We start from the raw sequence: 72,089 nt of genomic DNA on the forward strand, positions 1-72,089 counted from the left end.
TGTATAACCTCCTTTAAATTCAGTACACTTACACTCATGTTTTTACTCTGCAAGCATAGATTAAAATGTGATCCATATCTAGTGTGTTTATTTGACCACACATCTATTTTTCTTTCCGTAACAGGTCATGCTAAATCTGGGAGTTAGGGAGATCCATCATGTACACATCATGAAGAGATGGACAAAGAACACTTGTGAGAACCTGCCAGAGCATCTGAAGATATATCAAGCAGGCAATTCTGCACTGAAGGACGCAACTTACCGACACTCCAGCTTGTACAGTAAGGCGCTCGAGATTGTACAGATGGGGGATAAGAACACCGAAGCTTATGGAGCTGCAATGAAGCAGTTACTAGATGCAATAAGTGTTCTAAACGATACCAACCAGGAGAGTGATGGGCTAGGATTACATGATCAGGCAGCGGCTCCAGTCCATGACCAAGATACGCCTATTACACCAGGAGCAAACAACTGTCAGGATCGATGAATGTTGTATCATGCAAGAGGGATCGAGGCAGGCCAACAAATGCAAGAGCAAAGCCAGGTTATGAAAATGTCAGCAAACCAAGAACAAAGTTTTGCTCTATTTGTAGAGGGAGGGGTCATAAAGCATCTAAATGCCCCTCATATGGAGGCGCAACAATGAAGCAAAGGAAAGTCCCAAAATGTACCAAGTGCGGCCTGGAAGGCCATAAGAGGAACAACTGCTCTGGAAGTTTGTTCGGCGTCTTCCAATGAGAATATCATGTTGGAGATAGCACTGCCCACGGAATTTGTGATATGCCTGGCTTGTGCTTTTTTTTTGCTAGCGAAGGTCTCGTTGTGCTGTTGACAAATATGAAAATTCATATTTCCATGGAACAATCAGGTTTTTTTGTGGCCAAGTAGTGAACATGTTTAATTCAAGACATGTAAACTTGGCAATGTTACAGGGATGTGTAAAGTCTGCCATTGTACTGGTGTGAGTACAAAGTGCAACTAAAAATATGAATTGGATGTTCATTTATGACAAAAATTCATATGATTTTTATTCCATCTTTCATATGTTGCTCCCAGAACATGTTTGGAGATACAATATCCTTGATCTGCCACATGAAATGGGTTGAGACTTGAGAAAACTGAAACATATAGAACACGGTGCACCCCAAATAGACACATTTTGCTGAACATAAACATCATTCTTCAGATTACACAAAAGGAATTGGTAGCGGATAGCACAATATTAATTAAATTGTTCACGAATAGCACATCAGCTCGAGCAGGGCAACAACAACTGATAAATACTAAGCTGCAAGCTTGCTAGCTAGAAACAGGAGGAACACTAACAAAATCACACTAAAAAGCATCCGCTTCTGCTGTCCATTTGCCTTTTCCTTGAGAAGGGCTTCAGTCTGACCCAACTTTTCTTCGAGAGCCTTATTTCGTTCCTTCGTCTTGCGCAATGCATCCCGCAAAGAAATATTAGTGGAGCTTCGTTCCTCAATCCCCATTTCAAGGTCCGCGTTGACTCAATTGAGCCGAGCGTTCTCCCTCCGCAGGTTGTGCACCGTGTCACGCAAATCGACCAAAAGTTGGCGAAGGAATGGTGTAGTAGGGTCATCAAACCACTCAAACCACTTGCAACCTCCGTCCTGGGGAAGAAAGTTTGCCAACTATATGAGGGAGAGATAGATTCAGCAAGAAACAAGAACAAGATAGATGCAAACAAATGCTTACACGAGATTTTTGGCAGTTCAGAAACCTGCGACCAGGGTTAGCGTTGGTCCAAGAGATTCTCCTCGCCCCTTTCTCTTCGCACCAGCAATTCGAAGCTGGCTCATATGCTAGCGCGTGCTCACGGTAAGGAATCGGAGATGGGTTGGGATAGTAGCCAACATCTCCAGCATTGCAGGACGAGCGCGCTCCTGATTTTTTTTTCGAAAAGGGGGTCTTCCCGGCCTCTGCATCAGAACGATGCATACGGCCATCTTATTAACCAAAAAAAGGCAAAAGTGCCAACAAGGTTCCACAGTCTCTAGCTAAACAAAAAGGAAAAATGGAAATGCAGCTCACACAGAGCTACAGACGGCTAGATATACAAACTAGCCCAAAAAAAATGCCACAACCGGCTGGCTAACAATAGATAGGGAAATTAATTGTCTATCCTATTACATGACCGCCATCCAAACCGGTTGAAGATATCCCGAGCGACCATCTCCCAACAGATAGATCCAGTAACCAAATGCTCCCTGGCCTCCATCGGAGTGAGTAGCGACCACGAACGGATCAGTGCCGTAGCTCGGAAAATAATCTGCAAAAAATGAATCCGTGATGTTCTGTTAAAAACCAAATCATTTCTGCAATTCCAGATAGTCCATAACAAAGCGCAAACTCCAACCCGAATATGTCTTGCGAGAACAGGCTCAACCCCGTTAAGCCATGTCCCAAATAAAGCATTGACAGAAGTCGGTGGAGTAAGATTAAAAGCGATATGGATCGTCCGCCAAAGAACTCTAGCCAATGGGCAATCAAAGAATAAATGCTTAATCGTCTCATCCCGATCACAGAAACTACACCTAGTAGGTCCTGTCCAATTGCGTTTAATCAAGTTGTCCTTTGTTAAAATAACTTGTTTATGGACAAACCACATAAACACTTTTATTTTTAAAGGCACCTTGACAGCCCAAACAAACTTGGAAGATGGAATAGCAGTCAAATTAATAACATCAATATACATTGATTTAACTGTAAATACTCCAGAACTAGTCAACTTCCAACGCAATATATCGGGTTGGTGAGAAAGTTGAACCTCCATCAGTCTCCTAACTAGATGAAGCCATTCTTCCCAACGATTGCCCGCTAGCGACCGTCGAAACTGAATATTAAGGGGGATAGATTGGAATACCGTTGCCACGAACACCTCACGTCGTTGAGCAATCCGATATAAAGATGGATATTGAATGGCTAAAGGTGATTCACCAAGCCAAGTATCCTCCCAGAAACGGGTACTTGTACCGTTTCCAATAACAAATCTCGTCCTATTGAACATAGATTGTTTGACTTTCATTAGTCCTTTCCAGAAAGGCGAGTCAGTCGGCCTGACTGCAACCTGGGACAATGTTTTAGTTTGGAGGTACTTGTTGCGGAGGATCTGCGCCCACATGGCCTCAGTCCTGGAGGACAGCTTCCACAACCACTTACTAAGAAGACATCTGTTCTTGACTTCAAGATTTTCAATACCAAGACCCCCTTGGTCTTTCGGTCTACATATGATGTCCCATTTAGCAAGCCGGTATTTTCTTTTAAGTTCATCACCTTGCCAAAAGAAGCGTGACCGATAGAAGTCCAGTCGTTTCCTAACACCAACTGGGACCTCAAAGAAAGATAAGAGAAACATAGGCATACTCGTGAGCACCGAATTAATCGATATCAACCGGCCTCCGTATGACATGAGCTTACCCTTCCAACAACTCAGTTTTTTCTCAAATCGATCCTCGATGCACTTCCATTCTCTGTTTGTTAGCCTACGATGGTGAATCGGGATACCAAGGTAAGAGAGGGGTAAACTCCCCAACTCGCACCCAAACAACTGCCTATAAGACTCCTGGTCGTCTTTGGCTCTACCAAAGCAGAACAATTCGCTCTTATGGAAGTTAATCTTTAACCCGGTCAATTGTTCAAACAGACATAACACAAGCTTCATATTTCTCGCCTTGGCCAAATCATGCTCCATAAAGATGATTATATCATCGGCGTACTGAAGGATGGAAACACCTCCCTCCACAAGATGAGGAACCAACCCACCCACTTGACCATTTTCCTTAGCCCGGCCTATCAAAATTGCTAACATATCCACCACAATGTTAAACAGGATAGGGGACATCGGATCTCCTTGTCTTAGGCCTTTATGTGTCTGGAAATAATGACCTATGTCGTCATTCACTTTAATTCCCACACTCCCTTTTTGCGTAAATGATTCGACCTGTCGGCGCCAGGCTTCATCAAAACCTTTCATACGCAATGCCTGTTGGAGGAATGGCCACTTAACCTTATCGTACGCTTTTTCGAAATCCACCTTAAAAATTACTCCATCTAATTTTTTGGAATGTATTTCATGGAGCGTTTCATGAAGGACAACCACCCCTTCAAGGATGTTCCTATCCGGCATGAAAGCAGTTTGGGATTGCTGCACCACAGATTGCGCAATCTGTGTGAGCCTATTAGTTCCGACCTTGGTGAAGATTTTGAAACTAACATTGAGGAGGCAGATCGGCCTGAACTGCTCAATCCTCGAAGCATCCGTTTTCTTCGGAAGCAATGTGATAGTTCCAAAATTCAAGTGAAATAATTGAAGCTGTCCAGAGAATAGATCATGAAACATAGGTAGTAAATCCCCCTTAATAATGTGCCAGCACTTTTTATAGAACTCAGCCGGGAACCCATCCGGACCGGGAGCCTTATTGTTTTTCATTCGTGCAATAGCATCGAACACCTCCTTTTCTGAGAACGGGGCAACCAGGATATCATTATCAGCAGCAGTCAATTGAGGCACGTCCTCAACCCTGGACTCATCGAGGGACACACAATTGGCCTCCGGCGGTCCAAATAGCTGTCTATAGTATTCGGTAATATAGGTTTTGAGATTATCCTGCCCTACAATAGTACCTTCATCCTGCTCTAGCTGAAAGATCCGCTTCTTTCTGTGTTTACCATTAGCAATGAGGTGGAAAAATTGAGTATTCGCATCCCCTTGGACTACTTTGCGGACCTTGGCACGCAAAGCCCACTTCAATTCTTCTTCGCGGAGAAGTTCTTTCAGCCTCTTCTCCACCTCATTTTTAACTTGGAGCTCGGTGGGCAATAACAACGCGGATTCAGCTTTTACGTCCAATGCCCGTACAAGAGAGAGGAGCCTATCCTTCTCAATCTTATACACCCCACTTAGATGCTTAGCCCAGCCCCGTAAGAAACTTCTCAAATGCCTAATTTTATTCTGCCAGCGCTCGACCGCCGTCCTTCCTCCAACACCCTTAGCCCACTCCCTGGCTATGATGTCTAAGAATCCCTCGCGTTCGAACCAGGCCATCTCAAAAGAGAAGGTGTTTTTGTTTCCTATATGGTTCGGCTCCCCTGAGTCCACGAACAAAGGTGTGTGATCGGAGATTCCCTGCGTGAGAGCTTGCACCGTAACAAGAGGGAACTTCTGTTCCCACTCCACGCTGGCGAGAACCCGATCAAGCTTTTCATATGTCGGGTTTGGCATAGCATTAGCCCAGGTAAACTGTCTACCAGTGAGCTCTATCTCCCTTAGATCTAAGCTTTCAATAATAGTATTGAACATAAACGACCACCTGCCGTCGAAGTTATCATTGTTTTTCTCCTCTCTCCTTCTAATGATATTGAAATCACCCCCGACCAAAATCGGAAGCTGTTCGGACCCACATATCCGAACAAGATCCGCCAGAAACTCCGATTTAAGCTCGGGTTGGGCGGCACCATAGACCGCTACCAAAGCCCAGTTGAACCCATCAACTTTAGACCTAACTCGAAACTTTACCGCGAAGTCACCCATTACTACACTCCGGACTTCAAGGGAATCACATCTCACACCCAGTAAGATGCCCCCCGATCTACCTCGTGGCGGGAGGCAATGCCAATCGAAATCAAGACCACCCACAAGAGAGGAAAGAAACTGCGGCGCAAAATTATCTCGACCGGTTTCCGACAGAGCAACGAAATCTAACCGATGTTCCAGAGAAGCTTTAGCAAGAAACCTTCTTTTAGCCAAGTCTTCCAGACCTCTGCTATTCCAAAAGATTCCTTTCATAGTTCATCATGGAATTTTTTAGCAGTCCGAATCCTAGCACTCCTACGAACAGCAGAGTCGGGATAAATCTTTCGCTTCCACTTACACCTTGGTTTAGTGTGCTCCGTCACCCTGTCCTCATAACCGGACTGAACGGAACTGATATCTACATCATCTAAGGGCACATCCTCCCCTCCGACTCCTGATTAGAAGGTGCTAGGTCCACACATAGATTATTTAGCACTCTAACCCCTAACGCATCAATTTCCTCATCATTCATGGGCTTGACCGCAGCAAGATGACGAATAGTCTCTAAGCCCGCTCCGCCTCTAAATCTAACATATCATTCACCGAATTGGAGATTTCAATATCATTAGCGCCTAGTGAAACTCCTAATTGGTTTGCATTATTAACAATCTCCTCAGGAGAAAAATGCAATAAAGAATTAGATATGTTAACGGACATACCAGTAGATATCGCAGCATCGTGAAGCTTGGCCGCCCTCATAGCGCACCGCTGCTGCATATCGTCCACCTCCGGAAGGTCCAGAACACGAGCACTGGTCCGTCTCCCCGTCGAGACCAGGTCTGGGATACCGCCGAAGGCAACAACCTCCTCTCGAGAATGAGGAAGCTGCGGGCTCCCGTTGCCCTCAGACAAGTGCCCGACGGGTATGGCCAGAGGCGGGACAGCTGGGGCCACCTGCCCACTCCCTCCTCTTGCCCCGCCCACCGGCTCAGAGCGGAGCGTCGAAGTCGCCGAGAAAGCGGTCCTCCTGACCGCAGACGATGAAGGGAAGTCTAGGGCCACCTGCCCCAGCCCCTCCTCCCCCGGCGTCCCGGGGGATGCTGGTGCCACAGCCAGGGCCTGAGGAGGGAGAGCCGAAGCCACTTGCCTCGGGCTCCCGCTCCTATCGCTGGCGGCCCCCGACATGGCCGGTGACACCGGCGTCTGTATAGGTAGGGGAGAGGACAAGGCCACCTGCCTTGACCCCCGTCCCTTAAGGCCCACCTCGGTCATAGATGACAATGCCGGAGCCACCTCAACCGGTACAGCAAGGGAAATAGGAGCGACCTCCAGCTCTACATCCCGAACTGCAGTCCCCGCAAAGTCCAAAGAAGGAAGTGTGTGCTCAAACTCGTCATAAGTCTCTACCCTATCGCTCCACAGCTTGGGAGGCGCAGAAGCAGGCTCAAAGGACCCAAAACGCAGTGTCGTCGTGGGCACCAAAGGCGGAGTCGAGCCAGCTCCGGTCCCTTCCCCAGGCAACTGAGCATCTGGACGAGGTCCGGTCGACCCCTCTCGAGCAGACTCGTCTGGCGCCCCCGTGGCTCCTGCACCACCATCACTCTCGTGCATATCAACATCATCCCCAGCAACCTCGTCAGCGAACATCTCAACGTCCTCAAACTCTATGTCGAGCGGGAATACCTCTCCCCTATATGTCCAGTGAACGACATCAGGCACGAAGTCAACATTCGGAACACTCACCAATATCCGAGCCACTCCATGAGCCCGAGTGAAAGCCATATCCACTCTCTCCGTCTTTCCAACCATGATACCCATACTGGCTACAACTCGAACGTCCTGCAGAGGCTTAGATGGGGCCCCAGAAAACCGCAACCAGATCTGCGTAAGCGGCTTGCCTTTAGGCTCCACCTTCGTCCACTCGTGAAACTCTAGAATACACGTAGTACCTGGAACTCTACACAAGCCAAAACTCAGCAATTTCTGTAAATCCTCCACAGAAGGGAAATCCACCTTAAAGACATTCGCTTCGAGTCTGACCAGCTCCCACTGAAAGTCCCCCGGTGCCAACTCCTGAAGCCTCTGGATAATCTGAGCCTCAGTCACCTCGCCCTGAGTTGCTTTCACAATCCCGGTAGTTAGGCACTGTGTATCCTCGGGAATCTCCCTCGCGGCCGGGGACTCGAAGAACAATAACTCCGCACAGTACAGCCCATACATAGTCAGAGATGGAGCCTGGTCACGCACTAATGGGAAATCTCCCGAATCATGTGCAAGCTTGCCACACGAGTCACACAGCTCTGCGACGCACTCTGCAATAAAATGGCCCTTCTCACCACACCGGTAACACAACATCCTTTCCTTCTTGCGCGCCCACTTGGCCGCCCTCTCGGAGTCAGAGCTGTCTGATGTATCACCTACAACCCCAGGCACCGGAACATCAACCTTGGCCAGTGCCGTTACCACCTCCATAGCCTGAGTAGTAATATCCGTAGACTGAGCAGTATCTGTCTCAACCGCGGTAGCCCCATGGTCAACAGCAACCGGAGGGGGAGGTTGCTGACGAAACCTACCACGGCCCCCGCCCCGACCACCCCGACGTCCATGGAATCCACCTCTCTGGCGGGGATCCGGGCCGGATGCCCCCTTGACAAAGCCACCAGGAGGCCTGAGGAAAAGTCTCTCAGCAGACCCGTCACTCTGCCACGTATAGCCTCGGCCTCCACCGGTAGACGAGGAACCGCGGTACTGTCCGTCTCCATACGCATCAATACCATCATCACCCCACTGACCTCGGGGCGCCTCAAAAGACTCTCGAACTGTCAACTCCTTCCTAGGCTGCGAAGACCCTGACCGATATTGAGCCGGCCTCGCGGCATAGTGCGGCGGCGGAGCAGCCCGAGGCGGAGCACCACCTGGGGCCGGCACCATAGTTCTAGGACCAGACCCGCCACCACGACCCATGGCAGTGGCCACCGGAGGCGACGGCCCCGGAGGTCGCGGCCCTACTGGGGCTCCTCTTCCCGCGGGTAAGCCCGGCGGCCTGGCAGGCGTTGGCCCCGGAGGTCGGGGACCAGCAGGTCCTCCACTGCCCGTAGGCATCATCGGCGGCCGAGCCGCCGCAGGCACGGGCGGCCGTGCCCCTTGGTTGCCGCCAACCCGTCCTGAGGGGGCGGGAGCGCCACGCCCGGCCCCGACTATAGGTCGCCCAGCGCCGCGCTGAGCCCCACGCCAGGGGCCCCTCGACCAGCCCTCCCAGGCGGCGGCGGCGGCACGACAGCCCCGGCCATCCTCGCAGTCGCTTGGGGCTGCGCCGTCGGCGGCCCACCCGCTCCGCGACCGGCCATCGCACGCAGAGGCGGGATCCGGCGAGCACGACCAGGACCGCACGGAGGTAGAACGGGCGTCCCACGCCGACGAACCCTAGGCGAAGGAGCAGATACGCACGCGTAGGAGGAGATTACGTCCGTGCATGCGGCGCTGGATGTTGTGCATGTGTCGCCCGGTATGGCTTGGGCCTCATACCCAGCCATATCCGGCCCACGTTGCAGTGCGTCAGCGCAATTAGAATCCGGCCCACATCGGCCCAGTAGTTCGTTCAAGCGCTCGCGTCGAGCCGCTCGGATCCCGCCCGGCAACCTCGACGGCACCACAGCCGCCACCGGCAGTGATCCGGCTGTCGACCGACGAGCAGCCTTCCTCTTCTTGACCACCGTCCATGAATCCGGATGGATTAAATCGAACAAATTGAGGTTTGGAAGGCGTACCTTAGGCAACGGCCCCTTCCACGGTCTGACCGCCGATGCCGCATTTCTCCGGTGAACGACACGGCATACCAATTCCTTCCTCTCGTCCGGACGAAGCCCAACCCTCGCCGGATCCTCCACCGGCACAACCGTGTCTACGGTAGTGGCCACCTCCTCTTCGTCATACCCTGCATGAAACAGATCACAAACCAGATCCGAAGGCGTAGGCGACGGCGGCGAACCCTCTGAGACGTCGCTATCTCCGTCGGCCTCCTCTTCGTCCGTAGCCAATAGGGCCCAGAAGCGGCCGCCGATGCCCGCCCGAGCAGCCTCGGCGGGAGGACTGGGCGCGGCGGACGCCTCCGCGGTCCCCCGGGGAGTCGCCATCGATGCCTACCTACCACAAATAAGTATATCGCGCGCTCCTGATGATAACGAAGAGGACGCCATCTGAGATACAACAAGCCTGCAGCCCAACCAAAGATTCAGATCAGAGATAGGGTTAGGGTTGGGGAGGACGAGGGGATCTTGTGGCTACGGCTTCAGGTGGTGGGAGAGGGTGAGGTGGTTTGGTGGTGGGAGGGGGGAGGGGAGACTGGTACTGCTAGATACCACAGTATGAGACGGGTATGTAATGTTCTTTGGCAAAAAAAATGCGGGAGATAATCTATCTTGGCGTGACAACCCCTGGTTAGTGTTCCTCCTGTTTCTAGCTACTGGGCAGCCCAACCAAAGACCGCGCAACGACTGTGACGGTTAGAGCGTCTCTAGTGGCCTGTCTAAATTTGATAGTGTATATTTACATATACAAAATGGTGTAAAAAGATTTTCTTTTAGACAACCTAAGTTTTCCAGCGGATTGTCTATATACATGATGTCTATATTCTCTTTCATATATATTAATAGTATCTTTTAGCATCTATATTTTCTAAAAATCTTACCAGCCGCGAAATTATTTTAGGTTCAACACTAGCAACACCCTATATAATTTACGAGAAATAAACAATAGCAACAGGTTCAACCCTGATGAGGCGGCGGTCCAGGCGCAACAGTCTCCGTGTCCAACGCCGGCGCGGCCGCCTCCCTGCCGACGTCCTCCAATTGCTCCGAATTGGTGAATGGCTTAGCTCATGAGCCAACATTTTTGGTTTAGACATTGTGGGTTGGTTGTCTAAATGTGGACGTCGGGTAGTTAGTTTGGACATTGTCTAAATTTTAGACGACGCAATAGACAAGCCATTGAAAACGTTTTTTACCATTTGCACAAGCCACTAGAGATGCTCTTAGGTCGTGATTTTTGAGATGATGGCGCCCAGATGATTGCTTGTGTGTGATATATATAGCGGAGGTACGACAGTTCCGGGCGCAGGTGCGTTGGCCATTATAGCATCTATCCTAACCGATGGCCCGAATTTTGACGCCGTGTGACAGACGCGATAACAAACCGACATAGCGACGTGGTCGGAGCAAATGGAAGGAGTAAATAGTTCATAGCCAAATTCACCATGGTCGCAATACGGCGGCGTCGTCCCTATACAGTAATGATTTTTCTCACACTCCCGTTCCCATCTCGTGCGTTCAGTATCGGACGGAGGACTCGTGCAGTAATGTATAGGCATGGTCATACAATGTCGTCCCAAAGAGATAGACGTCTCCAATATAGTAATGCTTCTACACCAACAGTTACAAGGAGCCTCCATCAGTGCCGTGATAACCCCTGGTTACAAGTCATACAAGTCATATAAGACATATTGTGTCGCTTACCAAAGACCGTGCAACAACTGTGACGGTTAGGTCGCGATTTTTGAGATGATGGAGCCCAGTTGATTTTTTTATTGTGATATATATAGTGGAGAGACGACAACTCCGGTGCAGGTGCGTTGGCCATTATAGCATCTAGTCCTAGCCGATGGCCCGAATCTTGGCACCGTGTGACAGATGCGATAACAAACCGACATAGCGTCGTGGTCGGGGCAAATGGAAGGAGTTCATAGTTCATAGCCAAATTCGCCGGCACTATACAGTAATGATTTTTCTCACACTCACATTCCCATCTCGTGCGTTCAGTATCGGACGGAGGACTCGTGCAGTAATGTATAGGCATGGTCATACAATGTCGTTCAGTATCGATGGTGCTCCTTTGTCTAGTGATGAAAGGATCTTATCTCATGTTTTACTAGTTCATATTTATTCCGAGATAGACGTCTCCAATAGTTGACATTGCTCCACTATAATACCTTACTTATGTATGTCTGGTGCTTATGTGTTACGACATGAAGGACTTTGATAAGTAGTTCACGAAAATGCACATGAAAAGAACTCATATGGCTCGAGATAAAGGACTTTTGAAAGAGTTGACATTGCTGAAAGACTTATGTGTCAATCATGAAGGACTTTACTGAAATCACCGGGCGATTGCACAAAGATAGTCGCCCACTTGATGAACTTTAATCCTGCATACCCGGTGTGTTCGTGTACAAACATGAAGGACTTTGCATAATTCATTGGGCGACTACACAAGAATAGTTTCACGCATGACAAACTTTAATATAGGATGCCCAGTGCTTTCGTGTTCAAATACGAAGGACTTTACTGAAAGCACCGGGCGATTGCACAAAGATAGCCCCCCGCTTGATGAACTTTAATCCCGCATACCCGGTGTGTTCGTGTACAAACATGAAGGACTTTAAATAATTCATTGGGCGACTGCACAAGGATAGTTTCCCGCATGACAAACTTTAATATAGGATGTCCGGTGCTTTCGTGTTCAAATACGAAGGACTTTACTGAAACCACCGGGCGATTGCACAAAGATAGTTCCCCCTTTGATGAACTTTAATCCCGCATACCCGGTGCGTTCGTGTACAAACATGAAGGTCTTCAGATAATTCATTGGGCGACTGCACAAGGATAGTTTCCCGCATGACAAACTTTAATATAGGATGCCCGGTGCTTTCATGTTCAAACACGAAGGACTTTACTGAAAGCACCGGGCGATTGCACAAAGATAGTCCCTCGCTTGATGAACTTTAATCCCGCATACCTGGTGTGTTCGTGTACAAACATGAAGGACTTTAGATAATTCATTGGGCGACTGCACAAGGATAGTTTCCCGCATGACAAACTTTAATATAGGATGCCTGGTGCTTTCGTGTTCAAACACGAAGGACTTTACTGAAAGCACCAAGCGATTGCACAAAGATAGTCCCCCACTTAATGAACTTTAATCCTACATACCCGGTGTGTTCGTGTACAAAACATGAATGACTTCACATAATTCACTGGGCGACTGCACAAGGATAGTTTCCCACATGACAAACTTTAATATAGAATGCCCGGTGCTTTCGTGTTCAAACAGGAAGGACTTTACTGAAAGCACCGAGCGATTGCACAAAGATAGTCCCCGCTTGATGAACTTTAATCTCGCATACCCGGTGCGTTCGTGTACAAACATGAAGGATTTTAGATGATTTATTGGGCGACTGCACAAGGATAGTTTCCCGCATGACATACTTTAATATAGGATGCCCGGTGCTTTCGTGTTCAAACACGAAGGACTTTAGTGAAAGCACCGGGCGATTGCACAAAGATAGTCCCCGCTTGATGAACTTTAATCCCGCATACCCGGTGCGTTCGTGTACAAACATGAAGGACTTTAGATAATTCATTGGGTGGCTGCACAAGGATAGTTTTCCGCATGACAAACTTTAATATAGGATGCCCGGTGCTTTCGTGTTCAAATACGAAGGACTTTACTAAAAGAACCGGGCGATTGCACAAAGATAGTCCTATTGGATTATGGATGGGCTTAGGCCCATATAAGACACTAATCCCTGGTTAATCTTGAGGCCCATGTATGAGATGGCAGGTGGTGGGAAGTTTAGTCCCACCTTGCTAGTTGAGGAGAGTTGAGACCCCTTTATAAGGGCTGCTCTACCACTTGCCATTGGGAGCTTGGGAAGAGGAGTGGTACATGCGCGCTCCTCCTCCTCCGCCGCCCGTCTCACCACGCCTCGTCACGACGCGCGCACCATGGGTTTCGGATTGCGGGAATGAGCCGAGCCGAAGCTTATTTTTGCCGCTCAGGAATGAATTAATTAATCAGGGATTAATTAACGAGTCGCTAACATGTGGGCCATTGTCCAAGACGTGGGATTAATTAACGAGTCGCTAACATGTGGGCCATTGTCCAAGACGTTGGACTGTGGGCTCACTTGCATTGCCGGGATTCGTCGACCCCTTGCTGGGACCCTCGTTGCCGTGATTCGTCGACCCCTTGCCGGGGTGCGACGCTTGCCGGGAACAACGACTCCCTTGCCGGGAGTGGGCCGACTCAGTCGTGGGCCCCCGCAAGGCCCACGACTTTCTTCCTTACGGACTATATAAGAAGGCTCTGGCCAGTGAAGTAACCTAGTTCGGTTCAGGGGCGAGCCCACGTTGTGCCAGCAGGTAGCACAGGACACCGGGTAAAAAATGTCTTACATTATACCTATAGAGCCCATGTACCCTGGGACACCCCTAATTTTTCTAGAGGGACACCCGTACAACTCCACCCAGCACAACTCAAGTGCAGCCCAGCGCGTGACGAAGGCCCAGTCCAACCTGTCTAATGCGCGCAGTGGATCGATCGATCAATAGATCCATACGTGATTTCCTATTCGTCCGCTACATGCTGCGCTCTGGGCCCTTGACCTTTGGCTTTCGTCTGTATCCCCCCGTACGCCGTACTCGCCGCCTATCGCCATATCACGGCGAGTCGTCGAATCAGCGGAGAAAAGAAGGAACAGGTACGCTGCATCAGTCCCCAAACCCAATGAGGTCTGCCTCAGCCTCTATTGCATATCCGGTTCTAATTATTGCTTTTTTCTCTAACCCTAGGGAATTAGGGCTACTGAATAAGACTAAATATTTTGATTGTATTGGGTAATTGGACTATTTTAAATAATTTCGCACCGAGTGGAGACCAATATTGCAACACTCTAGGACGGCAGCACAATATCAAATAATTTTTATGTTACAACCGTGCAATTGCAATTCAAGTATTCTGTGTGTACACATGATTCATAGTTCTTTTCTTCCTTGCAAATTTTAATTATTTGAATAAATTACAAATTTCAGGTGAAGCTCGGTTTATTGAAAGGTTTCTAAAAAAGAGGAGAACCTCAGTGCAAGATGAAAATGTTGGTCTGTCACACGAACATAATCAGAATGATGTCTCTTTCTCGCCACCATCAGATGGACAAAGTAATGCCTCACCGCACGAACCGGATTAATGTCCCACCCCGCCATCACCACATGGACAAAATAATGCCTCCAGATATGGAGTTCTGCCAATAATACAAGGAATTCATTTCAAGCTGAAGAAGAGATCAATTGGGAAGGAAAAAAAATTGATCGAGGTAAAAGGAGAAGCATTGATGAGTACCATCCAAATCAGCAAGATTTGGTAAGAAGGAAATATTTGGCCAATGAGCCTTCTCAACCTTGTACTTATTCTTAAGTGGATTGTTCTAATGATGTTATTGATTGGTTGCTTCAAGAATTTGATAATAGCTTCACGGAGAAAAATTATGAACTGCTTGTTTGCTCGGCGACTTTGAGCCCAAATGAATTATTTCGTGATTTCAACATAGTGCATTTGATGAGTCTTGCTAAATTTTATCCAAAATATTTTGATGATGGAGAACTCAGGGACCTTAGACATCACCTTCATCTTTACATTGTTGTGTCCGAGCAAGATGATCGCTCCTCTGGTTTAAGTAATATTTGTGAGCTCTCTCGAAAAACGGAGACAAGAAAACATGTTGTCTATCCCTTGGTTTATCAGACTTATTATTGCACAACTGTAATTAATATTTTTCTAAGTGGTTTTGCTTCTTTTGATTTGTAGGCAATCAAGATCTAGTGTTGCATTTTCTTGTCATCGGTGATACTTTATCTAGAATCTGGACACTTCTGTTCTTCTTCAACGTTCAATTTCCTGCTATCAACTAATATTTCAAGTGAAACTCTTTATTTTAGATCTCTCGTAAGCATATTCAACGTTATATTGTATTCTTGGTATATTGTTTGTTATAAGTGTGTTACTTTTATCTACATAATTACATGAGATCGACATATATGTGATAGAGATGGGACCCCGGGTCATTTTTGTCCTGGGTCCGCCCCCGGTTCGGTTGACTCACTCCCTCTCGTGTGACCTAGCCGTCATCTACTGTTCCTCACTCTGTGCTGCCCCCGGCGATCCCATCCCGACGACCGCGTGCACGGCCGGTCGGGAGAGCAGGTGCCTCCGGAACCCTGTCATTCGAGATCCTGCCTGGGAGAACGGCAATGAGGTTTTTGGGGAGCGTCTCGACGCGACTGCTCCCGATCCGTCCCCAACTCTGTTCACCTCTGCTTCCACTACTTCCTCTGCATCGACACCATGGCCGACGACGCCGCCGCTAAGAAGAAGGCCACGGACGACGCCGAGGTTGCTGCTGCAGCCGCCGCGCTGGCCAGGCCAACCGGAGGGTATGATCTATTCATCCCTCGTTTACTCATACTTATGCTAGCCATATATGTGCTGCTCATAGAAGGTTCGATTCTATGTTCTGTACGTGCTAATATGCTTAGGTATTGCTATGAGATGCATGCCTTTTATGCCATACTTACTGCTTACTCGTGGATAAGTCTAATCGGAAAAGTGCTAATATTTCCAACAAGTCCCCCACTTAATGAACTTTAGTCCTGCATACCCGGTGCGTTCGTGTACAAACACGAAGGACTTTACATAATTCACTCGGCGACTGCACAAGGATAGATCCCCGCATGACAAACTTTAAGATAGCATGTCTGGTGCTTTCGTGTTCAAACACGAAGGACTTTTCTGAAAGCACCGAACACTCATATGGTGTTCGACGAAGGACTTTTCCTTACAGTGTGGTTATTCATCTAGAGGGCATTTATATAACAATTTCTTGAAAACTTCCATTCATTGGGCTTTTTGGATACTAACCTTTATATCACATATCACCGTGGATGCATGCCTCTTGCTCTCGACCACCAGTAACTTTAATGCTATAGTGATTGGTCATGTTAGTCAGGCTCTTTAGAAACAAATTCTACAATGATCGCGATGTCTACGACAAAAGGCCTGCAACTAAGGATATAAACTGCCAAGGTAGAAGTCCGAGTTGGATCTCATCAACTTCAACTACAAATCATGAAGCGCTGGCATGTCCAAAATATTATAATACTATCTTCATTCCAAGGTAGAAGAACTTCAACTACAAAGGATTCGTAGCGCCACCTTTAACTACAAATTGAAGTTTCGGATTTTGCACAGAGTCAGCCCAGTTTAAGTTTGATCAAGCCTATTAAAAAATATTAACATCTGAAGCATCAAATTAGTTTCATTAGATTCTTTACGGACTATTTTTTATTTGTCGTAGAAATAGATATATCTAGATATATTTTAGTTTTAGATATATCTATTTTTATCTATTTCTCCGACAAATATTTCCGTATATAGTAACAATATACGGAAAATACACAGGAGCTCTTGGGTGCTCCACAGCCCTATATAAAAATTAATCATAAAAAATACTCAAAAATAAAAAAAAATCTGAATTTTGGGATACTAAATTTGGGTCCCCGATCTACTTCCGTGTGAAATGTTATGAAAAAATACCAAACGTATCTGTGGCGAACGAAATACTGTGCGCTGTGCAGCAACTTGAGATCACCGCACATTTGATGGTACGGCCAAAAAAATACCAAAAAGCGTCTTGGCTAGCAAAGTGCGCTGCGAAGCAAGCCAGCGTAGAGCTATTGGGTTCAAGTGAACCCAATGAATTTTGCTTGATACGTTTGTATTTATACGTATTTACGCGACGTGAACCCAGTAAAATATCTTGTCTGACCCCAACAAATATATCTCACGTGGAACAAAGGGCCCAAAGGCAACAGCCCACTAATCCATTCACATGCCTAAACCATGAGTCCGTGAGTCACGCAAACATGCAGCCACACGCGGCACGCCTCATCTATCGTCTGTTTTTTTTTTCATCATTCGTCTTTTCGTTTCTTTGACTCCCATCTCGCCTCTTCGTGTTGCTTGGCGACTCGGCCACCGCCGCATGACCACGGCAAGCAGGCAGCCACAGATCGACATCGGCAACAATTAAATCCCAAAAGTTGAGGTAATTAGATTGCATTGCCGCATCTTCTCTCTCTCTCTTGTCTATGTTCTATCTGATGACCTAATAGCCCAATACAACAATGATTGTTTTGCCCTAGTCTTATAAAGAAATCCATGCACTTTGATTGATCTACTTTATGGAGCGGTATTTTTCAAAGGGAAATCGGTCACTAGATCAAGATAATGATATAGGCACATCGAGGTCATCAATTAGACCTAGGCAAAGTGCATCGAATGTCACTGCAGTTAAGTCTCCTGAAGCCTACTATTCATACAGAAATTAACTTAGATGAGTTGCCTTATGATACGGATGATCGAATGAGAATTTCGAAGTACACAAGAAACCCAAAGAAGCAAGATGAGAGAAGGTGCAAATATTTAACAAGGGGACCTTATAGGCCATCGTCTGATTTTGATTATCCACAGAGGAAGATTGGAGATACTCAATGAAGATTTAATCTAGATTGTTGATGAGTAGTGTCCTTGACTTGAGTATAATGATAAAGTGAATTAGGCCTTCTTCGGCTACCTTTTCAAAAATTACGACGAGGGATAAGCTGGGACTGGTGCGTTTGCAATTAACGGCTAGAACGGTTGGAACAAGAAAAGCAGACTATATACTCATGAGGGTAAGGGTAGTGTTATTAGCTTTCATAATGTAATAGTAGAAAGATGTGTTGCTTTGATGAATCAAGTTCAGTCAATTCAGGTTGCTCTTGATAAGCAAACTGACCGAGATACTTGTTGCATTAAGGCTTAACTTTTTGAGGCCATGATGAGTCAAAAGAGTCAAAAAATAAGGAAATTTTTCAAGAGTTGGTACATACTTTGGCAAACCAAAATAAAGCTATATGAAATATAGGTCTGGAGTGAATCCAATGGACAAATTTTCTGGCTCCGTCCCTGGAAGCAACTTGACTGCACAAGGTGATACGGCCAAAGCATGGGCGAGATGCATGTCAGTCATAAAGCTGGTGCCCATTTAAAAATGAGATGACACACTGGTGGTGGAGTGTCCAAGGGTGACAAGGGATGCATCTACCGGGGGAGGAGCTATCTGTTCATCACATGCATGGTAGAATCCATGGCAATTTATGCGGCACACTGAAAACAGCTGCGATCGAAGAACTTTCGGCATCGCGATCGAAGAACTTTATATCTAACATAACAAAAATATGTGATACGAGATAATCATCGAAGGATTAAACAACTGCGTGTCCGGTGCTAACTAACAAGCTGGATGGTTCGTAACAAACATTATTTCATGGGCTTGCATGCTACCGAAACACGAGCATAGAAGGATAAAGAGAAGCGCAGTACGGTGAGAGAGGAATCCATAGGTCGTGGCACTACAAGACACGTTGTCAGATGAATCTATAGGACAGTGGCCCCGCATCAGTTCAAATACAACCTCTTATACGCACGATAGAATAGCACATGATCAGGAAATACAGTGCATGCTGACAACATGGTGGGGCAGGACGATTAGACAGCACCCTGAATCGACGGCAGAGATATAAGTTGTGCGCGCAACTAGTTAGGATAAATTCACATCCGAGCCATGGTTGGTTGGAGACTATGGCGCGCGGGCGCGGCCGGAGGCGGCGCAGCGGGTCAACGGGGTCTCCGAGAGCGCCCTCGTGGGCTCCTGACCACCGGCTCTTCTTCACTATTCACGAGCAGGCCATCAAAAGCCCAACAAGCCGAGGAAGTAGAGGCCCATTTACAAGGTGATTGCTGGCCAGGCTGGCCTTTCTTCCTTTTCTAAATGCCGGTCCGTTTCCCCTTTTCTTTTCCTGCCGTGCTCTCTTTTTTAGAAAAAAATGGTTTCTACTGGTTCCATTTTTTAAATAAAATTCAACCAACTTGTTTTCACTTCCAAGTTACCAGCGGAAAGTGGAGTACCTCCTCAAGTACCACAGCAGCACAATAGCATCAAATCTGAGCTGAAACATTAATGATTTATGGAATGAAATAGTGATGAAAACATTTAAAATAGCAATGACACATAAATGAAATTGTATAGAAGAGCTTTTTTTTAAATAATACTTTTAGAACTCAGCCCAACTATGAAAAGTAATTTAACAAAATAAAATGATCTGAAACTTATTTCAAAACTCCAAAAATAGAAATGAAACCTGAATGAAATAGTATTGATATCCAAACGAAAAAACATACTCCCTCCATCCGAAAATACATGTCATCAAAATAGATAGAAAGAGATGTATCTAGATACATCCTCCTTTATCTATTTTGATGACAAGTATTTCCGAACGGAGGGAGTACAATATAGTCAGTTGTCCATTTTGATCCATTCGAACAATGGGTCGAGGCTGATATCCAAATGAAATATTACCGATATCCAATAAACATGCAATAGTACCGATATCCAACTGAAATAGTACCGATAGTAATAAAAACATGCAAGGAAAAAAATTGAATTTGAAAAAATTCAAACATGTCTAAAACTGATTTTAATTTGAAGATTTAAATATCATGAGTACTAATATTTTGTCAACCGGACATTTTTTCAAAAGATATAATTGATACAAACTATATAATCAAATTAAAAAAACATGGGTGAATGAGATAAATACTCCTCCCTCCGTCCTAAAATAAATGACTCAATTTTGTATTAACTTTAGCTCCCTCTGTCCCAAAATAAGTGACTCAACTACATTTTTACTTCAAACATAACCACTAGTCACTCTGTTGCGGGGTCTCCTCGCTAGCTAGTTGTCCCACACGTCACAGAGCTGGCTAAGAAAGTCGGCTGAATTGAAATAGAAAGCCTTTTTTGACTGATCAAACCTCGGTTGGCAAGACAACATGAGTTGGCAGCTCGAGAGCGACGGCCGGCCGGAGCCCAACGGAGGACGACCATGTGTCGCCGTTGGAACTCTCTGGTCGCTTCACCGGCGAGACACCTGTGCCCTTTGGCTCCTTTGTTTACTGCTACTTTTTACTAATAATAAAGCGTCGCGATTCACTCACGGTCACGGGTTAGGTTTGATTCTCCGCAAACTCGAAGGATCAACCGAGCAGCACAACGTGCATCGTACTCCACTACTCACTGCCTGAAACCGTGCCTACCGTTCGTACTGTACGCCCGAATCACGTGACGGAACCGCCCGCTTCAACGTCGTGCGTACTTGACAGATCGTGGGGTCACGAACTCGTCACGACGGGCGCTCAAGTGCTGCCATAATGGACGCCGACCGCATCTCGCTTTCTCCTGTTGCGGCGTTAGCGTCCCCGTGACACGGCGCCGCTGTAGCCGTCGGCGCAAAGCTGGACCGTCGATCGCTCGCGCACGGACGGAGAAAACGCGAGTAGTACGTGCTCCTGTTTGGCGCCCTTTCCACCCTCCCGTCGACGCTCGGCACGCCACGCGCCCCACCCCTCCGTGCCACGCCACCGCGCGCCCACGAATCCGCACCACGCGGCGGCGCCACACGCCCCTGCCCCGCCTCCCCAACTACCTCGTCGACGCTCCACTCCGCTCCCGTCCCCTCCAGCCCGCCCAGTGCTCCTCTGCCCTGTCACAGAATCCCGCAGATTCCCCTGAACCCGGCGAGGGCGAGCAGAGCAACCCCCGCCATGGCCGCGGCGATCCTCCGCCGCCTCAGCCCGGCCGCCGCCCAGCGCGCGTCCCCGCTGCTGCCGCTGGCCCGCGCGGTCTCCGACTCCACGGAGCCGCTCACCGTGGAGACCTCGGTCCCCTTCACGTCCCACATCGTGGACCCGCCGTCGCGCGACGTGTCCACCACCCCGCGCGAGCTCGCCGCGGCCTTCCGCGACATGGCGCTCATGCGGCGCGCGGAGATCGCCGCCGACTCGCTCTACAAGGCCAAGCTCATCCGGGGCTTCTGCCACCTCTACGACGGCCAGGAGGCGGTCGCCGTGGGCATGGAGGCCGCCATCACCCGCCGCGACGCCATCATCACCGCCTACCGCGACCACTGCCTCTACCTCGCCCGCGGGGGCGACCTCGTCGCGGCCTTCGCCGAGCTCATGGGCCGCGTCGGCGGCTGCTCCAGGGGCAAGGGCGGCTCCATGCACTTCTACAAGAAGGACGCCAACTTCTACGGCGGGCACGGCATCGTCGGCGCGCAGGTGCCCCTCGGCTGCGGCCTCGCCTTCGCGCAGCGGTACCGGAAGGAGGGCACCGTCACCTTCGACCTCTACGGCGACGGCGCCGCCAACCAGGGCCAGCTCTTCGAGGCGCTCAACATGGCCGCGCTCTGGAAGCTGCCCGTCATACTCGTCTGCGAGAACAACCACTGTCAGTGCTTCTTCAGACTCTTCAGATTCTTCAGAGTGTTCGTCAGTGCAATTTCCAGTTATAATTAATTAACTGTTGGATTTGTTCAGATGGGATGGGGACGGCCGAGTGGAAGGCCTCCAAGAGCCCCGCGTACTACAAGCGCGGGGACTATGTGCCCGGATTGAAGGTACAGACTCGGACTCTTGTCAGTTTGGTTTACCTTAGAGTTGCTGTCCATATGAAATGAACTGCTCAATTGACGTTGATGAGAACTTTAAATGCAATTTTATTTGAACTGAATGCAATTTTGTTTTCGGTGCTTTGTTACACCGTTATCTTTCATGTTGCCATATGGATTATATGATGAAACAGAGCAGCTAATCGTTCTGATTTTCGCGTCCTCTTGGACTACCGAATACCACACTATGTTTGTATTTGTCAGATTCAGTTGTTCTTATAGATGAACAGCACACCACCTAGTATCAGCTTGAGACTGAATAGGTTCAGTTGTTCTTTCATTGAAGTGTCCTGTTTCCAGTGAAAATTTTGAAGCTGGATGCTGGTCGTGGATTTTCATTATTTAATACCTTGTGTTTGATGCAGGTTGATGGGATGGATTTTCTTGCGGTGAAGCAGGCTTGTAAATTTGCCAAAGAACATGTTCTTGAAAATGGACCGATTGTAAGTATTCAGGAAACTTGTCACTCTGACTAGATCCTGTGCGTGTGTGTACTTCTCGGGATCCATCGGGGATGGATTGGGTCAGAAATTCAAATACGCTGCTGGTTGATAATTCCTCTGTTGGATTGGTTCGACACTAATAGCTAGCAACCGTTGATAATTTTGAATTTTCATGTGTCTTTCTGGTGCTAGCTTAAGATTGACTGCTGCCCTGCTTCAGTAATGCCCTACTAGATTAGCTGGTATGTACAGGTTCAGTGTTGATAGCTAGTTGACACATTAAGAGCATGCCATTTTTGTTATTGTTCACACTGTATTGTTGTTCATTTAGCTTCTGGGGGGGGGGGGGGGGGGGGGGGGGGCGTACCCTTGTGTAGTTTTTGTACTTGTGAGATCCATCAAATTGGTTTTGCATGGCTAGGGGAGGTGTTTCTGTTTTTTCTACCTGTTATGATTTATATGGATTTTAAAGAATGAACCACAGATATGCACACTGTCTATTATAGTGGATCACTCTATATTTGGTCACCATGAACAAAACAAAAAGAGAGGAAAGTTCACCCATGTTACAAGTTGTTGATTGTTTGTCTGGCTTCTCGTGCTTTTATGTTAGTGAATCTCCCCCTTCCCTGGGAAGTGCTGATTTTGCACCTGCGATCTTGTGTACCAAGTGTAATCATACTCAGTGTACTTCTAATTGTCTAGTTTCTCAATTGGCCATTAAAAGAGCATGATAGAATTTTCATTCTGGTTATAAAATGCGATGTTACATGTTGTAGTAACTTTTTCCCTGTAGATTATATTTTGGAAGATAGCTACTGGGTAACATGTTTTTGTGTATTCTCCTGGTGTTTTAGATTCTTGAGATGGACACATACAGATACCATGGTCATTCTATGTCAGATCCAGGCAGCACTTACCGCACTAGAGATGAGATTGCAGGAATAAGACAGGTCAAGATTGCTGGCAACTCTCTGCTTGAATTTTGTGTTCTACCAAAGATTGACCTTCTGAGCTTAGTTGTTTGTCATGATATAACAGGAGCGTGATCCAATTGAGCGGGTCAGAAAGCTATTATTGACCCATGACTTGGCAACAGTCCAGGAGCTCAAGGTATGGCACTGTAACTAGAAAAAATTAAGTATCAGAAAGCATATGACCTAGAATGATATCTCATAGTATCTGTTTTGGTGGATTGCACAATGCAGAAAATCTTAAGTAGCTGCATGCTCTTTTTTTCACTGTGACAATCTATTCTTTCTTCTAGGACATGGAGAAGGAAATCAGGAAGGAAGTTGACACTGCAATTGCCAAAGCAAAGGTATGAAATGCAGCTACACGTCTGATGTCTTAAAAGTTATTCAATTTATTTGAAATAATTGTGCTCATGAGGTGCCTTGTACAATTCAATACCTGCAGGAAAGCCCGATGCCAGATACGTCCGAGCTGTTCAAGAATGTATATGTCAATGACTGCGGTCTGGAGGTAAGCAGATGCCAATGATGATATGCTTCAGTATTATTTTTCATATAGAACCGATTCATGTATGTCATATTTTCAAAATGTGAAATCACACTATTATTCCAAGTGCCTTACTGAGATCATACCTCATTTGACAATGGAGTAGACTTGACAGTTCCAATTTAGCTTCGAGTAACCTTCTGAACTGTATATGATAATGCATCTTAACTAACCAACTCTTCGCCATGATGCAGTCTTTTGGGGTGGACAGGAAGGTGGTGAGAACCGTTCTTCCGTAGGCTGCCAAACGAGAAGCTTGGCTCTGTCAGACTGTTCGCCTGGTGTATGATACGTAGTTAGCTGTATTGTGGACGTTTCTGTCACTAAATAAGTCTGTATATAGAGACGCATGAACAATCGGACTCTGTACCGCATTGTGCTAGTCATTTCCCTGTCTATTGTGGATCTCAATTGGGCTATGCAGCTTAATTTTTGGTGTCGTCTGCTTAAGGCATTCTGTCGATTAACAGATCATGCAAATCTGATGACCGATGACGAAATGAGTTACTTTGCAAGATGCAGTTGATTTGTACCACCTTCATTCCATAATTGGATAATTGAAGTTCTCGATTTGTCTCAAGTCGAACTTGTTTAAGTTTGTTCCAGTTGATAGAAAAATATGTTATCATCTAGAACATGAAATTAGTCTCTTGAAATTCTTTATGCCATATATTTTCGTATTGTTCTGTATTTGGTGTTGTAAATCATAGGAAATTTTTCTATAGAGTTGGTCCAACTTGGACAAACTTACCTAAAAAGGGATTTCCCTGCCTTTGTATTACAAAGGAACCAACACCGATCACATAGCAATTGCTTGGGCGAGAAGCACAACAAGCCAAAAGAAAAGAGAAAGAATAAAGAAGAAGAAAGAAATGCCAACAACGGCAACTCGACAAAGTACGGATAACCCGTGAACGCTGCGCCCTTCGGAATCGACCTACCACAGACCAAGACTTCGATCTACCGTGTACCAAGCAACACCTCCAAAAAGGGATGCGACCTCAACGACGCTGCTGCCCGAAAGTGTCCTAGAGTTTCTTCTAACACGCGAAACGGAGTGAGGCATGGATACCTTCAACACCCTTCAGGAAGGGATGGCGGCACCTGTAGATGTCACCACATCGGAGCCGGAAGAGCCGGCAAGAGATTTCTCCCGCACTCCAAACCCCACAGTCCAACCGGGTCGAAGCCGACCAGCCCCCTCACCGCCCGCCAGCATGCACCACAACGGTCTTGACGTCACCCACGCCGCCTCGCTGAGATCACCACCACGAGACCAAGAGCATAGAGAGAGATGCACCAGGTGACAGGAGCAGCAACATCGAAGTCGCGCGAGAGAGAACTATCTCCACCGCCGTCGTGCGGGAGGCCCGTGCCTCCGACACCGTCGCGGTCGCAGTCCGTACGCGGCAACAGTGCATACCGGGTCACCCCTGGCCCGGCCAGGCCCAAATCAGGCCCGCAAAGCCCCGCCGGCCACGCTGCAGCAGGGCGGCACCAGCACCGCCAACAGCCACCCGCCCATCAACGCTTCCCGCCTCCCGGAAGCCACGCAAACGACCCTCCCCGTCGCCGGCCCGCTCAGACCCAGATGGGGCCCGAAGGGCCTAGATCTGGGCCCAGCGGGCATCGCCAGATCACGCCGCCGCGTCACTCCGCCGCCAACGGCAGCGCCGCCGCCCAGTAGATCGACCACACCAAGCCGGAGAGCCCCGCCGCCGCCCAGTAGATCGCCCATCACCACGCTGGAGAGCCCCGCCGCCGCCTAGTAGATCGCCCATCACCACGCCGGAGAGCCCCGCCGCCGCCTAGGAGCACCTCGCGGAGCCGCCCCGCCCCGCGTCAGCGCAACCCGAGAGGGGAATATCCAGCGGCCTCCACCGCCAGCGCCGAATGCCAGCAACGGCGGCAAGGAGGGAGGGAAGGGGGAGGGCTCAGGGAGGAGGCACAGAGGGGCGCGGCCGATCGCTCGCAGGGTCGACGAGGCCGCGAGAGCCGTGATTGCCTTTGGACAAACTTAGAACTCCAGTTATTTTTTGAATCTGAGTGAGTATGTAGTACACCAGTACTCTGGCTGTTCTTAGAGGTTAAATCATGATTTTCGATGCTAGTATGTCACCACGAGCAATGCTAGGTTCACGGGATCAACGGACTGGCTAATGTGAGTGCTTGGGATTGAAAGTTGTGGATGAGACTAGTCGGAAAGATTAAGTAAAACCTCCATAATCGTCCGCGCGTGTAGGTTTATTGATGTCCGTGAGAGTTATTCTTTTGTACACCCCTTAAGATAAGAAAGTTTACGACTTACGGTGTATATCATGGTGAAGATTACAACTTGCCCCTTTGGTTAAAAGGGCAGTTTAGTACATTTAGTTTTGAGATAAAATGCACAATTGGCAATCAACATTGCCTGCAAGCAGAACTGAACGAGATTCAAGTGAAATTAAGAATGGATGTCTGGATGTTCGGTTTTCCGCAAACTGGATCCAAATAAGGGGGAACTTTGTGGGAGTTCTGACAATCATCTGGTTAATTAGAAGCCACTACGTATCCCTCATTTCTCTCAGTATGGAGCGCGAAAAGTCGTTGCTCACTGTTTTTTTCCTTTGCATTAGCGGAAGGCTTTGAAACCTCCTAACATGTTTGGCGGAAGCCACTTTATTTAATTTCTTTCAACTACTAATCCTTACATTAGCACACACGCACACCCTATCCTTATGAGCACCTTCGAAAGACTGAGCCGGCATATCATCTTGAGATTTTACGAAGTCATCAGGATTTGAACCTTGGTGGGTTGGGGATACCACTGTCCACCTAACCATCTCAACCAGAGGTTGGTTCGCTACATTAGCAGTGCTAGTACGTGATATTTTTCATGCATGTGAAAGGCTTCCGTGGTGAATAGGTTCGGCCGAACCACCCATATAGCTTTTTTTGTAGGGTTACCACCATATAGCTGGCGCCCGGGTCGTGTTCCCCACTCCAGGGCAGGCCCGTCGGGTTCTTGCCGGGGCGTGTAGTTTTTTTTTGAGAAAATATGCTTGTATTCAAATAATAAAATAATACAAAGTCCTTAATCCATACAAGTGCACTCTAACACATGAACAAATATCAAAATAATAAAGGGCGCCCTAAAACAATCAGTAAAATACAAAGATCTCTGGAGCTCTATGTCATCATCCCTAAAACGTACGATAAGACCTCTGCAACACACGCATCTGCAATTAGACCTAAGCAGACCATCATCTTCAATTATGATATAATCGTCGCCGCGCTGCTCCTCCTTTTCTTCACTCCCGCACCGAAAAGATATGGACATACATATGCATCCAACACGCCTGCACTAGCCTTCGCCATCTGCGGCTTTGAGTATCGATGTATGTGCCCCTTCCAGATGGAAGAGAACTTGAATCCAGTTCCGACGCTGCAGTCGCGCCAACTACTCGAGCAAACCAGGATATCCCTCCAATAGCATCACAAAGAAGGAGGAAGAGACGCAACATGAAATCATACCGACGATGAGGAAGAAGAATCTCTGTCTCCACACAATCATCACCCATCCGAGGACCAACCAAGCCAGTACCGGTTGACCTCCAGACACCATAGCCCGCGACCTTGATGAGATCCGGGGATCCCTTACCCTGTTGGCTCCTAAACGAAGGCAAGAGCCCTGCCTTAACGAGAATGGAGACACGACTGCGCCGCAGCAGCCTCGGCGGCAACTCCCTCAATCTTAACCCTATTGAGAACCCATTCAACACACAAATGAGGTCCCCCCTTTCTCCCGCCGCCGGAGCGGCTGACGGAGAGAGAGGGAACCAGGAGCGGCGCTGGCGGCTCGCAAAGGGAACCCGCGGTTGCTTTCTTTCCGCCTCGTGACGATCCTGTTTCTCCGGAGGCAGTTCACGCTGGATGGCTCGATTCCGATCGGGGCCATTTTTTGGTTGTGCCGGGCCGTGTAGTTGCTTGGCAGTGCCATCGATGCAATCGATGCAAACTGACGCTGTCTCACAAGACTCGGGATAGAAGATAGAGATGACAAGTACGACAATGTAGTCACCAAGAGTAACAATCAATCCCGGCTGGGATTGTGCATTTCTTATTAGACTAAACAATATTTTACTCATGCAAGGCCGGGATTGCCTGGGATGTGTAAATACAGGGTATCAAATTCAGAGATTTAGGGCGTGTTTGGATGCTCTCCGCTCCTCAACTCCACTCCTGGAGTTGGTGGAGACACCGAACAGGTAAATTCCGTGGAGTAGAAAACGGGGAGTGGAGCTGGTTACTGGTGAGAAATGTGGAGCTGCTATTTCTGAGATCTCAGATCCTTATATCAAGGAGTTGATAAGATTTACGAAGAAACTGCCACCGCTAAGTTTTTTGAGAAACCGCTAAGGACCTGTTTGGTTTCAATAAGTCAGGTGACTTAAAACCAGTGACTTATAAGTCATGTCTGTTTGGTTATCACCTGACTTATAAATCACCTGAGCACACCCTCCCACCTTGTTTTTTTATGTAAAGATGGTGGGACTCATGCAAAAGGGGATGACTTATAAGTTTTAAGCTGGGTGAAGCAACTTATGACTTATAAGTTGGCGTGACTTATAAGTTAGGTCTGTTTGACAAAATAAATCACCTTTTGCACTTTTCGATTTATAAGTTGATGACTTATTTAGAACCAAATAGGGGCCTAAGTGAAAACGGTCCGCGTGCCCATGCCAACTCGCTCGTTCCTGGTCCCCTGCCCAGCTCCACATGAATAGGGAGCAGAGCTGTCTGCCGAACATCTCTGTACTAGCGCTATTTTCTGAGGAGCTGGAGCATCTTCGAGCACCTTAGAGGAGAGGATTTATTTGCGTCGGTACCTACAACCTCAAAGTTTATTTTAGACTTCATTCTTATCTCAACAAACGTGTGTGCCTTGTAGCAGAGTTGAGGTTTATTTTAGACTCCATTCTTATCTCAACAAATGTGTGTGCCTTGTAGCAGAGTTCAAAGATAAATAGACGGAACAAGAGCTACTAAAATCGCATATGCGTTTGGCTTTATTTCAGCCAAAGATTACATAAATACATCTGGTCTGGCATCCGTTGACATAAACGATGCTTAAATTATTTCTTGCATGGATTTGGGAGTGGGGCGCCGCAGAGGCACTTGTTGTGCTGGAAGTTGTAGACATCCAACCTCGCCAAGGCGGCCGGAACCTGGCCGCACAGCTTGTTGTAGCTCACGTTGAACTGCCGCAGGTTCGTTACATTCGCCACCTGCGCTGGGATGCCGCCGCGGATGGCGTTGTGGCTCGCATCCATGGCTTGCATCTCCTCCGGGAACTCCACGCCGGAGAGGTCGAAGCTGAGGGCGTTGTGGGACAGGTCAATGCTTTGCAGCTCCTTTGTCCTGCCGAAGAACACGGACGCGTCGCCGGTGAGAGCGTTGTGGGAGAGGTCGACTTGCAGGAAGCCGACTGCAGCGAACTCGGCCGGGATGGAGCCGGAGAGGTGGTTGTCGGAGAGCAAAAGGACTGGGAGAAGAGTGGATTTGGAGAAGAGTGGCGGGATGGTGCCTGTGAGGCTGTTGTTTCTGAGGTCGATGGAGTCTAAGTAACGGAGGCCCCCGAGCGCCGCCGGGATGGTGCCGGAGAGGAAGTTGGAGGAGAGGGTGAGTTCTCTGTATTAGGTTGATCTCTCCATCGAGTGGACTCAACGGCCCATCGGGCCCTGATCTATTCACGCCTTGATCGGGGGGCGCCCAACCGTTCTATGGTTAGTGGGCCCCTGTGACCTGCGATATATAAAGAGGTGGGGGCCGGGACGCACGGTACGAGGTTCACCGCGCCGCCAGACTTCCCACAGATATTCCTTTCCAATCTAGGGCAATCACAGTGCTCACGGGAAGCACCACTGCCACCTCTCCATCTCGATCCCTCTGCGATCACCGGCCCCTACATCACCATGGACGGCTCTGGATCGAGCTCATCCGCACCCAAGGAAGGTAGGTTACCGGAAAGATCTAGCCTACCACGATCCATAGGATCTATCAATGGTATGAGGCCATCTTGGTTAGATGTTTTTCGGTAAAAAAGATAAAACAGAGAAAGAAATAGAGATCCCCTCCCCCAAGAACCCTAGACAGGGCAAAGAACGAATCCTTCAAGGAAACGGAAAAAGTAGCGTTGCCACAAGGCCGCGTTGTTCCTATCGATCTCGATGCGCATCGGCAAGCCGAGGCATCGAGAAGAAGAACACGACCCCTTTTCAGGGGCAAAGATCACCACCACCGATCCATTCGACAGCGGTGCGCTCACCACAAGGGGAACGCACGACCGGCGAAGGGGTCGGCAGGGGCGCAGCCGCTCCGTCCATCTAGGTCGCCGTCGTGCGGCAGTTGCCTCTCTTTCTCTCTGTGGGAAGGTGGTGGATGGAGACAGTAAAAAGAAAAGAAGGGGAAAAGAGTGCTCGGGCGACGCGGTGGCGCGTTGTCGTCGCCGGCGGCCGGCGGAGCCCCGACCCCGCTGCATCACAGACCGGGCGAGGAGACAGATCGGAGACGGGCTCCTCTCTCTCTCTCTCTCTGCCACAGGAGGCTCACGCAAAGAGAAAAAGGGGGAGGGAGGAGAGCTCGAGGGAGCGGTGGCTATCAGCCCCGTCTCCGGTGGCCGGCGGCCGGCCTAGTACCGTGGCGGCCCGGTGAACGGGACAGCAACGCCCGGGGAGAATAAAGAGAGACGAGCGGTGCGTGAGGGGAGGAAATGGATAGGGTTTCCCCTCGCCCCTGCCGTTTCGGTCGGTTTTGTTCGCCCGCAACGAACGCGTGGCCGTCAGATCCAATCCGACGGCTATGATGCAAACCCTAGCGCTGGGATGGGCCACTGGGCCGAAAGTGGACTCGTGCGGCTGGGCTCTGGTTGGCTGACGCGCTGAGCAGGCTGCGAGCGGCTCAGAGAGCAGGCCGTGGGCCGCTTTCCTTCGCTGCAGGCCTCGCGCGCCAGACCGACGCAGGGGCTCAGCTGCTGTTTTCTGTATATAATTTTCCAGTGCTTTTGTCCATATTTTGGGCAGATTTACAATAGTTTTTTCTGTGTAATTTTTTCCAACGAAAATTTTGTTTAGAAAATAGAAAAGTATACAGTAAAAATTCCTGAAAATGATAACAGGAAATTCTCAGAAAAGAAATGTTCATGAATTTTTTATAAAGAAAATAAAAAAGTTCATGAACTTTTATTTTGTAAAAGAAAAGTTTCTGTAAAGATTAAAAAGTTCGTAAATTTTTATTCATGTTTTTCCGCTGCGTATATAAATAATTAATGCTCTTTTACATAGAAAATAAAAGTTTATATAGTATTAAGTTTTTAAGAGCATGTTAAAGTGATTATTAAAATAAATATGATTATGTTATTTTTTATGACCAACGTTGTTTAATAACATGATCATGTTTTATTATTGAAATTTAAAGGTGCATTTATTTCTAGTATTTTGCCCAACGGTAATATAGATCTAATTGCATAGACAATTATATGTTTAATTTGACCAACGTTAGATTAATGCATATGATTGTTATATTGATGTCACTTAAATTGTGATTTCAGGAGGCTTTCACTTGATGAGTTGCCTAAAAGAAGTTCCGACACTCAGAGGTGACAACGACACTGAGTGGAGGAAGAAAGTTGAACTGGCATTTGTTTGTGCTGATCTGGACTGGGTTCTGGATGAACCACAGCCGGTCAGACCTACAGAGCCGGTAAGAGAGACTACTGATGATGCTGCATGGGATAAAAAGAGGGGCGGATTATGCTCCTTTGAAGATGTCCTACATCATAGACAATCAAAAGTGGGTCAATGCAAATAAAAAATGCATGGCCTTTATAAAGAATACAATTGAGAGCACCATTGTGGGCTCCATTGCAGAGTGCACTTCAGCAGCAGAGTTGCTGACAAAGATAAAGAGCCAGTTCACTGGCTCTTCAAAGATATATGCCACCCAGGTGTTAAAACAACTTGTGACAGAACAATACACAGGTGGTAGAATAAAAGAGCACATCCTGAGGATGAGCAATATGGCAGCAAAGTTAAAGCCCATGGATGAGGATCTGGAGATCAAACCAAAGCTCTTCACTGCCAAAGGAGTTTGAAACTTTTGTTATGAATTATAATATGTCATCTGGAACATGGGACATAGAAAAGACAATTGTTATGTGTGTTCAAGAAGAGGACAGACTAAAAGCTTCACATGGTGGAACACTCAACTATGTGAAGGACCACAAGAAAAAGAACTACAATCAAAACAACAAAAGTTCTCCTTCAAAGCCACAAGGAAAAGCTCCCCATCAGCATCAGCGTCAGCAATAGTCTTTCCCAGTGGACAAAGACACTTGTCTCCACTGTAAGCAGACCGGGCATTACAAGAAAGACTGCCCTGTTTGGCTGAAGTCCTTAATGGCAAAGCAAGGTAACAACATTGTTTCCTTAGTTAATGAATCCTTGTACACACAGTTTTCGAAATCTGCTTGGTGGATTGACTCAGGGGCAACTGTTCGTGTTGCAAATTGCTTACAGGGATTCCATTCGACCCGGACTACGCTAAGAAGAGAAGGAGGCATTGAAGTAGCCAATGGAATAAAAGCGGAAGTTGATGCTGTCGGCGACATCTCCTTGGAGTTAGCTGATGGATTCAAGCTTCTACTTAGAGATGTTCTTTATGTTCCTTCATGTAATAGAAACTTAATTAGCGTTTCATGTTTGGACAAAGAAAATTATGAGTGTTATTTTGGACATGGCAAGTGTGCCATCTGGTATAATAATGCTTATGTTGGTAATGCTTTGCTACATGATGAGCTTTATCTGTTATCACTTCGTGAAAAAGTGCATTATGTATGCAATGTGAATGAACATGTTTCCGCGTCGGATAAAGAACGAAAGAAAAGAAAGAGAACATTCGACTCATCGAAATTATGGCACTGTCGCTTGGGCCATATTTCGAAGGGGAGAATAGAAAGATTAGTCAAAAGTGAAATTCTTCCACAGTTAGAATTCTTAGACTTAGAACAATGTGTAGATTGCATTAAAGGAAAGTATATAAAAAATCAAAAAAGGTGCAATCCATAGCACAAGCACACTAGAAATCATCCACACCGACATTTGTGGACCATTTCCGGTGAAAAGTGTGGATGGATATGACTCGTTCATAACATTCACAGATGATTACTCTCGCTATGGTTATATTTATCCAATCAAAGAAAGATCTGAAGCGTTGGATAAATTTAAAATATTCAAAGCTGAAGTTGAAAATCAACATGATAAAAGAATAAAGATAGTAAGGTCCGACCGTGGGGGAGAGTACTATGGTCGGCACACTCCATATGGCCAAGTCCCTGAACCTTTTGCAAAGTTCTTACAGGAGACTGGCATAGTCGCCCAGTATTCAATGCCGGGTGAACCTCAGCAAAATGGGGTAGCTGAAAGGTGCAACCGTACACTTATGGATATGGTGCGCAGCATGATGAGTTATTCCAACTTGCCATTGGGATTATGGATGGAGGCGCTTAAAACCGCCATTCACATTCTCAATAGAGTACCAAGCAAGTCGGTGCCCAAAACACCGTACGAGCTATGGACAGGAAGGGTGCCCTCCCTACATCACTTCAGGGTGTGGGGGTGTCTTGCTGAGGCCAAAATGTTTAATCCAAACATTGCAAAGTTAGATCCCAAAACATTAAGTTGCCACTTCATTGGCTATCCAGACAGATCAAAAGGTTTTCGTTTCTACTTCCCAGATAGATATACAAAGTTTGTAGAAACGAGACATGCAGCCTTCTTTGAGGACGAAATGATGAGGGGGAGGTTGGTAGCTCGAAAATTGATCTTGAGGAGAAGAGGGTGCATGCACCTAATCCGATGATTCATGAGCCATTTTTCTCACTACCGGTTGCAACTCCACCCATGACAACTATGGGGGTAGACCCGGAACCTGTCCGTCAGGAGCCGACTGAACCCGTTGTTGAGCATGAAAGGGATGTGCAACAGCAAATTTTAGAAGAAGTGCTAGAAGTTGAGGCACAGAACGTGCCAGAAACTGAGGCCCTTAGAAGGTCTACAAGTCCAAGAAAGTCAGCTGTTTCTACTGACTTTAAAGTTTATAACACAGAAATGGTTCATATGGAAAAAGATCCCACCTCATATGAAGAAGCCATGAGAAGCCCTCATTCATCAATGTGGATGAAGGCAATGGAAGACGAGATGAAATCGATGAGTTCCAAAGATGTTTGGGACTTAGAGGAAATTCCTAAAGGAGCCAAAACAGTAGGCTGTAAATGGGTCTACAAAATTAAGTATGACTCTAAAGGGAATATAGAAAAGTATAAAGCACGACTCGTGGCAAAAGGATTTACACAAAGAGAAGGGATAGATTACAATGAGATATTTTCTCCAGTCTCATGGAAGGATTCCTTCAGAATCATAATGGCATTAGTTGCTCATTTTGATTTAGAGTTACATCAAATGAATGTTAAGACGGCATTTCTGAATGGTGATTTAAAAGAAAATGTCTACATGAAACAGCCTAAGGGTTTTATCATGGAAGGCAAGGAAAATATGGGATGCCGCCTAAAGAAATCCATTTATGGATTAAGACAAGCCTCTCGGCAGTGGTATCTAAAGTTTAATCAAACGATTAAAAGTTTTGGATTTAAAGAAAACATTGAGGATAATTGCATTTATGCAAAATTTAAAAATGGGAAATATATTTTCCTAATCTTGTATGTGGATGATATCCTGCTTGCTAGCAGTGATGTTCGTCTACTACAAGAAACAAAGAAATACTTATCCTCAAATTTTGACATAACAGATCTTGGTGAAGCATCATGTTTTGGGCATAGAAATTCACTGAGATAGGAACAATGGAGTCTTAGGACTATCGCAGAAAGCATATTTAGAAAAGGTTCTTAAAAAGTATAATATGCATGCGAGTAAAGCCACACCTGCTCCTATAGCCAAGGGCGATAGTTTTGGGAAATTCCAATGTCCCAAGAACCAGTACGAGATCGATCAAATGAAAGCAGTACCATATGCTTCGGCAGTTGGCAGCTTACAGTATGCACAAGTGTGCACTCGCCCTGACTTAGCTTTTATCACCGGGGTACTCGGTAGATATCAAGAGAATCCAGGCATGGAGCACTGAAAGATGGTAAAGAAAGCATTGTGTTATGCGCAAGGCACGAAGGACTACATGATAATATACAGGAGAAGTGATTCCCTAGAGATAAAAGGGTATTCAAACGCAGATTTTGCGGGGGACAGAGATGATAGAAAATCCACGCCAGGATACGTCTTCACTCTCGCTGGGGGAGCTATTTCGTGGAAAAGCTCCAAGCACTCAATAGTTGCATCATCCACGATGTATGCAGAATTTATAGCATGCTTCGAAGCCACGGGGCAGGCGATATGGCTAAAGAAATTTGTACCCGACTTGAAAGTGGTAGATTGTATTCACAAACCACTAAAGATGTACTGTGACAACCAACCCGCAGTATTTTACGCTCACAACAACAAGTCGAGTAATGCTGCCAAAACAATAGAGATAAGGTATTATGTTGTGAAAAATAAAATCCAGGATCAAACTATAAGTCTCGAGCATATAAGAACAAAGGATATGCTTGTGGATCCGCTAACGAAAGGCTTACCACCCAATGTGTTCAAGGAATACATAGCCGTCATGGGTTTAAGGGAAAGCCTTATAATTCCTGGATAGGCCCAAAAGGAACAGAATTTGCTTCTGATCATAACGTATGTTGCAGCTGTATGATTCTAACGGCAATTAAGCTGTGATGATGAAACATGCTCTATGTACCAATATGTGATGAAACAAATAAACTAGAAAGTATAAGGTTAAAGTAAAAGTTGAGATCAAGGGGGAGAATGTTAGGTTGATCTCTCCACCGAATGGGCTCAACGGCCCATCGGGCCCTGATCTATTCGCGCCCTGATCGGGGGCGCCCAACCGTTCTATGGTTGGTGGGCCCCTATGACCTGCGATATATAAAGAGGTGGGGGCCGGGGCGCACGGTACGAGGTTCACCGCGCCGCCAGACTCCCCACTGATATCCCCTTTCGATCTAGGGCAATCGCAGTGCTCATGGGAAGCACCACTGCCACCTCTCCATCTCGATCCCTCTGCGATCACCGGCCCCTACATCACCATGGCCGGCTTTGGATCGAGCTCATCCGCACCCAAGGAAGGTAGGTTACCGGAAAGATCTAGCCTACCACGATCCATAGGATCTATCACTCCGAGCTTGGTCAGTGCGCCCAGGAAGGACGGAACGGGGCCTGAAACAGAGGTGAGAGAGATGCTGAGCGAGGTGAGTTTGGATAGCTTGGCGATTCCCTTGGGGATATGGCCGGAGATGGCCGTGAGGTAATAGAGGTTGAGGACGAGAAGCTCGATGAGGCCGGACATGGCGTCCGGGATGGTGCCCGTAAGGGTGAAATCCACGAAGAAGAGGAGGGAGATGACGTGACCGGCGTCGTTGCAAGTGGCGTCGTGCCGTTCGCAGCACGGGGTGGAAGGAGTCCACGAGGCGAAGTGGCTCTGGTTGCCGAAGGCAGACTTGACAACGAGAAGCGCGGCCTTATCGCTTGGGTGGCAGTCTTTGTTATTCTTGGTGGAGGCGATGACCGCTCCGCCGAGGAGGAGGAGGAGGAGGAGGACGGGGAAGGCATATGCCGAGGGTGGAGTGCTCATGGTGCTCCGGCGGAAGTGACCGGTCTCTCACTTCGGTTGGGGGCCTCTTCCATGAACAGCCGGGCACATATATATCCATTGGTACATTTGATTTGATTGGTTGAGACGATGATGGGAATTCTGTGGCCATCAGTCATGCCATGCACGAGGAGATATATGCTCATTGCCCATTGCCAATTGGTGTACTGGACGACGAAAAAGACGACGATGGGAACATTTTGGCAGCAAGCCTGGCGAGGCAAGCACTGGTCAAAACATAGTCAAAATCCTAGATGCTGACTGCTGGTCAAACTTGGCGGGTAGGCATGCATGCATAGACTAAGAGCATCTCCAACAGACGTCGAACGCGCCGCGCGCAAAAAACTGATTTGCCGCGCGCCCATCGCTTGGTTTGACGCGACGCGCAGCGCTGGCTCTAGCAACCGCGCTAAAATGCAGCGCGCGCGACTCGCCGGTGCATTGCATATGGCATTTTGAACACAAAATGAAGTCGATGAAACATTCAAAATACAATGAACATGATATATAAAATTTCACACAAACAAGTTGATGAAGAAAAGTTTATGCCCACAAGTTCATCCAACCAAATTCAAAATGCAAATCAAGTTCAATACACAAATGAAAGACACATCATTCCTCGTCCTCGTCTTCGTCCTCATCTTCGGAAGACGATTCTTCCGCCTCCGAAGATGAATCTTCCTCCCTCTCCTCATCGCGCACCGCATCACGTGAAGCTCCGATGGTGTTGGCAAGATCTTCAACGGCATCTTCATGAGAATGTGTGCGAGGAGGCACATCGAAAGACATTCCGCCCATGGCGGCCGGAGGTGCACCCATGCCTCCCATGAGAGAAGCAAAACTCATGCCTCCCATGGTGGCCATAGCGTCGGGGGGTGCTCCAAAGCCAGCCATGCCCCCCATTGCACCGCCCACGGTACCTCCGAAGCCACCCATGCCACCGATGGCTCCGAGGCCACCGCCACCCATGGCGCCGAGGCCACCGCCACCCATGGCGCCAAGGCCACCGCCACCCATTGCGCGAATCATGGTTCTTTTTTGGATCAAGACTTTTTCGCGGGCAAGATTGGCATACTCCTTTTGCACCTCATTGAGGATAGATGTGTCCAAGAAGAACAAGTGCTTCTCCCATTCCAACAATCTTGTTCGCTTCTCATTGCTCACCTTCCTCTCCTCCAAAGCCACCTTCCTCTCCTCGGCCGCCGCCCTCCTCTCCTCGGCCGCCAACCTCCTCTCCTCGGCCGCGGCATCTTGGTTCCTTGCCATTTTCCTCACCTCGCTGGCTTCTTTTCTTGCCATCACAATAGCTTTCATAGCATTTTTGAGCTCATCATCTCCTTTCCTCTTCTTCTTTTCGGTTTTGTCTTTCTTGCACCCATCCGGTCGCTTTGGCTTCGAGTATGAAACCGAGTTGGGTGTGGGGCTTCTCTTGCCATCATCACTTGATGCATCATCCTCATCATCATCCAACTTAATTGTTTGCTTCCATTTGTTGCTCAAATGCAAATCATCCAAATCTTCACACTTCTTCCATTTCTCATCATCCTTCAACACTTCATAGCAATGAGGCAAAGTAAATATCCTTCCTTTCTTGATCTTCCCCTTCTTGGTTTTCCTCTCCTCTTCTTTGAACAAGTTTTGCGCAATGTTGGACTACATGAAAACAAAGCAAGTTAGCACCAACAACAAGTATGATGAACATGTATGAAATGCCACTTACTCTATCGTCCTCATTTGTGCCACTTGGGTTCAACTTGTCAACCGCCTTTTGACAGGCCGCCCACCTTTGATAATCTGAGTTGATTGTCGACCACCGGGACCGAAGTGATCGGTCGGAGCGGTCAATTCCACTCACGTTGCGAACATCAAAGTGTTCCTTCATCCGAAGCCAATAAGCATCTCTACTTTGATCACCTCCAACGGATGGATCTCTCGACACTTGCAACCAAGTATTGCATAGTAAGATGTCATCGGCGTTGGTGTAATTGCCCGCTCTTCCTTTCGGTGCGTCGACAATGCCCTCACCCTCCTCGTCCACCTCGAACTCATGGTTTTTGAAATACATGTCATTGGTTTGAGACCAATGCGAATTGTTGGAGCCAACACCCATCGTTGACATGTATGCATCATCATTGAGACTACAAAGTTTTTTGAACAATGCAAATAAGCTATCTATATGTGAATGCATTCAAAAAATAACAAAAAAATGAAATGTTAGAATTTTTTTTACCTTGGGGGCATTTCGTCGAACATGTTGTGCGCGTCGGCCGCCGGCTCAACGAGTGAGCTCGCCGGCGCTTCGGTAGCCGCCGCGCCCGTCGCACGCCCCGCAAGCTTCTTCCTCCTCGCCTTGGAGGTGCCGAAGCCGTCCGCCGCCTTGTTTTTCTTCGCCGTTGTCTTGCCCTTCTTTGGCCGCGCCGCATTGGGGAGCTTTGAGGAGGAGGGGGCGGCGGCTCGGGCCGGCGCCGGTGCGATGCCACCCGCCGCCGAGGTCATCCGCGACAGCATGAAGAGGCCGTGCGCGAGGCCGATGGTCGGAGAAGCTCCGGCGGAGGCGAGGCCAACGCCACCCGGGCTAGGGTTTGCGGCGGCGGCGGCGGCGGGGGGAGGGGAGGTCGCGGCTATAGGACGGGGTGAGCGGGGTGCCGGCGCGTGCGTCCATGGGGTGCGGGTCGCCGGCGCCGGCGCGCACGGGGTGTTGGAGGCGGAGAAGACAGAGTGCAGCGCGAGCGCTCGAGTGTGCCGCGCGCGGAAGCGGGCGCCCCAAATACACCGCGCGAGATAGCGATTCCTGTCACGCGCCCAACTCCTTATACCGCGCGCACGGTTATTGCGCGCCCGCTGGAGCCACCCGCCAGGTTGCACGCGCTAAACTGAGTATATTTGAGGCGCGACGCCTATTTAGCGCGCCTGTTGGAGATGCTCTAATATGCATGCTCTCTACAAGTCATGGATGGGCTCACCAGAAGAGAGTGAGAGACCTTCCCATGAAAAAAATCCCATGTGTAGTATAGTTAGATTTTTTTTATTGAAAGAAAAGATACCTACAAATCCTTCGGATAAGTGTTGCATTTGTATTTTAGGAGAAGGATATTTTTCGTCCCTCAATTCTTTTGAACGTATAAAAATAGTTCCTTAACTTTAAAACAAGCAAAATTTAGTCCCTTAATAATTTTTCAAACTGGATAACTTTAATCCTTTGTACCATTTTGGGTAGTTTTCGTGTGATGTGGAGATGGTTTTGACTAAATATTGACAGGTCAGTTTACAGGTGATTGGGTCCCATTTGCCAGCAGGGAGAAAGAAATACCAAAATGAAAATAAGACCGGCGAGGGGAGAAGAGGGTTTCAATCACCCGGTAGAGCTCAGATTTTTGGGTACGCACAAGAGTTAACCAATCAAGAAAACACCACTTTGTGTTTAAGGGGGTGTTTGTTTTCAGGCATTTTTTTGTGTAGGGACTAGAAAAAGTCCATTTTAAAGACTTTTTTAACAAACGGGAGAGACTTTTTAGGGACTAAATTAGATATTTGGAACTAAATGAAGAAGACTCTCAAGAAGAGTTTTTGAGACTTTTTCAACAATGCCTCTCTATGCACCCATTGGCCCGCCATTCCATATTGTTGTTTGATTGTTATTTTTCTATATACTATGGGCAACATGGTTATTTAATAACCTCTAGCAAGAGACTAGGAACTTTTTAGTCTCTGAAAACAAATATGAAAAGACTTTTTAGGGACTAGAGACTTTTTAGTTGAGACTAAAAAAGTCATAGGACTAGAGAACCAAACACCACCTAAGCTGGAGCTAGATACTTTTATATCTGAAAGCTCTGCCCGAGGCAGAACTGCAGCCACGTCTCCTCACCATGTGACTGCACCAGTACAGCCGCGCACCACATCGGCCATGGCATCCTCGTGGTAGAAGCCACTTCTAGTCTGCTAGACACCGGCTATGACTCCCTCAAAAAAAAAAAAAAGACACCGGCTATGACACGCGGCGTGCGCCCAGCCAAGGACGGCCCCGACCATCTGCAATGTCGCAACCACCACCATCCCCACCGTTACCTCAAGGATGTACTGGAAGGACGCAGCTCAGCTGCTGCGACCGGAAGCTGAGTTCGTCTCACACTTCGCCGTGTCGTGGCGGCCCAGAACAAGGACATGACACATGGTGTATCTGTGGCTCGCGGGGTCCTTCCCTTCCCGGACGTGGAGGCTGAGTGGCATGCCCGCCGTGTCCGCTGAGCACCACCGAGGCGTAATGCGTGGCCAAATACAGGCAGAAGTGGGTGCGCACCCGCTCGTCATGCTCTGCACCCACCAGCGTGCGCAAGAACGGCGAGCCCTCGCCGGCATCTCACCACACCTACACACCTTCGGACCAGCGGCCTGCCGGGCTCTCAATTTTGCGAACGTTACCGCGCCACTCGAGCATCAGCGACGAGGACGAAGCCGGTGAACACAAGCGCCTCCGCAACGTCTACGACGGCGGCCATCGTCAACGTGTCGAAAGGCCGAGATCCGGGATCCATCGGCCATCGTCGACGACCAGCCTAGGCATGTAGGTCCGGCAGGTGGTGCGGGCGGCGTGCTCCTAGTTGGTGCCTAGCCGGGTGATGAAGTGATGCCAGTGGCGAAAGAGCAGGCGCGCATGCCACTTGCTCGAACAAATGCCCACTAGAGAGAGATCACAGGAAGAGTAGATAGGATTCAACTTTGGATAGGATGAGTAGGAGAGATAAAATTTGCCACGTCAGCGAAGACTGGTCAAAACCATGCTGAGTCAGCAGCAATACCGGCTTTGCTGAGACGAGGGACTAAACTTACCCGGTTTGAAGAGTTGAGAGACTAAGGTTTGTCGGTTTTGAAGTTGAGGGATCATCTAGACTTTCGAAAGAGTTAAGAGATGAAAAATATACTTCTCCCTTGTATTATATTTTTTTGTGTTCATCGTATTGCCATAATTGATGAGGAACCGATCAAAAGCTTTAAAAAAATGTGTTGGATTTTTTTTCGGATGAAAATACGTTGGATTTTTAGAGAAGTAGTCATCAATCAGGACAATGGGAATTGTATGGCAGGTAGCCCGTGGACCACTGGACAGACGTACACCCCGTTTAAATGTAGATATCTTAAAAGTTAAAGAAAATATTTGAAAAAGATGAATGACTCCGGCCTCTGCATTATCATGATGCACATAACCATTTGAAAAAAAAACCAAGTATATGCAAAACAATAGAGGCCGGGCTATGTTCCCCTTTTCGAAAAAAATATGAACAACTATTTGGGATTAGATACCCCACATGAGAGATTGACCTAGCCTGATGATGATTACCGTGACGTACATAGGGGTGTAGTGGAGCGGCCGATCCGCCCCGCTCCATAGACAAACGTGGACAATTTAGTTATAATTGAGTCATGGTGAGTTAGGTCAATCTGTATTGCCGTTCATATGGAGGCCTACGCGGGACGCCATCCTGCACCCCTAGTCGTACAAGAGCGGAGTTGAAAAGCTTACCGCCTAGGAACGATCCTCGATGGTAGCTCCAAGCATCCGTCTTGGGGTCGTATTTTTTCACACTTTTTTCATTGACTAGCAAATATGCATGTGCATTGTTATGGGTTAAGTTTTTTTAGGCCTTAAGAATTTCACTATTGAAAAAATCAATTTCTTATTTAAAATCCGCAACATTCTTTTCATCATTCCTTTAGCAAGTGAAAGTGTCAATTGCATTCCCTATGTTTACCCAAATAAAAAGGTTGGACCAAGGACCTCACTATGTATAGTTGTAGTTTTACATCTCAAAGAGAAGTCTTGATTATTTCTGTTTTAACTTGTATTTCAAGCGGTCCAAATCAATTTTGAAATGTAAAAGGAAGAACATATCGATAGGGTGCAAGTACAATACAATGCAATTAAGATGACAGATGATGAAAAATATATTCAAGCTTCTCATGACACGAGAGAATAGATAAGTTGATAAAGATGGAGTAGTATATCTGTGTATGTCTTTGACATGTTTCTTGTTTGTTGCTCAACTCATTTGCAATTGAAACATACAAGTTGCACACAATAGAGATAAGGGAAAATTAAGAACAATAACTAAGCAGTTGGCGTCAAGATCCAAGCATATTAATGTTGCTCCAAAGATCAGAGAATAGGAATGAACTAGAAGAACTGTAGTGATCGATTGATGATAATGACATAGTTTGTGACCAGTGCTTGAATAATTTCAAGATTTTCAATATTCTCAAGTTCTTTAGCTTTAGCAATATGAGCATCTAAAATATCTTCAAGTGGAACAATATTATCAAGCATAGTCGAAGAATCATCATAATTTTCATTAGAAACATAAACAGAATCAACTATAAGTGACACAACATAGTGTGAAGCATGTGCATGTGAAGGTGGTTGTGGTGGTGGTCTCACAAGTTAACTCAAAACAATAGGTGATTCAAGATTTGCACTAGTACATAAGGTTGTACCTTTTCTTGTCTTGGATGGAATGATCTTGGGTTAAGGATCTTGAGTTTTTTCCATGATGGATAATAAATTCAACAAACAAGTTGATACGTCTCCAACGTATCTATTAGTTTTTATCGTTCCATGCTATTATATTATCTATTTTAGATGTTTAATGGGCTTTAATTTACCTTTTAATATTATTTTTGGGACTAACCTACTAACCAAAGGCCCAGTGCAAATTGCTATTTTTTTTCCTATTTCAGTGTTTCGCAGAAAAGGAATATCAAACGGAATGAAACCTTCGGGAGAGCTATTTTTGGAACAAACGTGATCCAAGAGACTTGGAGTGGACTTCAAGAAAGAAGCGAGGAGGCCACGAGGCAGGAGGGCGCGTCCAGGGGGTAGGCGCGCCCCTACCCTCGTGGGCCCCTCGCCGCTCCACCGACGTACTTCTTCCTCCTATATATACCTATATACCCCGAAAACATCCAGGAGCACCACGAAACCCTATTTCCATCGCCGCAACCTTTTGTACCTGTGAGATCCCATCTTGGGGCCTTTTCCGGTGCTCCGCCGGAGGGGGAATTGATCACGGAGGGCTTCTACATCAACACCATAGCCTCTTCAATGATGTGTGAGTAGTTTACCACAGACCTTCGAGTCCATAGTTATTAGCTAGATGGCTTCTTCTCTCTCTTTGGATTTCAATACAAAGTTCTCCTTGATTCTCTTGGAGATCTATTCGATGTAATTCTTTTTGCGGTGCGTTTGTCGAGATTCGATGAATTGTGGGTTTATGATCAAGATTATCTATGAACAATATTTGATTCTTCTCTGAAATCTTTTATGCATGATTTAAATATCGTTGCAAGTCTCTTCGAATTATCAGTTTGTTTTGGCCTACTAGATCGATCGTTCTTGCAATGGGAGAAGTGCTTAGCTTTGCGTTCAATCTTGCGGTGTCCTTTCCCAGTGACAGCAGGGGCAGCAAGGCACGTATTGTATTGTTGCCATCGAGGATAAAAAGATGAGGTTTATATCATATTGCTTGAGTTATCCCTCTACATCATGTCATCTTGCCTAATGTGTTACTCTGTTCTTATGAACTTAATACTCTAGGTGCATGCTGGATAGCGGTCGATGTGTGGAGTAATAGTAGTAGATGCAGAATCTTTTCGGTCTACTTGTCGCGGACGTGATGCCTATATACATGATCATGCCTAGATATTCTCATAAGTATTCGCTTTCCTATCAATTGCTCGACAATAATTTGTTCACCCACCGTAGAATTTGCTATCTTGAGAGAAGGCACTAGTGAAACCTATGGCCCCCGGGTCTATCTTCCATCATATTATTTTCATATCAATTTGCTATTTCTATTACCGTTTATTTTGCAATCTTTATTTTCCAATCTATATCATAAAAATACCAAAAAAATTATCTTATTATCTCTATCAGATCTCACTTTCGTAAATGACCGTGAAGGGATTGACAAACCCTTTATCGTGTTGGTTGCGAGGTTCTTGTTTGTTTGTGCAGGTACTAGGTGACTTGTGTGTTACCTCCTACTGGATTGATACCTTGGTTCTCAAAAACTGAGGGACATACCTATGCTACTGTGCTGCATCACCCTTTTCTCTTCAAGGAAAAACCAACCCATGCTCAAGAGGTAGTACAAGTGTGCTCCAACTCTCCAAGTTTCTTTAGACAAACAAGTTTACTCCAAGTGAATTTATAAATAGAGATATGCTCCTGGTAACGGCGCAAGAAAATAGTCTTGATAACCCACAAGTATAGAAGGTCACAACAGTATTCGAGAGAAGAATCACAACCCAAATTTATTGATTTGACGCAAGGGGAGCCAAAGAATATTTATAAGTCTTAGTAGCTAAGTTCTCAAATCAACCACACTTGGAAACAAATACTTGCTCGAGAGAATTTATTAGTTGCAAATGCGATGTATGGATTTTAGTGGAATTATAGAACAATGTTTAAACCAATAATTATCAACAATTGCCAAGAGAAAAAGTGACTTTAAGAGAGAAACAATGATCAAAAGCGTAGGTGTGGAGATGGATAATGAAAATCACAGGGATGGAATCAGTTATGTAATAGTGATAACACATGGCAACTATAAGAAAGCTTAAATTCATCAATCATATGTAGTCATGTATTCTGTACGTAGTTGTACGTTCTTGCAATAAGAACTTGCACAATATATTTTGCCCACACTTCCATTTTTGCAGGATCCTAATGAAAATTAAGTTTAATTAAGGTACTCCTTCCAAATGTACCGGGTCAAAGCATTAACACTCAATGAATACATGTAATCCTCAAATTACAGTCATTCCCTTTGGTACGCTGATTATTGTCACTTCGAGGTCTTCGGTTAGAACTATAACACATGCATACAACTTATATATATATAACACATGTATATTCATGAAAAGTTTAAACGGTTCAGATCTGAAATCATAACACTCGTGCCTTAATGTCAAGCATTAAGTATAGTAAAGTCACGACAACGTCGTTCTTAGAACATATAGGGCACTAGGCATCAAACCCTAACACGACTGACATTTATTACATAAGGGATCTCATCCAATTCTCATCCACCCCATGTGCCTATAAATTACTCACACATCAGCGAGGAGATAATGATAGTGATGGTGGAGAAGTGACTGGTGATGACGATGAAGAATAATTCGCTTTATCAACCTCCAAACAACCCTTTGGGAGAAGAACATCGATGACAGTGGCTACGTTCTACATAAAAAATGATAAATTCCGTCAAGTGTTTAAACATATATAGGCCAAAGGGCATCAAGAGGTGTGCCCCAGGGGCCACATGCGCCCTTAGCTCACGGCCAGGGGGTTACGAGCCCGGGCTGTGTGGTGGCCTTGGGCACCCCTAGGCCCCACCTTCTGGCTCCCCTCCTTTTCCTTGAAAAAAATGAGGCATATTTTTATTTAATTTCTTAATATACTTTTATTTTTCTGTGCAAAATAACATTGTAGCAATTCTGCTAAAAACAACGTCAGTCCGGTTAGTTCCTATCCAAATTATGAAAATTAGAGGGTAAAACAATGGCAAAAGTGCTTGGAAAAGTGGAGATATATCACACATGTCTCAAAGCCATGGTCATATTTCCTACTATAGTGGTCAAGGTGTTTGGATTAGAGTACTTGAGAGAACCAAATGCCGAAGACACAACAAGGTTCATGTCACTTGGATAATCAAGAGGGTTTCCAGGTATGCTCGGATCCCTGGATTGCATGCACTGGGAATGGAAGAACTGCCCATAGGCTCAAGAAAGGCAATACGACCATCATGAATAGTCCACCTGTTGGGGAACGTAGTAATTTCAAAAATATTCCTACGCACACGCAAGATCATGGTGATGCATAGCAACGAGCGGGAGAGTATTGTCCATGTACCCTCGTAGACCGTAAGCGGAAGCGTTTTATCAACGCGATTGATGTAGTCGTACATCTTCACGATCCAACCGATCCATGTACCGAACGCATGGCACCTCCGAGTTCAGCACACGTTCAGCTCGATGACGTCCCACGAACTCACGATCCAACAGAGTGTCGAGGGAGAGTTTCGTCAGCACGACGGCGTGATGACAGTGATGATGAAGCTGCCGGCACAGGGCTTCGCCTAAGCACTACAACGATATGACCGAGGTGGATTATGGTGGAGGGGGGCACCACACACGGCTAAGAGATCAATGATCAACTTGTATGTCTATGGGGTGCCCCCTCCCCCGTATATCAAGGAGTGGAGGAGGGGGAGGGCCGTCCCTCTACTATGGCGCGCCCTGGGGAGTCCTACTCCCACCGGGAGTAGGATTCTCCCCTTTCCAAGTAGTAGGAGTAGGAGAGAAGGAAGGGGAAGAGAGAAGAGAAGGAAGGAGGGGGCGCAACCCCTCCCTCTAGTACAATTCGGACTAGGCCTTGGGGGGCGTGCGGCCTGCCCTAGGCAGCCCCTCTCTCTCTCTCCCCTAAAGCCCAATAAGCCCCATATACTCCCCGACGAATTCCCGTAACTCTCTGGTACTCCGATAAATACCCAAACCACTTAGAACCTTTCCGATGTCCGAATATAGCCTTCCAATATATAGATCTTTACGTCTCGAACATTTCGAGACTCCTCGTCATGTCCCTGATCTCATCGGGGACTCCGAACAACCTTCGGTACATCAAAACGCATAAACTCATAATACCGATCGTCACCGAATGTTAAGCGTGCGGATCCTACGGGTTCGAGAACTATGTAGACATGAACGAGACTCATCTCCGGTCAATAACCAATAGCGGAACCTCAATGCTCATATTGGCTCCTACATATTCTACGAAGATCTTTATCGGTCAAACCGCATAACAACATACGTTGTTCCCTTTGTCATCGGTATGTTACTTACCCGAGATTCGATCGTCGGTATCTCAAGACCTAGTTAAATCTCGTTACCGGCAAGTCTCTTTACTCATTCCGTAATGCATCATCCCATAACTAATTAGTCACATTGCTTGCAAGGCTTATAGTGACGTGCATTACCGAGAGGGCCCAGAGATACCTCTCCGACAATCGGAGTGACAAATCCTAATCTCGATCTATGCCAACTCAACAAGTACCATCAAAGACACTTGTAGAGCACCTTTATAATCACCCAGTTATGTTATGACGTTTGGTAGCACACAAAATGTTCCTCTGGTATTCAGGAGTTTCATAATCTCATAGTCATAGGAACATGTATAAGTCATGAAGAAAGCAATAGCAATATACTAAACGATCAAATGCTAAGCTAACGGAATGGGTCAAGTCAATCACATCATTCTCTAATGATGTGATCCTGTTAATCAGATGACAACTCATGTCTATGGCTAGGAAACTTAACCATGTTTGATTCAACGAGCTAGTCAAGTAGAGGCATACTAATGACACTCTGTTTTGTCTATGTATTCACACATGTATCAAGTTTCCAGTTAATACAATTCTAGCATGAATAATAAACATTTATGATGAAATAAGGAAATAAATAATAATTTTATTATTGCCTCTAGGGCATATTTCCTTCAGTCTCCCACTTGCACTAGAGTCAATAATCTAGTTCACATCGCCATGTGATTTAACACCAATAGTTCACATCACCATGTGATTAACACCCATAGTTCACATCGTCATGTGACCAATACCCAAATGGTTTACTAGAGTCAATAATCTAGTTCACATCGCTATTTGATTAACACCCATAGAGTACTAAGGTGTGATCATGTTTTGCTTGTGAGAGAAGTTTAGTCAACGGGTCTGCCACATTCAGAGCCGTATGTATTTTGTAAATATTCTGTGTCTACAATGCTCTGTACGGAGCTACTCTAGCTAAATGCTCCCACTTTCAATATGTATCCAGATTGAGACTTAGAGTCATCCAGATCGGTGTCAAAGCTTGCATCGACGTAACTCTTTACAGCGAACTCTTTATCACCTCCATAACCGAGAAATATTTCCTTAGTCCTCTAAGGATAATTTTGACCAATGTCCAGTGATCCACTCCTAGATCACTATTGTACTCCCTTGCCAAACTTAGGGCAGGGTATACAATAGATCTGGTACATAGCATAGCATACTTTATAGAACCTATGACTGAGGCATAGGGAATGACTTTTCATTCTCTTTCTATTTTCTGTCGTGGTCGGGTTTTGAGTCTTACTCAACTTCACACCTAGAAACACAGGCAAGAACTCCTTCTTTGACTATTCCATTTTGAACTTCTTCAAAATCTTGTCAAGGTATGTACTCATTGAAAAAACCTATCAAGCGTCTTGATCTATGTCTATAGATCTTAATGCTCAATATGTAAGCAGCTTCACCGAGGTCTTTCTTTGAAAAACTCCTTTATGCTTTCCAGAAAATTCTACATTATTTCCGATCAACAATATGTCATTCACATATACTTATCAGAAAGGCTGTAGTGCTCCCACTCACTTTTGTAAATACAGGCTTCACCGTGAGTCTGTATAAAACTATATGCTTTGATCAACGTATCAAAGCGTATATTCCAACTCCGAGATGCTTGCACCAGTCCATAGATGGATCGCTGGAGCTTTGCACACTTTGTTAGCACCTTTAGGATCAACAAATCCTTCTGGTTGCATCATATACAACTCTTCTTTTAAGAAATCCATTAAGGAATGCAGGTTTGACATCCATTTTCCAAATTTCATAAAATGCAGCAATTGCTAACATGATTCAGACAGACTTTTAAGCATCGATACAAGTGAGAAAATCTCATTGTATTCAACATCTTGAACTTATCGAAAATATTTTTGCGACAATTCGAGCTTTGTAGATAGTAACACTACCATCAGTGTCTGTCTTCCTAGATCCATTTATTCTCAATGGCTTGCCGATCATCGAGCGATTCCACCAAAGTCCATACTTTGTTTTCATACATGGATCCTATCTCAGATTTCATGGCCTCAAGCCATTTTGCGGAATCTGGGCTCATCATCGCTTCCTCATAGTTCGCAGGTTCGTCATGGTCTAGTAACATGACTTCCAGAACAGGATTACCGCACCACTCTAGTGCTTATCTTACTCTGGTTGACCTACGAGGTTTAGTAGTAACTTGATCTGAAGTTTCATGATCATCATCATTAACTTCCTCACAAATTCGTGTAGGCATCACTGGAACTGATTTCAGTGATGAGCTACTTTCCAATTCGAGAGAAGGTACAATTACCTCATCAAATTCTACTTTCCTCCCACTCACTTCTTTCGAGAGAAACTCCTTCTCTAGAAAGGATCCATTCTCAGCAACGAATATCTTGCCTTCGGATCTGTGATATAATGTGTACCCAACAGTTTCTTTTGGGTATCCTATGAAGATTTACTTCTCCGATTTGGGTTCGAGCTTATCATGTTGAAACTTTTTCACATAAGCATCGCAGTCCCAAACTTTAAGAAATGACAGCTTAGGTTTCTCGCCAAACCACAGTTCATACGGTGTCATCTCCACGGATTTAGATGGTGCCCTATTTAACGTGAATGTAGCTGTCTCTAATGCATAACTCCAAAACAATAGTGGTAGATCGGTAAGAAACATCATAGATCGCACCATATCTCATAAAGTACGGTTACGATGTTCGGACACACCATTACACTGTGGTGTTCCAGGTGGTGTGACTAGTGAAACTATTTCACATTGTTTTAACTGAAGGCCAACTCGTTAACTCAAATATTTTACCTCTACGATCATATCGTAGAAACTTTTATTTTCTTGTTACGATGATTCTCCACTTCACTCTGAAATTCTTTGAACTTTTCAAATGTTTCAGACTTGTGTTTCATCAAGTAGATACACCCATATCTACTCAAATCATCTATGAAGGTCAGAAAATAACGATACCCGCCGCGAGCCTCAACAGTCATCGGACCGCATACATCAGTATGTATTATTTCCAATAAGTCATTTGCTCGCTCCATTGTTCGGGAGAACGAAGTCTTAGTCATCTTGCCCATGAGGCATGGTTCGCAAGCATCAAGTGATTCATAATCACATGATTCCAAAAGCCCATCAGCATGGAGTTTCTTCATGCACTTTACACCAATATGACCTAAAGGGCAGTGCCACAAATAAGTTGCACTATCACTATTAACTTTGCACCTTTTGGCTTCAATATTATGAATATGTGTATCACTACGATCGAGATTCAATAAACCATTTATATTTAGATATATCATAACTGAGCACTTTTCCTGCCCTCTCAGGCCATTAGCCCTCCCAGCCATTGGATCTTGAGATTTGAGTGTTTTCGGTCATCCGATTGCTTCTAATCCCACCTCTGCTCGCTAAGTTCGCTACAACCAAGCAGTTTCTGTCACGGGCTGCTGCTCCGGTGACAATTTCGGACGCCTAATGTAAAATTGGGCCTAATGGGCTATCTCTGTATCGGCATAGCCAAGGAAAAAGGCCTCTATCAGTCACTCCTCCTTTTCGTTTGCACAGAAGCACCAACCCTCACATTTCTCAAAAAAAGGAAGCACCAACCCTCGCATGGCAGAGGGAGCGACTTCGTCTCATGGCGGCGGCCCTCAGGGACGCACCAAAATGCGTCCGACGGCGTCTTCCAGTTCGACCGAGATGGGGCGCCTCTCCGAATGACCGCACGGGGTCCATCGGGTTGCGTAGCCGGTCACGCTACACGATGGTGGTGGCTGGCCTGGGTGGCGAACAGCCGGCTGACGACTGAACTCTGTCAATTCATTGACAAACTAATCAGAGCCCATCAATAGCAATCGATGAGCCGCCTGATGATAATTGCAGGTCAGTTACGAATGCCTTTTCATGCTTTTCTTTAATTCACACACGCCCATATAATCCCCATGGTGCGGACGCTACTTCTCCACCCACCATACTTCTGCAAACCATCGCGCGACAGCCATGGGTAATTCTTAGGTCTCTAATTTAATCCGATCCTTTTCCTTCCTAATCCTACACCCCCTCTATCCCCAATTCTATCTTGATTTAGAATTTGTTTTTATACTGTTCTTCCTGCTCACAAACAGGTTCTCTGGGTTGATGTATTTCAGCTCCGTTCTATTGGATTAGAAGATTTACGCCTTACCCATTTGGAAGTTGATGCATGAACTACGAAATTTCGAATTATCTAAGTAGATCTCATCTACAGCTTTGTGTTCCTTCTCCTAAAAAAGATACATTGCAGATTCTTCATAAGACGGACTTTTCGACAGTGTAGGGGATTTGATAAGACTTCAACTTTTACCAATTGCAAAATCTGCAACGACTAGCTAACTGAGGTATCCCTTTTTACCAATAAATATTTATGTTTCTCCAATGGTGCTCGACCACTTCTTTGATAGTGAACAGGGGGAAAACTTATTTAGTTGGTCATACTGTTATTCAAAATTGCATCTAACACTTTTTGTAAATTCTATCTTGAATTTCAAAAAAATTTATTTCCCTTGTGTGACATAATTGTGGATGAAACTACCCATGAGGGCTACCTCCAAACTAGAGATTAGTCAGGTTATTTTAGGAGAGAATACGAGACTCCATCGAATTAAATAGGCATGTTGCTGTTCATAGGGAACAGGTCCTTCTACTTCATCAACTGTGTCTAGGACCTTATAGAGCAACATATGAGATATACAACTATAAATTCACTTTCATTTTACCGGAAAATCTCCGCTCCATTGACTTTACTATTCTGCTTACTTCACAAATTATCTCACCAAATGTGATGCAGAGGATGAAGGGTTGTGTATTTATTTCTGAAAGTGTGGGTAAATTTTTTTACTAGATTTCACAACTGTCTGCTGCCCTCTCTTCAATAGATGAACCTTCCTTTAATTAGTGCTCGCCAATTCCTATCCATAGCTAAAACTAAAGTATAGATGAAGTGATAGCTATAGAAGCTGGAATTGGTGGATGAGATTGCTTTATTTGAAAATAACATGATAATTTATGGGGTATGAAAAATAGATGGCATGCATCACATGATGGATCTTTAAGGAATGTGATGGCACTGAAGAGAACCACCACCATTCTGTGTCATCGCTGATGATTGTGCTACACATGTTGTGCTTCAAGCACTCCACTGAAAAGCATTGATTGATGATAACAATAGTATAGGTACGAGTTCACCACAAGTCTTTGTTTGTGCATACCATTTTTAGTCTTTGAAATTATTTTACGATTTCTGTTCTGGCTGTGCAAGCCACGTATTATTTACATGAAATTTGTGAAGTTTTTGTCTGCTGTAAAAAATTATAGTCCAGTTATTATTGCTTGTGTTGCAGCCATCATGAGGATGGGGTAACGGAAATGGCGTGTGCCAAGATAGGCAGGTGCAACGATGAGCAGCTTGAGCGAAGTTACCATTACACATATATATATATGTAATCTGGTCCTTTTCCTCTTAACATTTTTCTCTGGTCTACCTTCCTCTAATTGAGTCGTTTGGAATTGATTGACCACATGCTAAAAGAAGTGATACTTGGAGTTAAGCAAGAATTGCAACTTCATGACAAACTGCCCATTAGATCCAGCTGTGTGTCTCCACACAATTACATAAATTTCTACCAATTTACTACAAAAATGGATGGGTGCGGCAACACCCACCGTCATGATCTAGTTGAGTGTATGACCGTAGAAGGTTTTATTCATGTAAATAGAACAAGAATTATTCTTTGACTTAAATGAATAACCGTATTGCAATAAACATGATCCAATCATATTCATGCTCAACGCGAACACCAAATAACATTTATTTTAGGTTCAACACTAATCCCGAAGGTAAAGGGAGTGTGCCATGGTGATCTTATCAACCTTGGAATCACTTCCAACACACATCATCACCTCGCCTTTAACTAGTCTCTGTTTATTTTGCAACTCCTGTTTCGAGTTACTACTCTTAGCAACTGAACTAGTATCAAATACTGAGGGGTTGCTATAAACACTAGTAAAGTACACATTAATAACATGTATATCAAATATACCGTTGTTCACTTTGCCATCTTTCTTATGCTCCAAATTCTTGGGGTAGTTCCGCTTCCAGTGACCAGTCCCTTTGCAGTAGAAGCACTTAGTCTCAGGCTTAGGTCCAGACTTGGGCTTCTTCACTTGAGAACCAACTTGCTTGCCGTTCTTCTTGAAGTTCCCCTTCTTCCCTTTGCCTTTTTTCTTGAAACTAGTGGTCTTGTCAACCATCAACACTTGATGTTTTTCTTGATTTCTACCTTCGCCGATTTTAGCATCGCGAAGAGCTTGGGAATTGTTTTCGTCATCCCTTGCATATTATAGTTCATCACGAAGTTCTAGTAACTTGGTGATAGTGACTAGAGAACTTTGTCAATTACTATCTTATTTGGAAGATTAACTCCGACTTGATTCAAGCAATTGTAGTTCCTAGACAATCTGAGCACATGCTCACTGGTTGAGCTATTCTCCTCCATCTTGTAGGCAAAGTACTGTCAGAGGTCTCATACCTCTCGACACGGGCATGAGTATCAAATACCAATTTCAACTCTTGGAACATCTTATATGCTCCGTGGCGTTCAAAACATTTTTGAAGTCCCGGTTCTAAGCCGTAAAGCATGGTGCACTAAACTATCAAGTAGTCACCATACCGAGCTTTTGTCAAAACATTCATAACGTATGCATCTGCTCCTGCAATAGTTCTGTCACCTAGCGGTGCATCAAGGACATAATACTTCTGTGCAGCAATGAGGATAATCCTCAGATCATGGAGCTAGTCCGCATCTTTGCTACTAACATCTTTCAACTTATTTTTCTCTAGGAACATATCAAAATAAACGGGGAATTACATCGCGAGCTATTGATCTACAACATAGATATGCAAATACTATCAGGACTAAGTTCATGATAAATTAAAGTTCAATTAATCATATTACTTAAGAACTCCCACTTAGATTGACATCCCTCTAATCATCTAAGTGATCACGTGATCCAAATCAACTAAACCATGTCCGGTCATCACGTGAGATGGAGTAGTTTTCAATGGTGAACATCACTATGTTGATCATATCTACTATATGATTCACGCTCGACCTTTCGGTCTCAGTGTTCCGAGGCCATATCTGCATATGCTAGGCTCGTCAAGTTTAACCCGAGTATTCTGCGTGTGCAAAACTGGCTTGCACCCGTTGTATGTGAACGTAGAGCTTATCACACCCAATCATCACGTGGTGTCTCGGCACGAAGAACTGTCACAATGGTGCATACTCAGGGAGAACACTTATACCTTGAAATTTAGTGAGAGATCATCTTATAATGCTACCATCAATCAAAGCAAAATAAGATGCATAAAACATAAATGTCACATGTAATCAATATAAGTGATATGATATGGCCATCATCATCTTGTGCCTTTGATCTCCATCTTCAAAGCACCGTCATGATCACCATCGTCACCGGCGCGACACCTTGATCTCCATCGTAGCATCGTTGTCATCTCGCCAACTATTGTTTCTACAACTATTGCTACCACTTAGTGATAAAGTAAAAACAATTACAGGGCGATTGCATTGCATACAATAAAGCGACAACCATATGGCTCCTGCCAGTTGTCGATAACTCCGTTACAAAACATGATCATCTCATACAATAAAATTTAGGATCATGTCTTGACCATATCACATCACAACATGCCCTGCAAAAACAAGTTAGACGTCCTCTACGTTGTTGTTGCAAGTTTTACGTGGCTGCTACGGGCTAAGCAAGAATCGTTCTTACCTACGCATCAAAACCACAACGATATTTCGTCAAGTATGTGTTGTTTTAACCTTCAACAAGGACCGTGCGTAGCCACACTTGATTCAACTAAAGTTGGAGAAACTGACACCCGCCAGCCACCTGTGTGCAAAGCACGTCGGTAGAACCAGTCTCGCGTAAGCGTACGCGTAATGTCGGTCCGGGCCGCTTCATCCAACAATACCGTCGAATCAAAGTATGACATGCTGGTAAGAAGTATGACTAGTATTGCCCACAACTCACTTGTGTTCTACTCGTGCATATAACATCTACGCATAAACTTGGCTCTGATGCCACTATTGGGGAACGTAGTAATTTCAAAAAAATACTACGCACACGCAAGATCATGGTGATGCATAGCAACAAGCGGGAGAGTGTTGTCCACGTACCCTCGTAGACTGTAAGCAGAAGCATTTTATCAACGCGGTTGATGTAGTCGTACGTCTTCACGATCTGACTAATCCAAGTACCGAACACACGGCACCTCCGAGTTCAGCACACGTTTAGCTCGATGACGTCCCACAAACTCACGATCCAGCAGAGTGTCGAGGGAGAGTTTCGTCAGCACGACGGCGTGATGACGGTGATGATGAAGCTACCGGCGCAAGGCTTCGCCTAAGCACTGCAATGATATGACCGAGGTGGATTATGGTGGAGGGGGGCACCGCACATGGCTAAGAGATCAATGATCAATTTGTGTGTCTATGGGGTGCCCCCTCCCCCTATAACAAGGAGTGGAGGAGGGGAGGGCCAGCCCTCTACTATGGCGTGCCCTGGGGAGTCCTACTCCCACCGGGAGTAGGATTCCCCCCTTTCCAAGTAGTATGAGTAGGAGAGAAGGCAGGGGAAGAGAGAAGAGAAGGAAGGAGGGGGCGCAACCCCTCCCTCTAGTCCAATTTGGACTAGGCCTGGGGGGGCTGCCCTAGGCAACCCCTCTCTCTCCCCTAAAGCCCAGTAAGGCCCATATACTCCCCGGTGAATTCTCGTAACTCTTTGGTACTCCGATAAATATCCGAACCACTCAGAACCTTTCCAATGTCCGAATAAGGCCTTCCAATATATCGATCTTTACGTCTCGAACATTTCGAGACTCCTCGTCATGTCCCTGATCTCATCCGGGACTCCGAACAACCTTCGGTACATCAAAACGCATAAACTCATAATACCGATCGTCACCGAACGTTAAGCGTGCGGACCCTACGGGTTCGAGAACTATGTAGACATGACCGAGACTCATCTCCGGTCAATAACCAATAGCGGAACCTGGATGCTCATATTGGCTCCTACATATTCTACAAAGATCTTTATCGGTCAAACCGCATAACAACATACGTTGTTCCCTTTATCATCGGTATGTTACTTGCTCGAGATTCGATCGTCGGTATCTCAATACCTAGTTCGATCTCGTTACCGGCAAGTCTCTTTACTCGTTCCATAATGTATCATCACGTAACTAACTCATAGTCACATTGCTTGCAAGGCTTATAGTGACGTGCATTACTGAGAGGGCCCAGAGATACCTCTCCAACAATCGGAGTGACAAATCCTAATCTCAATCTATGCCAACTCAACAAGTACCATCGGAGACACCTGTAGAGCACATTTATAATCACCCAGTTACGTTGTGACGTTTGGTAGCACACAAAGTGTTCCTCCGGTATTCGGGAGTTGCATAATCTCATAGTCATAGGAACATGTATAAGTTATGGAGAAAGCAATAGTAGTAAACTAAGCGATCATAGTGCTAAGCTAACGGATGGGTCTTGTCCATCACATCATTCTCTAATGATGTGATCCCGTTCATCAAATGACAACACATGTCTACATAGTTCTCGAAGATATCTCCGAAAGTGTTTGTTCAGTTGGAATATCTCCGAAGATAGTTCTCGAACACATGTCTACATGATGTGATACCGGATGAATACCTTGTGTGCTATCAAACGTCACAACATAACTGGGTGATTATAAAGATGCTCTACAGATATCTCCGAAGGTGTTTGTTCAGTTGGCGTAGATCGAGATTAGGATTTGTCACTCCGAGTATCGGAGAGGTATCTCTGGGCCCTCTAAGCTTGCAAGCAAACGACTAAGGATTTGGTCATGATAACCCGCAAGTATAGGGGATCGCAACAGTTTTCGAGGGTAAAGTATTCAACCCAAATTTATTGATTCAACACAAGGGGAGCCAAAGAATACTCTCAAGTATTAGCAGCTGAGTTGTCAATTCAACCACACCTAGAAACTTAATATCTGCAGCATAGTATTTAGTAGCAAAGTAATATGATAGTAGTGATAATGGTAACAAAAGGTAACGGTAGTAAAAGCAATGTTTTTGGTATTTTGTAGTGATGGTAGCCATAGTAACGGGAAAGTAAATAAGCGAAGAACAATATGTGGAAAGCTCGTAGGCAATGGTTCGGTGATGGAGAATTATGTCGGATGCGGTTCATCATGTGACAGTCATAACCTAGGGTGACACAGAACTAGCTCCAGTTCGTCAATGTAATGTAGGCATGTGTTCCGAATATAGTCATACGTGCTTATGGAAAAGAACTTGCATGACATCTTTTGTCCTACCCTCCCATGGCAGCGGGGTCCTTACGGAAACTAAGGGATATTAAGGCCTCCTTTTAATAGAGAACCGAAACAAAGCATTAACACATAGTGAATACATGAACTCCTCAAACTACGATCATTAATGGTAAGTATCCTGATTATTGTCACTTCGGGGTTAACGGATCATAACACATAATAGGTGACTATAGACTTGCAAGATAGGATCAAGAACACTCATATATTGATGAAAACATAATAGGTTCAGATCTGAAATCATGGCACTCGGGCCCTAGTGACAAGCATTAAGCATAGCAAAGTCATAGCAACATCAATCTCAGAACATAGTGGACACTAGGGATCAAACCCTAACAAAACTAACTCGATTACATGATAGATCCCATTCAACCCATCACCGTCCAGCAAGCCTACGATGGAATTACTCACGCACGGTGGTGAGCATCATGAAATTGGTGATGGAGGATGGTTGATGATGACGATGGCGATGGATTCCCCTCTCCGGAGCCCCGAACGGACTCCAGATCAGCCCTCTCGAGAGGTTTTAGGGCTTGGCGGCGGCTCCGTATCATAAAACGCGATGATTTCTTCTCTCCCCGAAACTCAATATATGGAGTTGGAGTTGGAGTCGGAGAGGCAACAGGGGGCCCATGAGGTAGGGGGGCACGCCCTAGGGGGGCAGGCGCGCCCCCCACCATCGTGGAGAGGTGGTGGCCCCCCTGGCCTTCATCTTTTGCAGGTATTTTTCAATTTTCTGAAAAGTTGCTCCGTGAAGTTTCAGGTCATTCCGAGAACGTTTGCTCCTGCACATAAATAACACCATGGTAATTCTGCTGAAAACAACGTCAGTCCGGGTTAGTTCCATTCAAATAATGCAAGTTAGAGTCCAAAACAAGGGCAAAAGTGTTTGGAAAAGTAGAGACATTGGAGACGTATCAACTCCCCCAAGCTTAAACCTTTGCTTGTCCTCAAGCAATTCAGTTGATAAACTGAAAGTGATAAAGAAAAACTTTTACGAACTTTGTTTGCTCTTGTTGTTGTAAATATGTAAAGCCAGCATTCAAGTTTTTAGCAAAGATTATAACTAACCACATTCACAATAACGCATAGGTCTCAAGTTTACTCATATCAATAGCATAATCAACTAGCGAGCCATAATAATAAATCTCGGATGAAAACACTTTCTCAAAACAATCGTAAATATGATATAACAAGATGTATCTCGCTAGCCCTTTCTGAGACCGCAAAACATAAATGCAGAGCACCTTTAAAGACTAAGGACTGACTAGACATTGTAATTCATGGTAAAAGAGATCCAGTCAAGTCATACTCAATGTAAATTAACAATAATGAATGTAAATGACAGCGGTGCTCTCCAACTGGTGCTTTTTAATTAGAGGATGAGGACTCAGCATAAAAGTAAATAGATAGGCCCTTCGCAGAGGGAAGCAGGGATTTGTAGAGGTGCCAGAGCTCGGTTTTGAAACTGAGGTGAATAATATTTTGAGTGGTATACTTTCATTGTCAACATAACAACCAAGAGATGGCGATATCTTGCATGCTACACACATTATAGGCGGTTCCCAAAAAGAATGGTAAAGTTTATACTCCCCCTTCCACCAACAAGCATCAATCCATGGCTTGCTCGAAACAACGAGTGCCTCCAACTAACAAGAGTCCCAGGGGGAGTTCTGTTTGCAATTATTTTGATTTAGTTTGCATAAAGCATGGGACTGGACATCCCGGTGACCAGCCATTTATCTCATGAGTGAGGAGCGGAGTCCACTCCTCTTGAGAATAACCCGCCTAACATGGAAGATACAGACATCCCTAGTTGATACATGAGCTATTCGAGCATACAAAACATGATATTTATTTGAAGGTTTAGAGTTTGGCACATACAAATTTACTTGAAACGGCAGGTAGATACCGTATATAGGTAGGTATAGTGGACTCATGTGGAATAACTTTGGGGTTTAAGAGATTGGATGCACAAGTAGGATTCCCGCTTAGTACAGGTGAAGGCTAGCAAAAGACTGGGAAGCGACCAGCTAGGAGCGACAACAGTCATGAACATGCATTAAAATTAATCAACACCGAATGTAAACATGAGTAGGATATAATCCACCATGAACATAAATATCGTGAAGGCTATGTTGATTTTGTTTCAACTACATGCGTGAACATGCACCAAGTCAAGTCACTTAAATCATTCAGAGGAGGATACCACCCTATCATACCACATCATAACTATCTCAATAGCATGTTGGCACGCAAGGTAAACCATTATAACTCATAGATAATCAAGCATGTCACAAGAAACTATGATCTCTAATTGTCATTGCAAACATGTTTATTCATAATAGGCTGAATCAGGAACGATGAACTAATAATATTTACAAAAACAAAAGAGGTCGAGTTCATACCGGCTTTTCTCATCTCAGCCAGTCCATCATATATCATCATAATTGCCTTTCACTTGCACGATCGAATGATGTGAATAATAATAATAGTGCACATGCATTGGACTAAGATGGAATCTACAGGCATTCAATAAACATGAGAAGACACGGCAATATGGGCTCTTTTGTCAGATAAACAATAATGCATACAAGAGCCACTTCAACAATTTAATTATGGTCTTCTCCTATCGACCCCCAAAGAAAAGAAAAGAAATAAAACTATTTACACGGGAAAGCTCCCAACAAGCAAAAGAAGAACAAGAAATATTTTTGGGTTTTCTTTTTTAATTACTACTACAAGCATGGAAATTAAACTGATTAAAAGCTACAACTATTTTTTTTGGTTTTTCTTAAGGTTTATTAAACACACAAGAAGAAAACATAAAAAGGGAATTAAACTAGCATGGATGATACAATGAAAAAGTATGAGCACCGACATCTAGCAATGGGTGTGTGAACATAAATGTAATGTCGGTGGGAAATACGTACTCCCCCAAGCTTAGGCTTTTGGCCTAAGTTGGTCTATGGCCATGGCTGGCCTGGCGGATACCCATAATAATAGTTGGGGTCGTACTAAGAAGAAGAAGAGGAAGACTCCGCTTGCCACTGGCTGACAATCATCTCCGGATCCCACTGGTAATTAGACTGTCGTGAAGGATCAACTTGTGGTTCCGACTCTGGCTCCACGGCTGGTGCAGGGTTCCGGTAGGCGTGAATAGCCTTCAACGGAACAAGGTACGTGCCTACAGATAAATCAAACAAAGAAGGAGCAGGCAGGGTAATAGTCTCAGGATGATGTTTATTAAAGAACAATTGATATTTAAGCTCTCCTTCCCGATTCTTAATATCATGTGCCACCATACTTTTATAATCTAAATAAACACGAGGCAGCACTTTTTCTTCCTTCTCATAATGCCTAACAGGTATGTTAAAATGTGCAGCTAGGCGTGAAGCATAGATGCCTCCAAAGATGGGGCCCTTTGTATGGTTCAGACTTAACCATTTAGCAATAATGCCGCCCATACTAACAGAGTTATCACCATATAAACCGTGGAGCAAAATAATAATATCAGGGATACTAAGGTTTCCATTGTTTCCGCGACCAATTAAACAACGACTAGCAAATAATGCAAAGTAACATAAAACAGGAAAAAGTATGCTAATGATTCGTGCATCGGAAACCTTCCTTGTTTCCCCTACAGTGATAGTGTCAATAAACCCCTCCACATCATCGCGATGTGGTTCTTCTGTCTTGCCCTCAAACGGGACTAAACAAACTCGACAAAAATCATAAAGTGACATCTCCTTATGCTCATCATATAAATGAAACTCCACCGTAGGTGGTGAGCTCCTAGAATGGAAATGAAAGTTTTGCACAAAGGTATTTGTGAGTAAGAGATACTGATCGCATTGGCCGTGGAGGAAAGCGGTGAGGCCTGCATTTTTAGCCAATTCATGAAAATCTTCATAAATCCCGGCTGCTCTCAAGAAATCATCGGAAGGCCATTCACACGCCCGAATCTCCGCGGTGCGAGGCAGATTATACTTAGGCTTTGGTGCCTTTTCCTTCGAGCTTTAGCTCGATGAGCCCCTTAAAAGTCTCCTCATCATTTTCTGAATAATTCTGAAAATTTTAGTAACTTCAAAATAAAAGTAAACCAAACTTAATAATATTGATAGCAACTATTCCTACAAGTGCCTAGAGCCTATATCATGCATCAAAACTACTTTTGACCATATAAATTTGACATGCAAGCTCAAGAATAGGGTCACCTAAGCAAAAAAAATTTGCAATGAATAAAGCACTAGAACAAAAACTAATTGGACCAATGGAGGAGTCACATACCAAGGAACAATCTCCCCAAGCAGTTTTGTGAGAGGTGCTTTGAGCAAGGAGATCGAAAATGGCAGCAAAGTGAGCTAGAACTTGTGCTTGAGCTGGGTATTCGTGTTTGTGGGAGGAAGAAGAAGTGTATGGGTGAAAGGATAAGTGGAGGAGGCCCACCGTGGGCCCACGAGGCAGGGGGCGCGCCCAAGGGGGTAGGACGCGCCCTCCACCCTCGTGGGCAGGTGGTTGCCCCCCTGATGTGTTCTCAGTGCCAAATATTCTCAAATATTCTGGAAAAAATCATATTTAAATTTCAGGGCATTTGGAGAACTTTTATTTTCGAGGTATTTTTATATTGCACGGATAATCAGATAACAGACAGAAAAGTATTTATTTTTATTTTATTTAATATAAATAACAGAAAGTAAAAGTGGGGTACAGAAGGTTGTGCCTTCTAGTTTCATCCATCTCATGATCATCAAAAGGAATCCACTAACAAGGTTGATCAAGTATTGTTAATGAACTCATTCCGAATAACATGGAACCGGAGAAATTTCGAATAGCACTATGTTACCTCAATGGGGATATGCACATCCCCAATAATAAGAATATCATATTTCTTCTTGACAGTAGGAAGAGGAAATTCAAAACCCCCAAATATAATCGATGGAATTTTTCCAATAGAATTGATACTGTGAACTTGAGGTTGTTTCCTCGGAAAGTGTACCGTATGCTCATTACCATTAACATGAAAAGTGACATTGCCTTTAGTGCAATCAATAACAGCCCCTGTAGTATTCAAAAAGGGTCTTCCAAGAATAATAGACATACTATCGTCCTCGAGAATATCAAGAATAACAAAGTCCGTTAAAATAGTAACATTTGCAACTACAACATGCACATCCTCACAAATACCGACAGGTATAGCAGTTGATTTATCAGCCATTTGCAAAGATATTTCAGTAGGTGTCAACTTATTCAAATCAAGTCTACGATATAAAGAGAGAGGCATAAGACTAACACCGGCTCCAAGATCACATAAAGCAGTTTTAACATAGTTTCTTTTAATAGAGCATGGTATAGTGGGTACTCCTGGATCTCCAAGTTTCTTTGGTATTCCACCCTTAAAAGTATAATTAGCAAGCATTGTGGAAATTTCAGCTTCCGGTATCTTTCTTTTATTTGTAATAATATCTTTCATGTACTTAGCATAAGGATTGGTTTTGAGTATATCAGTTAATCGCATATGCAAAAAGATAGGTCTAATCATTTCAGCAAAGTGCTCAAAATCCTCATCATCCTTTTTCTTGGATGGTCTGGGAGGAAAGGGCATGGGTTTCTGAACCCATGGTTCTCTTTCTTTACCATGTTTCATAGCAACAAAGTCTTTTTTATCATAACATTGATTCTTTGATTGTGGGTTATCAAGATCAACAGCAGGTTCAGTTTCTATGCCATTATCATTACTAGGTTGAGCATCATTATGAACATTATCATTAACATTATCACTAGTTTCAGGTTCATTACCAGATTGAGTTTCAGCATCAGAAATAGAAATATCATTTGGATTCTCAGGTGCTTCAACAATAGGATCACTAGAAGCATGCAAAGTCCTACCATTTTTCTTTTTCTTATTTTTAGAAGAACTAGGTACATCTATATTATTTCTCTGAGAATCTTGCTCAATTCTCTTAGGGTGGCCTTCAGGATACAAAGGTTCCTGAGTCATTCTACCAGTTCTAGTAGCCACTCTAACAGCATTATCATTATCTTTACTTTTCAATTCATTGAGCAAATCATTTTGAGCTTTAAGTACTTGTTCTACTTGAGTGGTAACCATAGAAGCATGTTTACTAATAAGTTTAAGTTCACCTTAAACATTAGCCATATAATCACCCAAGTGTTCAAGCATATTGAATTGTATTTCAATTGTCTACCAAAATAAGCATTAAAGTCTTCTTGCTTAGCCATAAATTTATCAAACTCATCTAAGCATGGGCTAGCAAATTTAGTAAATGGGATTTCAGCTTTATCATATCTATAGAGAGAATTTACCTTTACTACCTGTGTCGGGTTATCAAGACCATGAGTTTCTTAAATAGGTAAAGGATTAAGATTATATGTTTCTTCAACAGGCGGTAAATTAAGACCATGTATTTCTTCAATAGGAGGTAAATTCTTAACATCTTCAGCTTTAATACCTTTTTCTTTCATAGATTTCTTTGCCTCTTGCATATCTTCAGGACTGAGAAATAGAATACCCCTCTTCTTCGGAGTTGGTTTAGGAATAGGCTCAGGAATTGGCTCTGGAGGTGTCCAATTATTTTCATTTGTCAACATATTATTCAATAGAATTTCAGCTTCATCCAGTGTTCTTTCCCTAAAAACAGAACCAACACAACTATCCAGGTAATCTCTGGAGGCATCGATTAGTCCATTATAAAAGATATCAAGTATTTCATTTTTCTTAAGAGGATGATCAGGCAAAGCATTAAGTAATTGGAGAAGCCTCCCCCAAGCTTGTGGGAGACTCTCTTCTTCAATTTGCACAAAATTATATATCCCTTAAAGCAGCTTGTTTCTTGTGAGCAGGGAAATATTTAGCAGATAAGTAATAAATCATATCCTGGGGACTACGCACACAACTAGGATCAAGAGAATTAAACCATATCTTAGCATCACCCTTTAATGAGAATGGAAATATTTTAAGGATATAAAAGTAGCGAGTTCTCTCATCTTTAGTGAACAGGGTGGCTATATCATTCAATTTAGTAAGATGTGCCACAATAGTTTCAGATTCATAACCATGAAAAGGATCGGATTCAACCAAAGTAATTATATCAGGATCAACAGAGAATTCATAATCCTTATCAGTAACAAAGATAGGTGAAGTAGCAAAAGTAGGGCCAGGTTTCATTCTAGCATTTAGAGATTGCTTACTCCATTTAGCTAATAACCTTTTGAGTTCATTTCTATTTTTGCAAGCTAAAATAGCTAAAGAAGTTTCTTGATCAAAAACATAACCCTTAGGAATAACAAGTGATTCTTCATCATCACTTTCATCAGTATCATCAGATTCAATATTTTCAATTTCTCTAGCCCTAGCAAGTTGTTCATCAAGAAAATCACTAACTGGCATAGTAGTATCAGGCATAGAGGTAGTTTCATCATAAGTATCATCATAGCAGAAGTGGCATCATCAATAACATGCAACATATCAGAACGAATAGCAGAAGCAGGTGTAGGTGTCGCAAGCTTACTCAAAACAGAAGGTGAATCAAGTGTAGAGCTAGATGGCAGTTCCTTACCTCCCCTCGTAGTTAAGGGATAGATCTTGGTTTTTGGATCTCTCAAGTTCTTCATAATGATAAGAAGATATATATCCCAAGTGACTCAAAGAATAGAGCTATGCTCCCCGGCAATGGCGCCAGAAAATAGTCTTGATAACCCGCAAGTGTAGGGGATCGCAACCGTTTTTGAGGGTAAAGTATTCAACCCAAATTTATTGATTTGACACAAGGGGAGCCAAAGAATACTCTCAAGTATTAGCAGCTGAGTTGTCAATTCAACCACACCTGGAAACTTAATATCTGCAACAAAGTATTTAGAAGCAAAGTAATATGATAGTAGTGATAACGGTAACAAAAGGTAACGGTAGTAAAAGCAATGTTTTTGGTATTTTGTAGTGATGATAGCAATAGCAACGGGAAAGTAAATAAGCGAAGAACAATATGTGGAAAGCTCGTAGGCAATGGATCGGTGATGGAGAATTATGCCGGATGCGGTTCATCATGTAACAGTCATAACCTAGGGTGACACAGAACTAGCTCCAGTTCGTCAATGTAATGTAGGCATGTATTCCGAATATAGTCATGCGTGCTTATGGAAAAGAACTTGCATGACATCTTTTGTCCTACCCTCCCGTGGCAGCAGGGTCCTTACGGGAACTAAGGGATATTAAGGCCTCCTTTTAATAGAGAACTGGAACAAAGCATTAACACATAGTGAATACATGAACTCCTCAAACTATGTTCATCACCGGTAAGTATCCCGATTATTGTCACTTCGGGGTTAATGGATCATAACACATAATAGGTGACTATAGACTTGCAAGATAGGATCAAGAACACTCATATATTGATGAAAACACAATAGGTTCAGATCTGAAATCATGGCACTCGGGCCCTAGTGACAAGCATTAAGCATAGCAAAGTCATAGCAACATCAATCTCAGAACATAGTGGACACTAGGGATCAAACCCTAACAAAACTAACTCGATTACATGATAGATCTCATCCAACCCATCACCGTCCAGCAAGCCTACGATGGAATTACTCACGCACGGCGGTGAGCATCATGAATTGGTGATGGAGGATGGTTGATGATGACGATGGCGATGGATTCCCCTCTCCGGAGCCCCGAACGGACTCCAGATCAGCCCCCCTGAGAGGTTTTAGGGCTTGGCGGTGGCTCCGTATCGTAAAACGCGATGATTTCTTCTCTCTGATTTTTCTCCCCAAAACTCAATATATGGAGTTGGAGTTGGAGTCGGAGAGGGAACAGGGGGCCCACGAGGTAGGGGGCGCGCCCCCCACCCTCGTGGAGAGGTGGTGGGCCCCCTGGCCTTCATCTTTTGTAGGTATTTTTCATATTTTCTGAAAAGTTGCTCCGTGAAGTTTTAGGTCATTCTGAGAACGTCTGCTCCTGCACATAAATAACACCATGGTAATTCTGTTGAAAACATCGTCAGTCCGGGTTAGTTCCATTCAAATCATGCATGTTAGACTCCAAAACAAGGGCAAAAGTGTTTGGAAAAGTAGATACATTGGAGACGTATCAAGTCACGAGGTGATGTATTACGGAACGAGTAAAGAGGCTTGCTGGTAACGAGATTAAACTTGGTATGAAGATACCGACGATCGAATCTCGGGCAAGTAACATACCGATAGACAAAGGGAATTGCGTATGTTGTCATAACGGTTCGACCGATAAAGATCTTCATAGAATATGTGGGAGCCAATATGAGCATCCAGGTTCCGCTATGGGTTATTGACCTAAGAGGTGTCTCGGTCATGTCTACATAGTTCTTGAACCCGTAGGGTCCGCACGCTTAACGTTCGATGACGATATAGTATTATATGAGTTATGTGATTTGGTGACCGAATTTTGTCCGGAGTCCCGGATGAGATCACAGACATGACGAGGAGTCTTGAAATGGTCGAGAGGTAAAGATTGATATATAGGATGATAGTATTCGGACACCGGAAGTGTTTCGGAGGGTACCAGGTACATACCGGATCACCAGATGGGGTTCCAGGCACCCCCAGCAAAAGATATGGGCCTATGCACCAGCCACCAGGGGCCGGTGTACCCCCCATATGGGCTGAACCACAGGAGAAGGAAAGAGGGGTAGGGAGAAGGAAAGGGGGTGGATTCGGCCTCGCCCTTCCTTCCCTCCTACCTCCTATTTCCTTCCCTCTCCGGTAAATAAGGATGGCGGGGCGCTGACACGTCTCCACCGTATCTATATTTTTTGATTGTTCCATGCTATTATATTATCTGTTTTGGATGTTTTATATGCATTAATATGCTATTTTATATTATTTTTGGGACTAACCTATTAACCTAGAGCCAGTGCCAGTTTCTATTTTTTTCCTTGTTTTTGAGCTTCGTAGAAAAGGAATACCAAATGGAATAAAACCTTCGTGATGATTTTTCTTTGACCAGAAGACACCTGTGAGACTTGGACTCCAAGTTAGAGGACCTTGGAGTAGATGAAAATCCCCAGGGGAGCACCCCAGGGGGGCGCGCCCCAGCCTTGTGGCCTACTCCAACCCCCCTGACCTACCTCTTCGTCCTATAAATTCACATATATTCCCAAACCCCCAGAAGCATCCACAAAAACACTTTTCCACTGCTACAAACTTCTGTACCTATGAGATCCCATCTAGGGGCCTTTTCCGGCATCTTGCCAGATGAGGATTCGATCATAGAGGGCTTCTACATCAACTCTATTCCTCCTCCGATGAAGCGTGAGTAGTTTACCTCAAACCTACGGGTCCATAGCCAGTAGCTAGATTGCTTCTTATCTTTCTTTGATTCTTGATGTGGCTCGAAGCTACGTCGGTATTTCCCCAAAGAGGAAGGGATGATGCAGCACAGCGGCAGTAGGTATTTCCCTCAGTGATGAAACCAAGGTTATCGAACCAGTAGGAGAACCAAGCAACAGAACGTAAACATCACGTGCACACAAATAACAAATACTCGCAACCCGACGTGTTAAAGGGGTTATCAATCCCTTTCGGGTAACGACACCAGAAATTGTGCATAGTCGGGAGAAAGTTGTAAATATTGATAGATCGAACGCCAAATAAAATAAAAGTGCAGCAAGGTATTTTTGTATTTTTGGTTTAATAGATATGAAAATAAAAGCAAAGGAAAATAGATCACAAAGGCAAATATATTAAAGAAGAGACCCGGGGGCCGTAGGCTTCACTAGTGGCTTCTCTCAAGAAAAATAGAAAATAGTGGGTGAACAAATTACTGTTGGGCAATTGATAGAACTTCAAATAATCATGACGATATCCAGGCAGTTATCATTATATAGGCATCACTTCCAAGATTAGTAGACCGACTCCTGCCTGCATCTAGTACTATTACTCCACACATCGACCGCTATCCAGCATGCATCTAGTGTATTAAGTTCATGGAGAAATAGAGTAATGCAATAAGAATGATGACATGATGTAGACAAGATCTATTGATGTAGAAATAGACCCCATCGTTTTATCCTTAGTAGCAACAATACATACGTGTTGGTTCCCCTTCTGTCACTGGGTTCAAGCACTGTAAGATCGAATCCACTACAAAGCACCTCTTCCCATTGCAAGATAAATAGATCAAGTTGGCCAAACAAAACCCAAATATCGGAGAAGAAATACGAGGCAATAAGCAATCATGCATATAAGAGATCAAAGAAGACTCAAATAACTTTCATGGATATAAAAAGATAGATCTGATCATAAACCCAAAGTTCATCGGATCCCAACAAACACACTGTCGGTGTCAAAACCGGCGGATCTCAGGTAGGGGGTCCCAAACTGTGCGTCTAGGCCGGATGGTAACAGGAGGCAGGGGACACGAAGTTTTACCCAGGTTCGGGCTCTCTTGATGGAGGTAAAACCCTACGTCCTGCTTGATTAATATTGATGATATGGGTAGTACAAGAGTAGATCTACCACGAGATCAGAGAGGCTAAACCCTAGAAGCTAGCCTATGGTATGATTGTATGTTGTGATTGTTGTCCTATGGACTAAAACCCTTCGGTTTATATAGACACCAGAGAGGGTTAGGGTTACACAAGGTCGGTTACAAAGGAGGAGATATCCATATACGTATTGCCTAGCTTGCCTTCCACGCCAAGTAGAGTCCCATCCGGACACGAGACGAAGTCTTCAATCTTGTATCTTCATAGTCTAACAGTCCGGCCAATGGAGATAGTCCGGCTGTCCGGAGACCCCCTAATCCAGGACTCCCTCAGTAGCCCCTGAACCAGGCTTCAATGACGATGAGTTCGGCGCGCAATGTTGTCTTCGGCATTGCAAGGCGGGTTCCTTCTCCGATTACATCACAGAAGAAGTTGAATACGAGGATAGTGTTCGACCCTGCAAAATAAGTTCCACATTCCACCGTAGAGAGAATAATATTTTCACAGGTCTAATTTGCTGGCTTGTTCTGGCAACATGACGTTATGTCATGGCCCGGTGATTATTCGAACCGTTTCTTTTAACCAGCCCCGCACATAACGCGAGGCAGTTTTTCGACACGTCTTGTCAAAGCAGAGATCGTGTCCCCTTATTACGGGATTCTCATCAATACGGGCGTGGGTAACCCAACCACGCCATCAATTGCGGCGCTTGGGGGATAAGCGAGTTTTACCAGGCAAGTGGACGCTCAGTTTCGTCCGCCTATATAAAGGGATAAGGATTCATCTTTCTATCCACGCCTTCTTCCTCCTTTGCTCATCCGCTCCCGCATACTTGAGCTCTAGCGCCCAAGTCCTCACTTCCACCTCAACCCTCTCCAACCATGTCCGGAGCGGGAGGCAAGTGGATGGTCTCCTCCATCACGAAGGGAGACATTAAGAAACTGAGGAGAGCCGGATACCTGCCTGACGACATCACGCACCGGCTCCCAGATGAGGGGCAGCTCATCCCCACCCCCAGGCCCCATGAGAGGGTGGTATTCCTCACCCATTTCCTCCGTGGACTAGGATTCCCTCTTCATCCCTTCGTCCGGGGGCTCATGTTTTATTACGGCCTGTATTTCTACGATCTGGCCCCGAACTTCATCCTCAACATCTCGGCGTTTATCGTCGTGTGCGAGGCTTTCCTCCGCATCAAGCCCCACTTCGGCTTATGGCTGAAGACCTTCAATGTCAAGCCGAAGGTGGTGGGCGGCCGCCAGGCGGAGTGCGGAGGTGCCATGGTGGGCAAGATGCCCAACATAACATGGCTCGAGGGCTCCTTTGTGGAAACCATAAAGGGGTGGCAATCGGGGTGGTTCTACATCACCGAGCCGCGCGACCCCGCATGGGTAGCGGCCCCCGAGTTCTGATCTGGCATCCCCATGCGGTTCACCTCCTGGAAAGAGAAGGGCCTGTCCTGGGGTAGTTCGAAGGAGCTGACCGGACTCCAAACATGTATTCAAAACATGTTGGACAAGAAGCTCAAGCTGGTCAACATAGTCCAAGTCATGCTCATCCGCCGGATACTCCCGTGCCAACCACGGGAGTTCACCTTGTGGGAGTTCAATCCGGCGCAGCACCGAACTCTGAACAGGCTCTTCGACACGACTCATGAAGACGCCTGGAGGGTGCTGTTCAAGAGTGCCGAGGTCCCTCCCCCTATCACCGAGGATCGCGGATTCAGCGCGAAGTGCCAAGCTAGTGCGGTAAGCTGCTTTACCTTTTACATGATACTTGTTTTTATATAGATTGACTCTATGCGGGATCTAAACCCCCATGATTTTGACAGGACTAGCAGAAGATGGCCGGACATATTGACTGTCCGGCTCCCTTGCCCGAAGGCCCCGCAGATGCTCTTCTGACGAAGATGCTGACTCCGGCCCCTTATAAGGTGCCAAAGAAGACCAAGAAGGCCAAGGGAGCTCGAAAGAGTTCCCGATGCCAGGCGTCACCGGACTCGCCGTCCGATGACTCTGTGGCGCACTCTTCCCCCGAAGACGAGGAAGAAGAGGAAGAGGATGCTCCCACCGATTGGGGGAGACAAGAAAAGGAAGGCCGCCCCAACCGGGGAGGCCGGAGGGTCCAAGAAGGGAAGGACTCTCCTTCCGGACAGTTCCACCGCCGCCGATGAAGGCGAAGGCGAGTGATTGCCCAGGGTCAAGCCCCCGGGGAGATCGTAAGTATTCGTATGCCAAAGTTACCCGTAGGATTCCTTTGTCGCACTGCTTTCCCTAACGCCGAACACAATTATGCAGGCCGCCCCGAGCCAATATCGAGGTATCATCGGACGACTCCCTGGGCTCGTCGGACATGGATAGCGATCCAGTCCCGACCGCCACCTCCCCCCATCCTGCCGAAGACACCGAGGTGTTGTCTCAAGAGGCACCGGATCGATGGGAGCCAGTCTCGGAGGCACCTCAAGGCGACCTTCCGGACTCCGGGAGCCGCGGGGACGGGGCCCCCGAGAGCTCTGAGTTCGGCCCTCAGCCGAACACCGTGCCGGACCCTCCAGCGGTTCCGGATT

General features: G+C 45.5%; 2 protein-coding genes, 1 long non-coding RNA gene and 1 pseudogene across 3 annotated transcripts in view; 2 read left to right on the forward strand and 2 right to left on the reverse strand.

Moving 5' to 3' along the window:
* Positions 1–1,035, forward strand: part of LOC125520623 (protein FAR1-RELATED SEQUENCE 1-like) — a 1,865-nt gene extending 830 nt beyond the window's left edge. Inside the window, exon 3 of the mRNA XM_048685587.1 lies at positions 125–1,035. Within this exon, the coding sequence (XP_048541544.1) occupies positions 125–487 (363 nt within the window). The 3' untranslated portion in view covers positions 488–1,035. The remainder of the gene's footprint in view (positions 1–124) is intronic.
* A 91-nt stretch (positions 1,036–1,126) lies between these two features.
* Positions 1,127–1,894, reverse strand: LOC125520624. The gene is made up of 2 exons (XR_007288775.1): positions 1,717–1,894; positions 1,127–1,631 (listed from the first exon to the last, which is right to left on the reverse strand). It is a non-coding gene; the product is annotated as an uncharacterized LOC125520624 (long non-coding RNA).
* An 18,957-nt stretch (positions 1,895–20,851) lies between these two features.
* On the forward strand, positions 20,852–24,513 carry LOC125523132 (pyruvate dehydrogenase E1 component subunit alpha-2, mitochondrial). Its single transcript, XM_048688183.1, has 8 exons — positions 20,852–21,749; positions 21,839–21,918; positions 22,335–22,412; positions 23,270–23,365; positions 23,454–23,525; positions 23,680–23,733; positions 23,832–23,897; positions 24,128–24,513. Exons 1-8 carry the CDS (start codon positions 21,065–21,067, stop codon positions 24,170–24,172), a joined length of 1,176 nt encoding a protein of 391 aa, XP_048544140.1. The 5' UTR covers positions 20,852–21,064; the 3' UTR covers positions 24,173–24,513.
* A 4,370-nt stretch (positions 24,514–28,883) lies between these two features.
* LOC125523122 lies at positions 28,884–36,671 on the reverse strand (annotated as a pseudogene).
* Between the last annotated feature and the right edge of the window lie 35,418 nt (positions 36,672–72,089).

This window comes from Triticum urartu, chromosome 7, assembly GCF_003073215.2.
Source record: "Triticum urartu cultivar G1812 chromosome 7, Tu2.1, whole genome shotgun sequence".
Taxonomy (NCBI): domain Eukaryota; kingdom Viridiplantae; phylum Streptophyta; class Magnoliopsida; order Poales; family Poaceae; genus Triticum; species Triticum urartu.

Bases quoted from the DNA above. Each gene is read 5' to 3' on its own strand.
- LOC125523132 (XM_048688183.1), top strand. From the start codon at position 21,065: ATGGCCGCGGCGATCCTCCGCCGCCTCAGCCCGGCCGCCGCCCAGCGC. The intron at 23,526-23,679 runs GTATGGCACTGT...TCTTTCTTCTAG, and splicing joins CAACAGTCCAGGAGCTCAAG to GACATGGAGAAGGAAATCAG. The intron at 23,734-23,831 runs GTATGAAATGCA...CAATACCTGCAG, and splicing joins CTGCAATTGCCAAAGCAAAG to GAAAGCCCGATGCCAGATAC.